The 61610-nt window shown below is 41.2% G+C and overlaps 2 protein-coding genes across 4 annotated transcripts in view; both read left to right on the forward strand.

Moving 5' to 3' along the window:
• LOC126236528 (uncharacterized) overlaps positions 1-4238 on the forward strand; it is a 5592-nt gene extending 1354 nt beyond the window's left edge. The window contains exons 2-3 of the mRNA XM_049945894.1: positions 2933-3157; positions 3823-4238. Coding sequence (XP_049801851.1) covers positions 2933-3157; positions 3823-3884 — 287 coding nt within the window. The 3' untranslated portion in view covers positions 3885-4238. The remainder of the gene's footprint in view (positions 1-2932; positions 3158-3822) is intronic.
• A 21873-nt stretch (positions 4239-26111) lies between these two features.
• LOC126236530 (uncharacterized) lies at positions 26112-60478 on the forward strand. Of its 3 annotated transcripts, none has more exons than XM_049945897.1 (3): positions 26112-26229; positions 29036-29260; positions 31622-31916. In XM_049945897.1, the coding sequence occupies exons 1-3, from the start codon at positions 26202-26204 to the stop codon at positions 31681-31683; spliced, it is 315 nt and encodes a 104-aa protein (XP_049801854.1). In that variant the 5' UTR covers positions 26112-26201; the 3' UTR covers positions 31684-31916. The 3 variants fall into 3 exon arrangements, with proteins under 3 accessions (XP_049801854.1, XP_049801856.1, XP_049801855.1); XM_049945899.1 differs by lacking the exons at positions 29036-29260; positions 31622-31916 and adding exons at positions 57488-57712; positions 60063-60478 and having other exon boundaries at positions 26200-26229; XM_049945898.1 differs by lacking the exons at positions 26112-26229; positions 29036-29260; positions 31622-31916 and adding exons at positions 54682-54726; positions 57488-57712; positions 60063-60478.
• Positions 60479-61610: the final 1132 nt, after the last annotated feature.

Below are 61610 nucleotides of genomic sequence, written 5' to 3' on the forward strand. Positions count from 1 at the left end.
TTTATTTTAACTGTTTCTTTTACTTACGACTTTCTCGGAAGCTATGGTTTGAGAGTAGTACGCACTTGATGGTTAACTACCTGAATCTATACAGTTTGCTTTGAGGAATGTCCCAAAAAGTTACGGTTACGCTGGAATGCCTGTTAGGAGTATATAAAAATACTGGCTATATCTTACTTTGCGATGTGTTGCTTCTGGTGCGATGTAATGCTTATTACGAAATTCATTAATGGCGGTATGCTCCTCTTGATTAGTCATCAGCTTGAATAAAATATATGCACACAGCAGTCTTCATTAATTCCAACATCTTCTTGCTATCATGTTCTGTGTCCATACACGTCCTGACTTAATTACATTTTGCCTTCCCACATACATATTGTAAAACCATTTAGATAACAATCACCATTTGGCATTTGCGAGCTGACACACATACACTCCTGGAAATTGAAATAAGAACACCGTGAATTCATTGTCCCAGGAAGGGGAAACTTTATTGACACATTCCTGGGGTCAGATACATCACATGATCACACTGACAGAACCACAGGCACATAGACACAGGCAACAGAGCATGCACAATGTCGGCACTAGTACAGTGTATATCCACCTTTCGCAGCAATGCAGGCTGCTATTCTCCCATGGAGACGATCGTAGAGATGCTGGATGTAGTCCTGTGGAACGGCTTGCCATGCCATTTCCACCTGGCGCCTCAGTTGGACCAGCGTTCGTGCTGGACGTGCAGACCGCGTGAGACGACGCTTCATCCAGTCCCAAACATGCTCAATGGGGGACAGATCCGGAGATCTTGCTGGTCAGGGTAGTTGACTTACACCTTCTAGAGCACGTTGGGTGGCACGGGATACATGCGGACGTGCATTGTCCTGTTGGAACAGCAAGTTCCCTTGCCGGTCTAGGAATGGTAGAACGATGGGTTCGATGAAGGTTTGGATGTACCGTGCACTATTCAGTGTCCCCTCGACGATCACCAGTGGTGTACGGCCAGTGTAGGAGATCGCTCCCCACACCATGATGCCGGGTGTTGGCCCTGTGTGCCTCGGTCGTATGCAGTCCTGATTGAGGCGCTCACCTGCGCGGCGCCAAACACGCATACGACCATCATTGGCACCAAGGCAGAAGCGACTCTCATCGCTGAAGACGACACGTCTCCATTCGTCCCTCCATTCACGCCTGTCGCGACACCACTGAAGGCGGGCTGCACGATGTTGGGGCGTGAGCGGAAGACGGCCTAACGGTGTGTGGGACCGTAGCCCAGCTTCATGGAGACGGTTGCGAATGGTCCTCGCCGATACCCCAGGAGCAACAGTGTCCCTAATTTGCTGGGAAGTGGCGATGCGGTCCCCTACGGCACTGCGTAGGATCCTACGGTCTTGGCGTGCATCCGTGCGTCGCTGCGGTCCGGTCCCAGGTCGACGGGCACGTGCACCTTCCGCCGACCACTAGCGACAACATCGATGTACTGTGGAGACCTCACGCCCCACGTGTTGAGCAATTCGGCGGTACGTCCACCCGGCCTCCCGCATGCCCACTATACGCCCTCGCTCAAAGTCCGTCAACTGCACATACGGTTCACGTCTACGCTGTCGCGGCATGCTACCAGTGTTAAAGACTGCGATGGAGCTCCGTATGCCACGGCAAACTGGCTGACCCTGACGGCGGCGGTGCACAAATGTTGCGCAGCTAGCGCCATTCGACGGCCAACACCGCGGTTCCTGGTGTGTCCGCTGTGCCGTGCGTGTGATCATTGCTTGTACAGCCCTCTCGCAGTGTCCGGAGAAAGTATGGTGGGTCTGACACACCGGTGTCAATGTGTTCTTTTTTCCATTTCCAGGAGTGTATCTCTACCACACCATAGACGCTTCGCAACTCATCTGTGCCCTCTGTTCTAGGACTCCGTGCGTTCGCGAAAACGATGTTATTTTTCCGTGAAATATATTCCTCGTGTTAGTTCAACATAATTTCTTTGACTCTGGCAGCTTATTTACTGCAACGATCTATGTAATTATTTCTTATTTATTCATCCAGCATACATTATATTTCGATGAAATTTAATTAATGACAAAATTCATAAGTAGCTGTAATCACGAGAAATGGTTATAAAGTCATGAAAGGAAGAAGCTGAAAAATACATGAGACATCGGGTGTTACATGTGACGTGTGACGTGCATTTGTGAGTCGTCGCTAAAGGTCATGCTCAATATGGTGGTTGCTATTGTCTTTGTAATAAGAGGCTCCCATTATTCTGGCAAATGCAGAGAAAAAACTACAATGTAAATGGTTTTCACAAGCTGTTCACAATACATACTGGTTCAGTTAGAATTGATGTATGTGCTGCACTTACCCAGAACTATCAATACGGTTTACAGTTTCCCAAACTGCTCATAGCTCTTACGGAAAGCGTTTTGAGCCCATTTGTACTGGACATTTCTAATGGTTTGATCTAAACTACCTCTCAAAGTATGCAGTACTTATTCTTTTATCCGATATATTGTGATCAGTAGTGGGCATGTGACACTTCCTCGTTGTACCCTTGACATTATCTTGCCCGCGAAAGGCAAAGGTCCCGAGTTCGAGTCTCGGTCCGACACACAGTTTTAACCTGCCAGGAAGTTTCATACCAGCGCACACTCCGCTACAGAGTGAAAATCTCATTCTGGAAACAGTTACATTGACTTTCATGTACAACTTAGAGTCTACCAGACAACAGAGTACCATTACCATTCAGAGGAGTCACTTCAACAAGTGGCAGAGTTGTGGCACTAGTCATTTGAGTTGCACCTTATCTCCGTATTGTCAACCTAGCTCATGGGTGTCACATTACCAGACAATAGTAGCAGAGTGCTAGATGGTAAAGTTGCACCAACAGCCAGTAGACAATGTTGCAACCTGTAATAATGTTCACTGTTTTCTACAGCACTGGTCGCAGTTGCGGTGGTCCAAGGACAACCAGAACAGTCGACCACTGCCGCCAACCATGGCGAGGAACAGTCGTCAGCCACCATCCCGGCTGTGATAACATTGGTGGCGGCGTCGTACACGGAAGAAGACGAGGATACCATTTGTGTCCAGGCAGACAACAAGTTCTACTTGTACGCCAATTCACTGAAGCTGTATTCTTGCTACCACCTACTACCGAAGGGTAAATTATTTTCAATAGCACGATTTTGTGTCCATTGTTGACAAGATAACCACAAACTGTTGACTATAAAATTTTTGAAGCGTTCCAAAGTGAATGTGAGAATGAGTTAAATCAAACCATGAAGGGAAAGTGTTTATCCTTACGTTATACCTTAAAGGCAAAATATAACCTCTCCGTGAACAATGCAAGATACGGCACTTTACGAAATTACATCTCATTGAGATTCTTCACCAAAACTATTCAGAGCAATTTCCAGCACATATTTAATCCTTTTTTTCCAGTTATTTCTTAGACTCTTACATGTGATGCATTTCTAATCTTTCTACGATGTAGAATCTGTATTCTATTATCTGAATTATGTTGTGTAAAGCGACATGAATTCTCCATGGGCTTTGGTTTCAACATTTAGCGAAGAGATATTTTAATAGGCAACAGATATTCTTACTGCGGGGTTTATTTTGACAGTAATTGTGTTGCCTGTTTGGTACCTAGAGGTCTTCCACAATCTCACTGTTATGGCACCATAAGAGAGCGAAAAATGAAATTCATGCCATGTAAATAGTTGATGACTTATCATCGTGCTATCAGTAGTAAATGTAAAATAGTATATATTTCTATTCATAGTTTCTAACTCTATTGAAATATGTTCCTTCTATTTGTTGTAGTTTACGTGGTGAAACCAAAGAGTCTGTGTAAACCAGTCCTGTCAGACTGTCCCAAGAACTAGGAATATTGCAAGTGTGTCGGCTCATCCTGGAGGAGCTGACTCGTCTGGGATTGAGTGAAGACCAGATGGCTGTGCTGCTGACTGAAGACATCAACAATTTTCACAGAAAGAAGTAAATTCCAAAAGTGTAGAACTTACCCCTTTCACTAGCAAGAGAAACCGGTGGAATCAATATCTCTTGTTTTGTGATAGTTTCTGATTGCTTCAAGATTTGCAATAAATCAGTTTTACAACCAGGCTAGAAACTGAGTGGAAAAATTATTAATTAAAACATGGTTCTGCCTGTTGTATCTTTCTGTTGGCCTTGTAATAGTTTTATTCTGACACAATACAACTGTTCTTTCATGTCGTCAACTGTTATATTTCAATTGTAGAATACATTTCCTAATCTGTAGCTTTACATATATAGTGGCAAAGTATAACTGCGTATTAAATGTACGCAATACATCACATCCATTCATGCTAACCATGGACCATCCAAATACCCTGTTCCTGCCTTCACACGTTGAGTGGAACGATGACACCGATGGTCACTGCAGAGACTTATGACTGCCACAGTGGCTTGTCCTTGCCTTTCCTGGATAACACATGAAATAGTTGAAAGCAAGAATAAATGGTGTCTTCTCTGGCCGGCCATCCGATTGCTCCTGCTCCTCACCGATGACCAGACCTGCACTCTGGGCAACGCCATCGCCGTGCCACTGGAACGACGCCATCTCCAGCGTTACAGAACCCCTGGTTGCCACCCGTGGTAGCAACGCGGCCACATCCTGCCATCTGAAGTCGCCTCCCAAACCGCAGATGCCAGCGAAGCGCTCTGTGACCCGAGCAGCGCGTGCACGCCACCTGCCACACGTATACACCTGCAGCTACGATGCCGGAATATTTCTAGGGAACGCCGCACAGTGCCAGAAAATGGAGCGTATACAGAAGAATGTCAGCGCTGTATGAGTTTGTAAAAATATAACAAAGAGTCGTTGTATCTTCACCAGGACCCTCCCCTGCTGTTGCCCACATCCCCCATCCTTGGCAGGCAACGCGGTCCAGTTTGCATTTCTCTCTTTACATTTCACGTATGTTTAAGTACTACACTTAAATGCATACTGGTTTCTCGTTGCGAGGACTGTGTTCGTCTTTAGGGCGACCATGTTGAGGAGTAAACGTGTATATATGAAGAATAAAGATGTAGAATGTTAATAAAGACTGTTTCCATTAGAAAGCTTAAGAGTTTTCACATGAAAAATTTGGAGCCATTATTTTTCAACAAGCCCTCATACTAAAACTCGTGTTGATATACTATAATGAAAAGACATGTAAGAAGAATTATTGAGCTGTAGCCATGTCTTTCTACTAACGATATTCATCAACTTTTTGTGTTCGAACTGACAATAATGTCATTTTATGGAACAAGAAAAACAACTTCCATATCGCTACTATTACTCCTGCTGGGTAATTAACTATTGTGAAGGCAGGGTTTAGATGATCACATACTGTGTCAGAAAGGATCCTCAGACACAAAGAATTCACAAGGATGACGGTGTTCGTGCTTATTTCTCTTCGTCATTCAGGTTCGTCAGAAGCAACAACAACTCAACGTAAACTACAGTGGCCAATCTGGTCGACGAGCTGTGGAAACTGGTTTAATGAACCTGAAAGGCAAAGCTCTTTAATAAGTTATTTTAAATGCGAAGAATTTATTCAAACGAACTCTCTTACATCGAAAATGTCTATATGGTAGAGGATTTAACTACAGATAAATGGAACTATCGGTACGTCTGTCTAGCAGGAAAAGAGCAAGTAGTTAATGATCAAACTCATTAATACGATACAGAATGAAGAACAATCCGCATTACAATTTTTGCATTTGACAGCCAGTGGAAGACATGCAAACTGGTTCAGTAACTAATGCAGGGATGATGTTGAAATGCTCGTCCAGCCAGCGAATTCACGTTTTTATAGTTTCTCTGCAGTGGCTATTTTGACAACGCAGCGTTCAGTTGCATTTCTTTATACCTTAGGCTGAAGTGATACTCCGTTTTTAATCAGCAAACCATTGACGTGACGTTTCTTCCTTGTATGTCAATGACGAAGGCCCTAGTAGGTTGTAACTGCGTTTCAAATATCTGTGGTTAGTGCACGATCATCGAAAGCTTTTTTTATCCATTCCATAAAAATTTCCTGGGTGAAAGCTTCAATTACAAATAGCATTTTCTCTTGTTTACTTTTCTGGGAGGGGGTGTAGTCTCCATAACTGATTATATGAATAAGGCTTAAAAAGTGGCTGGATCTTTTCCAGTTATTTACATAGCGTGCTGAAAACATAAGCGACCAATGGCTAATCGTTAAAATAGCTTTTGCATCATTCCTACTTGCCTGCTTCTTCATGGTTCGTGGCGATGGCAAACATGCACAAACCAAACTTGTCCAATGACCCTACTATCTGTATATTGGTAGCTATGTGGATCAAATACACAGGGGTGTAGGAAAATTATTTTCTAATTCAGTGAAACTATCTGAGGCTTTAGTTGAATCTAAATGGTAGAAATATTATTCATAAGATGAAGGAAATACATGACCCGTATCCACCAAGATTTGAACTTTGTTCTATTGAAAAAAAATCAGATTTGCTTGCAGTAACGCATCTCACGTTCAAGTTTCTGTCTAAATTGTGATTAGCGAATATCCAAGCGTTTTGAATATCTTTTGATACAGTAGGAGTTAAACTTCTCAAGATAATTTACTACTTCTGACTTCACTGCGTTCAGTAATGCCATTAGCAGTTTAAACGATTTTTGCGAAACCAACCTGTTCCAACTATGGCCCGTTACACGCATGTCACTTGCAATCTCAACAGAAATGCTCTTGGCTGTGGTGCATGACTTCTGTGGATGAAGCTCTTTCTTTATCTTATTTCTCAGCTCGCCTGCTGTACTTCATGCTACTACGGGAAACAGAATAATAGCAATGAAACAGAAACAGTAGACATATGGCAGAATGACTTAAAAAAGTGGTAGTGGTTACAAGTGACTGGGTAGAAGTAGTATAGCTTGCCGGATACAACGAAAGTCCTACTACTAGTTGTTACTGCTATGTATTGTCGGAATATATGGGACAATTTTTTATTAACCACAAGGAATTTTCTTTTAGTATCTTCTTAGTTTCAAACAGTCATAAACATGAAATGACTGTTTCTACATTGGACGTAAAACTTTAAGTTGCCACAGTCAGTAAAGCGGTAGTTAGAACCTCATGACAAAACAGATCACTGGGAGCGTACTATGCGAGTTATGCTCCTTACTTGTGCCCAAAGAAACAGTGCTAACGAACAGAGCCCATCCGATTATCCCTGATTTAGCGCACGCCTGCTATGTCAGTAGTTTCAGAACAGGATAAAAAGTGTGATTGTGGTAGATTCCACCGATAAGCATCAGAGACGATGAAGCTATGGAGACATCAAAACACTCGAAAGACTGAGGTGTGAATGGAAAATTCATAAACCACCTACTAGACAATGTGAAGAACCATCTCATAGCGTTTTTTGAGTGTTCAGGTGTCTATGTCAACCAATAATATGAACAACGTCAGATCCATATAAACAAGAACTGACTTTGTGCAGTTGGTGGCATCTCGGCTTAATTATAAGTACCTAAAGGGAAACGGAATGGTAAAAAATCTGTTGTATCATATTATAGCGTCTAGCCTCAGGCATCTTAGTCTTTTATCTGTACCGTAATATCTATATATGAAATAGAATGCGCATGTGAGGTCTGTCGTAAAAAATACGAACGGATGTCTTTGATTTCCTGGCAACCTATACCGAGGATATGCAGATACGCTGGACGCATGAGGAACTCAGTGGTATATTCGTAAACTACTGTTGGTTAACTCATAGCGATGTCCGGATACTGCTCCATAAAATTGTCTTAAGCAGAACATGGTGTACTTGGCAGTCGCCGGCCGTTGTGGCCGAGCGGTTCTAGGCGCTTCAGTCCGGAACAGCGCGACCGCTACGGTCGCAGATTCGTATCCTACCTCGGGCATGGATGTGTGTGATGTCCTTAGGTTAGTTAGGTTTAAGTAGTTCTAAGTTCTAGGGGACTGATGGCTCAAATGGCTCTGAGCGCTATGGGACTCAACTTCTTAGGTTATTAGTCCCCTAGAACTTAGAACTAGTTAAACCTAACTAACCCAAGGACATCACACACACCCATGCCCGAGGCAGGATTCGAACCTGCGACCGTAGCGGTCTCGCGGTTCCAGACTGCAGCGCCTAGAACCTAGGGGACTGATGAAAAATCAAATGGCTCTGAGCACTATGGAACTTAACATCTGTGGTCATCAGTCCCCTAGAACGACTTAAACCTAACTAACCTAAGGACATCACACACATCCATGCCCGAGGCAGGATTCGAACCTGCGACCGTAGCAGTCGCGCGGTTCCGGACTGAGCGCCTAGAACCGCGAGACCACCGCGGCCGGCGGGGACTGATGACCTCAGATGTTAAGTCCCATAGTGCTCAGAGCCATTTGAACCATTTGAACTTGGCAGTCGGCAAGCCTATGTGATAGTATGGTTTCTAACTACTCCACGTAGCCGATTTATAATTTTTTGTACTAATGCCTAACGTAGACAATGAAGTATGTCCGGCCCCCATCATATAAGCTGTGTAGGACCCATAACGGCGAGATAAAACAGACGATGTCTACAAGGGAATATTCTCATTTCTCCCTAGCTTGCAATAGGAAACCACAGACACGATAACAGTAAAAACTACCCCTTTTCATGTATAGTACAGCGGTTAACGAAACACACATATTTTTGTGGTCATCAGCCTTAGAACCGGTTTGGTGTATACCTTCTATAGCCCATGCCAAAATCTTCATTCAGGTGTACTACTTGCACACAAAGTTCTCAATCAGACATTGTGTATTTTACAATTTCTGTCTTCCCATAAAGTTTTTACCCTCTGCATTTAGATTTGTGGAATTTATTTCCTGATGTAATAGCAGATCTCGTATCGTCCATAATGTCATCGTTCTCCATACATTCCTTTCCTTGCCGATTCTGCAGAGAACATCCTCAATCATAATCTTACCGGCCCACCTAATTTTCTATATGCTTCTACAGTACCGGGTCTCAAATGATTCGTTTTCGGTTCCCTCAACTTCCATGATGCTGTTATCCAGACATACATTCTTTAAAATTTTTTCTCCAAGTAATGCCACTGTATCGTACTGGTAGACTTCTTTTGACCAGGAATGCCCTCCTCACCTGTAGTATTCAATTTTATGTCCTCCTTGCTTTCTCTGTCGTTTGTTATATCCTTCCACATAGCAGACTTCCTTCAGGTTGTTTACATTGTAGTCTGCAATTTTGATGTGAAGATTGTCGCAAATCTCATTTCTTCCACTCCTCATTACTTTATTCTTTCGTCGGTTTACTCTCAATCCATATTCTACACGCAGTACACTCCTGCTCTTTCACTCGTGATAGCACTGAAATTAGTGAATATTGCCATTGATATCCTTTTATCTTAAATTTCAATCCCACTTCTGTTTCCGTCATTGCATCTTTGATGTATAGACTGAACAGTAGGAGAGAAAGGTAGCATCCTTGTACAGACTGTATATAATCCGGATTTCCAAATAGCTTACTCCTGCCTCTCTGAGAATTTCATATCTGTTGCACCATTTTACATTGTTGAAAGTTTTCCCTATTCTGATAGATCCTATGAAGGAGTCTTTATTTTTCTACTGTCTCAATTCTATTATTAACCGCAAAATCAGAATTGCATCTCTGGTGCCACTAACGTTCCTACACCCAAACTGGTTGTTGTCTAACAGTACCTCAATTTTTATCTCTTTTCTTTAGTTCATTAGTCTAGCAAGTAACTTTGTCTTGGGCTCCCATGTCGACTACCATGTCTTCTTTTATCACATCAGACAATCCCTCCTCGAATTACTGCCATAACCTACTTCATAAGACGAGGGTGTGCTTGGCGAACATTGTACACATGTGTAGAATACCTGTTTTATGTTATTCAGGTGAACAAGTATGAACAGAAACACTTTTTAATTTTAGTTTCACTGAACAAAGATAAAATAAACTTATATGAGATAAATCACTGTTAAGCATAACGATACTAAACGGAACTATCATTGTATAATTGTGTAGCTGCGTACATGTATTAACCCACTTTAAAATCCACTCTGAGCATTAAACAATGCTATTGCATCAGATCACAGCCAAACACTTAATCAGTTACTATCTCATAGAAAACTGTCTCATTATAGTATTGTGATGTTAGCTCTGTATCTGTCACATTTCCTTGCACGGACCGTAATTTTTTCCTCGCCTAGCTCACTGTTATTTTATATTAATACTCCTCACTTGGATGTAGGACAACATAGGTTATCACTGTCACGTGAAGCAATAATGGAGGAAAAGGTATGGGTTCGCATTTGTAAAACAACAATGGAACAGTATACTTCAATGTTATTTGTGCTTGGCTCACTTTATACAGAGGCGCGTCCGCTCGAGGGATAAATGTAGTCTTTCCACCTACCCGCTCTTCTCTCTGTGTTTAAGGGAAGGATTTCCGTTGCAAGTTATTGTTACCGCTCGTGTCTTTAATTACAACAAGGGGTGTTATGACTTTTATGGATGTGATAGCTGTCCTTCTGACGACAGTTTATTTTTCGATTTTTTCACATTTTTTCCTGCAGCCATTTCTGCTCAGGTGTCCTGCACTTGCCATTTCTTTCATTGCTAAGTCAGTAATTTTGCTACAGTCTGGCCATTCCCAGATCATTTTTGTACTTTGTTGTTCCGTTGATCAGTTGAAGTATTTTTTTCTCTTACCTAAGGTATCTTTACAGTTCCCTTGCTTGTATCTATGTTTGTGCTACTTCCGTGTTTGCCAGTTTTAGAGCTATACATTGCTCACTGACTGCAGTAGCTACTATCGTATATGTTGTCACAGTATCTAGAGTGTTGTAATTCCCAAACGCACACCATTCTTCACTACATCGGTAGCCCACTTCTTTCAACCTCGATTTCTGCGACCAATACGCTTAAAGTACAATCCGCTATCCGCCATTATTAAATTACGGTCTGAATGTATATCTGCTCCTGTGTAAACTCGAATCTAATATCTGATTTCTGGAGCTGCTCACCGTACCATGAGTAATTCTACTAGAGCCAGTCGCCTTCTGATTCTTGAACAGGGTATTAGCTACTACAATCTGATATAGATCGCAGTCGTCAGACAGGCTTTCATTTCACGCGTTCCTACTACCACACCCATATTCTCCTTTAACTCTTTCTTGTCTTTCCTTCCCTACTACAGCGATCCCGCCCTCCATGACTATTACATTTTAGTCTCTCTTTACATACTGGATTACCTGTTCAGAATCGTCATATACTTTCTCTGTCTCTCCTTCTTCTTCTTGCGATGTCGTCATATATAACTGAAATATTTTTGTTGGCACTGAATTACTATTGATTCTGGTGAGAACAGTCCTTTCTGTTCATGATGAAGCCTATTACCTTGGAAACATTTTCTGCTGCCGCTGAAATGACACTATTCTCATGTTTGCAATTCACTTCGCTTATCCTCATTGTGACTTGAATGAAGCTTCCTATTCCCCCTTGTTCAAACTTCTGACATTTCACTCTCCGACTCATAAGCGACTGATTTAGAATATCTTGCCGATGGAGAAATTATCATGACACTTTTTGAATTAGAGGCAATGTGTTTTGTGAACATACATAACATAGTGTTTTCTATTGGCTTCTCCATCCTCATGCTGTTGTTCATTAGTGATTCTTCAGTTTTTTAGTGAGAGTTTCCACCCAAAAGACAAGAGGTTGCCCAGATCTTAGTTTCCTCCTCTGACAACTTTTGATAATGCTTTTGGCAAAACGAGGCTGACTTTTATACTGGAAATCTGTGGCCTTCTGTGCTGATGATTTTCATCAAAATTTTACTCACTGACTGGTTTCCAAACCAAAACCAAAGATACTTAAATTTATGGCTAAAATCTCTACTCCTAGACCTCAGTGTTGTAAATCGGCGGGAGACATATTTTAAAAAGAAAGTCTCATTCACTCACAGGAAAGGGAGTTTCATTCTATGCTATGTAGCGTGCGTAGTTTGTAAGACATACAACACACTGTGGAGCAGAGTTGATTTAGAACAAATATCACGCGACGTCAAAGTGTGTCAGAGGGTTCTCCAGTAGTGAAAAATGCAAACCTTCTGAACACCAGGTCAGAAGCAAACTACTGCAGTTATTTTCATTCATTGTGGAAATTACAGTCTGGGCAAAAGGTTCATGGACTAGGGCTTGTTTGAGTATCTCATATGAGAGATAAGTCGATGACTTAAGTTTCCTTGTCTAAAACCCACGAATTTGTGTGCTAGCACGGCATCAATGAATCATTAATTAAACATGACCTGATACAAGAGGGATTCACTTTGCGCAACACATTTATAATGGTCACAATAACGAATTAATTGATATGCACAGAACTGAGAAGTTGCAATAATCATCTGAATTTACTTGAAGTACGTATAGGTAACTGCAGCTGTAGCTGAGCTTCGTGGACGAGGCAGGTTATCATAGCTCATAATACAAGACGTTATGTATTCACACTTTATATGAAAATATCAACCCTGCTTCACCGCCATTTACAACAACTGACTTATATTGTGTCCCGGCGTACGGAGAAGAGCGGAGATGTTTGCTTACTGTACGAGTAGCTTATTGTGGATCGTAGAAAGAACTCAGCGACATGAACATCGTTTCTGAATCAATGTGGAATGAATTGCTACCGCTATCAAAGATGAGCTCGCTGTAAAATCGTTAACACTGGAACATAACAGCAAGGAAATTCTAATGATTTGAAAATATTTTATCGTTTAACGTTATAGTCGCACCGAAAACATAATTGTGCCTCAGTGACTCATTGAATGGGCATGTGATGTACACAAACGCACAAATATTCCAATGGATAAATGACAGATTCTGTACCGTGCACTGTAGACGACTGAATTCACAAAGCCATGAGCGTAACATTTCAGGAAGAAAAACTCGTTGTAAAGTTCTCAAAGTGTCTTGAAATTCACGACTACGAGCCTTGAAGTACAAAACATGAAAATAGACTCTCATAGTCCTTGCAACGTTTCCGAATGTTGAGAAGACCCTGATATCAATTATACTCGAATGTTTGTACAACCATATGGCATCTTATCACAACACAACGTCGCCGACCTACTTTACGAAGCAGACGCACAAGACTAACTGTCCACGAGAGAACACTGTCTCACTCAGACACGCCGTCCGCCAATTGGGAACGGTGAAAGTATGTGTGTCGTCTACAACATCGAATATTATTATGGATCTATGTAAGTGGCAATCTGGAGACAGGAGGAAACAGAATTTGTATTACGTCTTTGAAATGAATATGTATTGTATCTAAAATGTGTGAAATCAGAACTGCCACTTGATGTCGTTTCTTACTATATAACGCTATTTCTTTTGCCCATTAATTTGCTAGCGTACTTCGTTCTGTCTGTATTGGCACAAAGAGAGGAATATTTTCTTACTGTAACAGAGCATCCACATATAATCTTAAAATAGCACATAGCCTATATTACAGCACTAGAACTGTCCTGATATTTATTGGTTTCCATGCAAGTTACTGCAAATACGATGGATGGTTCCAAATTCTCTGTTACATTGTCGAAAATTGGAAATTTGCGGTAAGGTCTTATGGGACCAAACTGCTGAGGTCATCGGTCCCTAAGCCTAACACTACTTAATCTAACTTAAACTAAGTTACGCTATGGGCAACACACACACCCATGCCTAAGGGAGGACTCGAACTTCCGACGGGTGGGTCCGCACGCACCGTGACAAGGCGCCCAAGACCGCGCGACAACCCCAAGCGGCAAAAAGATCAAAAGTCATTCTGCGAATTCGAACTTGGTGTTCGTCCTTTGCTAAAGTTATAGATTGTAGTGATTTCTTTCTTCCTTGCTGCCAGAAGGTTGTATCATTTCTGCAACTTGAGTTATACTGTGAAACAGTAATGTTATCTGATTTATTTCCTATTTACTTTGCAGTGTAGTGCATAACCCTGCATTCTGTACAAATTGAAGCAACCAGTTTGGTGAGATAACGATCGCACGCAGTAAGCGCTCTATCGTCTTCTGAACTCAACATTATTAAGTTGAAACTGAAACTGCAATCTACATTTTTAAACGAAGTCTAGTTATTATTGCAAAATCTATCAGTTTACTTTGGCAGTTAACACCAAGACGACATATTGTCATCAAACTCTCTTCATTTCAACGACTACTTCTTGGCCTGCTCCTAATTGTTCATGAAAATGAAATCAAACTCACAATATCTTACAGGATCTCTTAGACAGTAAGAAAAAAGTGAAAGAATCAACATCTTCTTTCTAACTTTAATGATTACATGTTCTCTTCTCTTATTGGCAGTGTGATGTATATTTTTCTTAATAATATTTTACTCTAATGAACAATCTTAAAATAAGAAAACCCATGCAGGGGAAGAGAGGTGATACATTACACTGTCGACCGTCTTATAGCACAGTTTATAAATATTATGTGCACGAAATTTTATTGTCATCATTTTATTAAAACTTGTTTTTATCTGTTTCTTGTACTGAACGAAAACTCTAAAATATTGGCGGATACGGATGGAAGTCAAGAAAAAGATCTTATAATTTTTTGAAATTGTATGTAATTCTTTACCATACGACGTTCGAGGTAAGAACAACATTACTTATTTACCGCATTTATAGATATAAATAATTATGTGCATATAGTTAGTCGTTCACAGCCCATTTTATTTCAAAATTTCATAATTTTAATTTTTTGTGAATTAATTGCGACTGTTATGAAGTTACATTGCGCAAGTTAACTGACATTGTGTAGCGAGTAAGTAACATGGTACATCGTTGTTACATTGTTTGAAATTTTTACTGAAGGGTGCACATTTTCACTTAATATTATTTGTGAGCTGTTATTAATCTAATATACGCAATTTACCCAGGTAATTATAGCCAGCTCTGTATTAAGGTAAAGGTAGAAAATATATAAAAAAGTAATCTGAGAAACATAATCAGGTGGAATCATACGCTGAAGCTAGCGAATTCGTTGATGCGGGTATCACAAATATTATCGCTCCAGGGGCGTGAAATGGAATAAAAGGTTGAGAGTGAATAAATTGGCTAGTCATACTCAATACCCATTTACGGCATTATGTCGAAGTTTACAGGCAATGATGAAAACGAATTTTAAACTCTTATCATTATAGCAACACAAAATGTCATCTAAACAGACAAAAATTACAACAGGATGACCTAACAACTGAAATCGCATACCATGGCAATCCCGAGGCCATACGAAAATTAACGGGTGAAAATGTTTATATAAAAGGATACGTTCGGGAGGTAAATGGAAAAGCGGATAAGTTCACTTTTGAAAAAGACGTTAAGTTAAAGAAATAGTTTGAACGATGGAGGGAAAGTATAAGATAAAGAAACAGTTTGACCCACACAGGGAAAGTTATTCAAAGCACTTGTAATAGTTGATTTTGTATCTGGACCCCAAATGAATGAAAAACTGTATTAAGAATTACAGGCTGTTGTCCAGAGGTCTTCCTCTGATCGCATACAGTCTTCGTTGACAACACAGTAATTCGTGAGAAATATGTCACCTTTTTCCAACGCCTTTCTGAGAGTTGGTCTTCATTCCTTACAAATTAACATTGTAAGTGTAGACCAGATGTGGCATGAATTCAGAGAAATAGTTTCGAGAGCAATTGAAAAATTCGTACCAAATAAATTAACAAACAACGGTGCTGATCTCGCTTGGTACATAATACGAATTAGAGCCCTGTTGCAACAACGATAAAAGCATGCCAAATTCAAACGAACGGAAGATTTCCAACATTGGCCATCTTTTACAGAAGCTCCTAACTATGGGCCTCTGCAGCCAACAACTCATGCATGTTCCAGAGTTAACAGCATCAGCGTCTACGAGTGAAATGGGAATGTGACAATCGGCACTGGACGCTGGCGCAGTGGCAGAGGGTTGCATGGTCTGATGAATCGCGATACCCTCCATCATGTTGTTTTAAGTACACGAATCTGTCGTCTTCGAGAGGACCAGCTCCTTGAAATTTGTACTGTGGGCTGGAGACCAGTGTGGCGGTTCCATTATGTTGGGGAATATTCACGTGGGCATCCATGGGTACAGTGGAGATCGTGCACGGCACCATAATGGCCAAGGAGTAGCCAGACTGGTTGCAGACCATGGTCAGTCCTTCATGACGATCATGTTTTACAACAGCAATGGCACATTTCAACAAGATAACGCGCCATGTCACAAGGCTAGGAGTTTGATGTAGTGGTTTCAGGAACGCTGTGGCGAGTTCAAGTTGAAGTGCTGGCCCACTGACTCGCCAGGTCTGAACCCAATGGAACATGTCGGGGATGTGATTGAACATAGCGTCAGAAGTCATGCTCCCTTCGCCAGAATTTACAGGCATTAGGTGACTTGTATGCGCAGATGTGGTGCCAACTCCCTCCAGTTACTTACAAACGCCTTAATGCTTGCATGCCATGAAACGTAACAATTGTTATCCATGCAAAAGTTGGACATACCGGCTATTAGTTGGGTGGTCATAATATTGTGGTTGATCAGTGTATGGTGTGCGATACTGTAGTTTTCATGGAAAAGTTTAATGGAAACTCTGTGATACTGTTAGATTCGTGTTATAGTGTTATGCACCATTTGAAAAAAGGGAATATTTACAGACAATCATTCTATACCAAACAAAATTTGTGTGCTATGTTTCTAAATTTCTTTGCGCAATCCTCATATATACTGCGTTGTTGTGAATATTGTAACCCGAAGGTTTTTACAGAGAGGCAATCAGCAGCAGAAGTTCTTTTGCTTCCTTGACAAACAAGGGGCAACATTTTTCCATGAGGCTTATCTGCCTATAAGTGGTTGGACTGACATCTTAATAGGTAGGCTATATTTACATCTATATCGATATATCTCGCAAGCCTTGGCAGAGGATATTCCTGTACCACTACTAGACATTTCCTTTCCTATTCCACTTGGAAATACAGCGAGAGAGAAAAAGACCGCTATAAACGTCTATAGGATCGTTAATATCTCATAGATTGATTTATGGTCGTTACGTGAGATAGGGACCTATATGTTGGTAGAAGTAGAATCCTTTTGTAGTCAGCTTCGAATATCAGTTCTCCATAGTGTTACCTGAAAAGAGTACCTCATGGAGAGTCTGTTCCAGGGTGTAATTGCAAGACACACCTGCTTATCATGCAGTGTGCCATGGGCAGAGGACAAGAGTCGTCATGACGAATTATTCGACTGGAAGCCGTGGCTTAATCTCGAGCAACAGACGGGTGCAAGGAAAGAATCCAGCTAGTCGGCTCTTGGGCGCAATTTTGGGGTCAGATCCTGGCTGCGGGGCTCATAGCGCCCTCTGGATAGCTGAATAGCGATCTAGCAATTACTCTGATTGTGCAGCGACAGAAGCTGTTATGTGTGGTGTGTGTACTGTCCGATTTTTACATGAAATGTTGAGAAGATTCAGTAAGATAAGTTTTTGCGTTAGACGATTGTTCCCCAGTGTACATTGATGGATTGCCATCTGGGACTTCACAGTGACGGCCTCTGTAATCATTGCACCCGCTGCAGCCGACATGTGAATACCTTGGAGAGGCGGCTGCAACGTCTGGCACGGCTCGTGTGGCCGTGGCTCCTGACACTCCTGCAGTCTGGTGACACTGCATTCGTCATTAACACGAGTGTGTGCAAACAGAATGCTTTTTTTTTTTGCAAGATACGTTAACTAGAAACATTGTGGTAGTGGTGCACTTTGGTTCTCAAATATCAATCCTTACAACGCAATGAATATATTCAGCATTTGTTACTTTGCGGCAGTTTCACGTGCGAACTGCGAGTGATGAAGGGTGCTTGTGTATTCACACGTTACATATTTAAAAAGAGTCTCACCGCAACTTCTCCGTATACCTTCAGCAACAGGGAAATTCTAGCACAGGCTTGGAAAACCGTTACGTCTAGCTATCGGGGGAGGAGTTGTTGGAAGAGAGGAAGTAAGAAAGGAGATAAAATTGTCTCTAAGATGGTTGGCTTGTATGCACACTTTTGTATGAACACATGTGCAGGTAAATCGTCTCTGTCCTGGAGACTTATTTTACTCTTAGTTATTGTAGTAGTTGTGTTATTACAATGATTTTTCATAAATATTAGCGCATATGTTGCATTATGACATGTTGTTTACAAGTGACGGTTTTTTATTACAATTTCGATAAGTAATCAGACCAGTGAAGCATTTTCCAAGACTTGTGGTAGTGTGTATTGGCCTTCTTACACTTCAATAATTGTTTGCTATTCTATCCGTTCTTACCATGCATCTGTGTACAAGTTTCTGAGTAGCTATACAGTTGTAGATCGGTAGGAGGCTACTCTTCAGCACTTCAGTGGTTTTTTGATGTCCTGTCGATCTTACCACGTACGTATGGGCCTGTATACATGTTCCCCAGGCGATATACATTTGTACATCGTTCCGAGGCAATTATTCTGTCACTTCCCCGGCAATTTCGCCTTGTATTGTGGACTAGAATTCACAGCAAAGTGAACGTATACGTGCACTCAATTTGAAATGAGAGAAAATCCGTTTCAAGCATCCTCAGTTGAGCCCATACTCCAAGGTGAGTATCTTAGCTTCATTCAGTCTGTGGTAGTGGAAAAGGACAAATCTGTCTTAAACACTGTATACTGACTGGCCATTAAAAAAAGAAAAAAAAGAAATACATGAGCAGTTCTATTACAGGCGGTATTCTTTATAAGTAGCGTAATACATCCTCAGTCTATCATCCTATATCCTCTTGAAAGGTATTCCGCCTATAATTATTCATTATCAGTTCCTTCCATCTGTTCCATAGAAGGCTGTAGAATGCAGTCCCCAGTTGTATGCTTACAGGTAATACACTTATTAAAATCCTCTGTGTCCATCACCAACATCTTGTTAACTGAACACATATCCCACCAAAATTAAAGACAGTACCTTCCACTGCACCCAGTTTACCGCCCATTCACAAGTGGAGGTGGCAGGGTGTGTTATGTTCAACGGATTCACACATAATGGAAAATGTGAGGCTGTGGTTGAGGGGCTGGGGATTGTGGAGGACAACCCAACCCCCTTTAAAATAAAGTAAACAAATAAACAGGCTATCTTACACCCTCTCTCAGCGCAAAGTGAGTTTTTCCAGCCAATATACTGATTGGAGACAATAGGGGCATGAAATGAAATGATCGTATGGCATTGTTGGCCGGGAGGCCCCTTGCGGGGAAGTTCGGCCGCCGTATCGCAAGTCCTATTTAGTTGACGCCACTTCGGCGACTTGCACGTCAATGATGATGAAATGATGATGATGAACACACAACACCCAGTCATCACGAGGTAGAGAAAATCTCTGACACCGCCGGGAATCGAACCCGGGACCCCGTGCGCAGGAAGCGAGAACGCTACCGCAAGTCCACGAGCTGCGGACAATAGGGGCATGTAAAAGGGTATACAGTAAGTCTGGGGGATTTCCCAAGTGGAGGAAACGGGGAAGAGTGACTGTAAACTGGACTTTGGAGGGATGACAAGAGAAATGTGTCTCTTCCAGAGATTGGGAGAGGAGGAGTGCGAGAGGCATGGGTGGGGGTTTCTCAGTAGGGTGGATAATCCCTGTGGGTCATAATTCAACTCCTGGGGTCCATAAATCAATTAGACTAACAATTGGTTAAGAGGAAGTGGAGGATGATAATTTACCATTGTTTGTATACTTGATCCTAAGTGTATGCAGTTATGCACAAACATAATCGCCCAGGTTTGCCTTATCACATTACCAGCACCAATCACATCTGCGACTTGACTGTCGATGTGAATTACTGTGTGTGTGTGGTGGTTATTGACTTAACTGTACTGGCAATGCAGAGAAAACAGAGAAACATTGTGTAGCTGCATGTTGTTAACATTAACTTTACAATGCTGCTATTGAGCTCATCTGCTGTTTCAAAGGGATTAACATAGAGATAAGGGTGTTACACATTTGCTGCAGTGTAACTTGCGTTTTACCAACGCCATTCGTTTCAGCACAGCCTATGTAAGTTGTGTTGTATTTTTCTGATTCCTTGGCACAACGGTTGCAAGTAACCTCACTGCGACGGACAACTAGGTGACGCCTGTTTCAGATGCAACCAAACTACGCTGAGGCGTCGTAGTCGTGTTTCGGGTGTCAACCTCGCTGTCCAGATGCTGTCATTCACGATAGGCTCTGGAGCATCCGACAACCGTCTCGAGATTCGGTCCTTGGGTCACTGTTATCTGGTCTTCGTCAGTAGAACCACCCATCGACCATCATAGTGCAACATCTCCTAAGTTTTGATATCCATTGTCATATAATATGAACTGTAATCATTCTAAATTTCGTACTTATGAAGCGACTTATTCTTTACTTACACCATCCTACCTGTGTTAGAAAACGATTTAAAAAATAAAGAACGTATGTACAGACATATTTATTCATAAAGATTTTGTAAAACAAAAGTGTTTCAGACGAGTATAAATAGTGCACACCAGAAATTTTATGGCATGCGTTGAATGTCACCTATCAAATGGTTCAAATGGCTCTGAGCACTATGGGACTTAACAGCTGAGGTCATCAGTCCCCTAGAACTTAGAACTACTTAAATCTAACTTACCTAAGACCGGCAGTGACACCTATCCCAAGCTCGTCATACTACATTAAAGCAGCAGGAATCATGTTTCTTTTTCAGTTGCATTCATGAGCTCTTCTGAAATGGTCGTTATTGTGGATTGACATTATTTAAAGCTCAATAAAGTGAACAACTAAATGATATCCTGGGGTGCCCCCTCACAATGCTAAAAAAATCAAACATAGTTTGGCTATGGTTTCTCGTGAGGCCTCTCTACACAAAATTTCAGCGAGTTCTATAATTTTGAGTCCAGACAGCCTCCAGTTTTGGGAACTGTTAGTATCAGGTACTCATACACAGATTTTCAACTTCCTGTTACTCCTGCCGAAAGTTATTCATTACAGTCTAGGAAGTTGGCCAAAATGTATTACGTTAAAGATGCCGCCATGAACAATTTCATTTTGTCAGACTATTTACTATGGAATTTCATTCAGTGTGTTACATACATATGTAATGGACACAATGCGCTTGAGAAGTAGTCCGAAGAAACGTTGCTGCGAGGTCTTAAAATAAGGTGTCCTCTTGTTCCAAAAATCCTCCATAAAAAGATTGGCCACCAGGGGAGACAAAGGACTCCCCATGGCGACACCATCAGATTCTTCGTAAAATTCGTTGTTAAATATAAAATATGTAGAGGAGAGAATGTGCTCAAACAACGCTGTAATGTCTGCACCAAACATATTGCCAATGAGGTGTAGTGAGTCCACCAGAGGCACCTTTGTGAACAGTGAAACCACATCAAGACTGACCAATAAGTCACTACTTTGCAGTTGTAGTGACTGAAGTCGACTGATAAAATCACCAGAATTCTTTATGTGATGTGCACACTTGCCTATCATTGGTTTGAGCAAAGATGCCAAGAATTTTGCTAGGTCGTAGGTGGCTGCTCCAATGTTACTCACAATTGGACGTAATGGCACATTTTCCTTGTGGATCTTAGGCAGTCCATATAGCCTAGGTGGAACTGAACTGTTCGGTTTCAATCTCTTGATAACCTCCTTCGGTAGAGAACTATTTTATAAAAGTTCTGCTGTTTTTCGCACTACTCGGCTCGTGGGATCCTTATCGATTTTGATATACGTTGAATCACACAATAAAACATTGATGTTAATAATATAGTCATCCTTTGGCATGAGGACAGTAGCGTTTCCTTTGTCAGATTTTAAGACTACTGTATCCACATCTGGTCGTAAGTTACGGAGGACTGAGAGCAACTCTTGGTCAGTTAACAAATTTAATTAAGTACACTAGGATACCGTCAAAATCTTTGTTTGTATAGAACGGTGTAATATACGATTGGAAGACCCTCAAAATCTTTGCTTGTATAGAACGGTGTAAGAAAAGATAGTTTTCACGTTTTATTGCTGTTAATATTGTCTGAATTATAGGACGTGTTCTGTTGCGATCTCTAAGAGAAGCTTGATAAGGAGAACTGTATAGTGTAGCTTTACGTTTATGTTGAGTGTTTCTACTCACTGAGGTGTTCTCATTCTGCTGGGTGTGTTGCTGATTGAGAAATCGAGGACCACGTTGTTTCCACGAATACATATGAAAACACGGAGTACACATAGGCAGAGCCCACTATACCTGGGTGTGTGTTATGAAACTGAAATGCGACAAGTTACACACTGTTGCTCACCAACGAATGTTTCGCTTCAACATTCACCTCATCGGCCGATTTAAGTCGACTTTTTCAATAGGTCTGTATTTACTTTGAAATTCATGCGGTTCAATAGGTGTCTGCTTAGTGTGTGGCATTCAACACTCGGCTGTCGAGCAAACGGAAGCTTGCCAGAGGTAACGGTAGTATTGCAAGGGCTCAGGTCGCGATGTTTGCATATCATTTTTTCACAAAAGGGTTGGGGGCCCTCTTGGGAATGCAGTTCACAAAACGTAATCCTAGACTACACACTTAATGAGCTATAATATGAGTCTCTTATGTGCTATAAATATGTCAATAGTAGAACCTGTATGAATTTGAAGCGGGTCTGTCTCGTAGGCTCATTTCTGGAGTTTTAATCATTGGTACATTGTTGTGTATGCTTTTGATTGCTTACAGAAATCTTGTACAATGTGTACTAAAATACTGCACAAGCCTGTAGAATTCATATCAGGTCGTCCTACCAGACGACGTCTAATCCATAGACTACATAAACGGAAGGTGGTGTAAATAGTCAGTGAATTCCAAAAACCTTATCCACGAGTCTCCACTGGCAAATGTTCTGTCAATGACGCCAGATTTTCCGTGGAAAACTTGTCATTCCTATGCACGGATACAACAAAATCTGTGAATGTCTGGCACCCCTTTATGTATCGCCGAAGATACTTTGAGCATGAAATGAGTCATGCCTGCTGGCTGAGATACATACGACCAATAATCCGCCTAGGCTTCATTGATGAATGAAATGGGAAAGACCTCTATATAAGCAATCAATAAAATCCGTGCTTATCCAAACTATATACAAAGTACTGATCTACTATTAGAGTAGCATCTAATATACACTGAGGAAAAAAGTCGCGACACCAGAAAGTATTAACGTAGAGTATTGAAAATTCTTGAATACATTTGACTAGACAACGTACGCAAGTTACTGTCTTCGTACGATCACAGGTTAACGTAAGCGCGAAATAAGCCATTACTGATACGTTAAAAACCGGTGTAACAGCCAGAATGTTGAATGTGAATACGCAAACGTGCATGCATTATCCTCTTGATTCGTTTGTACAGGGACGGTTAATGCTGGCTGTGAATGAATCTGGAGTTGTCGTCTCATGGTGCTCGACTGGAGACGGATCTGGTGGTGGACCAGGTCAAGGCAACATGTCGACACTCTGCAGAGCATGTTATATTGCAATAGTGCTGTGTAGGCTAGCGTTATTCTGTTGGAAATCACCCATGGGATGCTATTCAATAATAGCAAGACAGCAGTGCGAATCAACAGATCGACGTACTAATTTTGATTCAGGCTGCTTGGGATAACCGCGAGAGTGCTCCCGCCATTATACGAAATCGCGGCCATGACAGTGACTCCCGGGATAGGTCCAAGGTGTTTAGCATTCACACAGATTGGTTGTAGGCCCTCAGCGGCCATCATTGTCAGTGATACATAACCAGCTTTCATCAGAAAACATAACAGACATACTTCCTGACCTCCTATTAGCTCTCCATTCATACCACTGATTTCGAAATGTCAGTGGTTTGGGGTGAGAGGGCGTTTAGCTCGGAGCTCGGATTTCACTGCCCAGTGAAAACATATCGTTAAAACGAATGTCGCACTATATTAAATATGGGAACGCTCTATCGATTCGCCACTTTAAATGTGTATATAACTGATCTCCGAAGAGTCGTCAGGAGCATTTTCTCCGGCTTATGCTGATATTTGCAATTACGTTTTTGATTGTTTACTTGGAATCAGCCCAAACAAGTAGTACTCGTCTCTACTTTCATGCGACGCTTAGTGTCGACATAAAGCGTCTGCTTCATTCCCGTTACAGGTAAAATGAGCGTGTAAAAGAATCTAACATGCCCATCTGACAGAGCGCTCACAGATTTAATCTAATCATGTATGTGTTACAGTGTAGAGCCAAAGAACTGGTACACCTGCCCAGTATCATGGAGAGCCCCCCACGGGCACGCAAAAGTGCCTCAACTCGACATGGCATGTCTGAAGTACTGCTGCGTGGAAGTGACACCGTGAAACCTTCAGGGCTGTTCATAAAACCGTAAGAGTACCAGGAGGTTTGGTGGCCAGCGGAAGTGTTTAAACTCAGAGGAGTATTTCCGGAGTCACTCTGTATCAATTCTGGACGTGCAGGGTGTCGCATTGTCCTGCCAGAATTGCCCAAGTCCATCGGAATGCACAATGGACATGAATGGATGCAGGTGATCAGAGAGGATGCTTACGTACGTGGCACCCGTCTCTCGTAAACCTTCCAATGTCAGTATTGACGATCCCAGGCGAAGCGTAAAACTTTGTGCCGTGCAGTCACAAGGGTATGCGAATGCGTCTTCTGCTCCGAAAGCCCTAATCGACGAAGTTTTGTTGAATGGTTCGCACGCTGACACCCGTTCATGGCCCTACACAGAAATCCGCAGCAATTTGCGGATGTGTGGCACATCAGTCACCCTGAAAGATTCTCTTCAGTCGTTGTTGTTCCAGTTTCCGTTTTCCGGCCACCGCGATGTCGGTGATTTTACGTTTTATCGGATTCCTGATATTCATGGTACGTTCGTGAAATGGTTGTACTGGAAAATCCCCACTTCATCGCTACTTCGGAGATGCGGTGTCGCAACGCTCGTGCGCCGTCTATATAACACCGCTTTCAAATTCACTTAAATCTTGATAACCTGCCATTTTAACAGTAGTAACCGATATAATAACTGCACCAGACACTTGTTGTCTTATACAGGCGTTGCTGACCGCAGCGCCGTTTTATGCCTGGTAAGATATGTCTGTGTTTTAATACGCATGCCTACGTCAGTATATGTATTTAAAATCGCACCGCACCTAGATCAAAATGGCTCTGAGCACTACGGGACTTAACAGCGGAGGTCATTAGTCTCCTAGAACTTAGAACTACTTAAACCTAACTAACCTAAGGACATCACACATATCCATGCCCGACACAGGATTCGAACCTGCGACCGTAGCAGTCGCGCGGTTTCGGACTGAAGCGCCTAGAACCACTGGCCCACAACGGCCGGCGCACCTAGATCCTAGGTGTACTATCCTCTGGGTGCAGGGCTCTCATCTTCAAAATGGAAAGCTGTTTATATCGCTAAGTGCATAGTATAAACCATCAGTGGCATCTATACATTTCATTTCCTCAGGATTTGGGACATACTGCATTATCAGAGGCTTCGTTGATGGAAAAAAAACCCCTTCATTTCGAGCCTGTGCGTAAATTGTGTTAAATTAATTTAAAAAAAGCGTTATGAGCTATTTGCAGGAACTCACTTTTTTTACTAAAGCTTTCTCTTCTCACTGCACATTTAACAAGGACTGCCGTAAGACCTGTGTGACATGTCAACTCAGCTAACACTACTTAAACTAACTTACTCTATGGACAACATACACACCCATGCCCGAGGGAGGACTCGAACCTCCGACGGGGCAAGGGAAGCCGCACGGACCGTGACAAGGAGACTCAGACGGCGCAGCTACCCCGCTCGGCTACATCGAATGGGAAGGAAGTGAACGGTGCGGTATGATAACGGTCTTTTTGATCCCGGTTGTTGAAATAGCGTTGGTAATAAATAAGACAGAGCGAACTATAACGCAGCTTCTCTAAAACAAGGAAAGTCAATCTCCTGCATATAGATGCAACCACAGTTCCTGGAACGGAAAATCAGAAAGGAACTGTACGATAAGATTCGGTGATGCCATTGGATGTTTGAACATATATAAATGATAATGTAAGACCGAGAGCAGTAGTATTTCTTACGAGTACAATGAAGGCTCCTCTGTTCTTTGTTGCTGGTAAGTATTGGCAGAATCTATGAATTTTCTTTCACGATACACATTTTTATTACCTCCTTTTTACACGATTTCTGAGACAGTAATTCGCTTGAAGATCTATTTATAGACCATACGAAAAGTTGGTCACTGCCACAATTTCGAGAGATGGTGATATGGAAGGAAAGAAGAAAAAAATTCCTTTGCACGTGGACTATGAAATGCACACCTTAAAAGGCATGAGCACTTGCTCATCTTGACTACTTTGAAACACATCAAGTCTACGTAAGCTGTTGCCATCTCGAATTACCCACAGAATGCACTAAGGTAATGAGTAATCGAATGGGATCACGGTATTTTGTTGTTGTGTAGCAGCACGTACTCCTCATATTCTCATTGGACTAGACAAATGCTTTTTGTGACACGTGTACCTATCGTTCCATAGTACATAGAAACAAGGAATCTAATCCGAAAATCAATGTTTGCTGATAGATCGTAGTGAGTTACTACCTGATCTTTAACAAAAGAGTGTTTACTCCGTGCAACAATGATATAAATGTAAAAGAAAGGGAATGGGATCACGGTATTTTGTTGTTGTGTAGCAGCACGTACTCCTCATATTCTCACTGGACTAGACAAATGCTTTTTGTGACACGTGTACCTATCGTTCCATAGTACATAGAAACAAGGAATCCAATCCGAAAATCAATGTTTGCTGATAGATCGTAGTGAGTTACTACCTGATCGTTAACAAAAGAGTGTTTACTCTGTGCAACAATGATATAAATGTAAAAGAAAGGGAATAAATAAAGTTTTTCTGTAGTTAGCCGTAACTGCGTATGCCAATGTCGTCTACACGAATTTAGATTGCTGAGTAGAAAGGTCGTCATCTACAAAAAGGAGCAATGACTAGCAACGTTCCATAGAAGCTATGCTGTATTACGTAATTCATGATAATGCTGTCTCTTTGAAAATATGTTAAATTGTGACCAGAACATGATACAATTCTTTACTTCGCAAATGATGCCATAGAAACCGTCATTTATGGCAAATGTTATTTGCTAATGCTAATGCTACGTACACATATGCAATAAAGTCCTTTACAGAACGCAACATAAATTCGTTAACTCTCTTTGACTATCAATTAGCCATCATACTTTTGTCAATAAAATATGAATTGCATTTGAATCACTTCTAGTTTGATCTGATTGTATGAACAATTATAGATACTAAGGCTTTTTCTAACAGTGACATTTTATTGAAAATCAGTTGTAACTTTAACTGGATCGAATTTCATTTAACCATTTCTTTTACTTACGACTTTCACGGAAGCTATGGTTTGACAGTAGTACGCTCTTGGTGGTTAACGACCTGGGTCTGGAAAGTCTGCTTTGAAGAATGTGTCTAATAGTTACTATTACGCTGGCGAACCTGTTACGGAGCTTTAAAAATCGCTGGCTAGTTCTTACTTTGCGATGTGTTGCTTCTGATCCGATGTAATGCCTACTACGAAATTCATTATTGGTGGTAGGCTCCTCTTGATTAGTCAGCAGTATGAATAAAATATATGCACACCTCTGTCTTCATTAATTTCAAAATCTTCTTGCGATCGTGTTCTGTGTCTATACACATCCTGACTTACATATATTTTGCCGTCCCACATACGTATTGTAACACCATTTCGATAACAATCTCCATTTGTCAATTGCGAGCTGACACACATGTCTCTACCACACCACAGATGTTCGCAACTCATCTGTGCCCTCTGTTCTAGGACTGTATAAGTTAGCGACAACGATGTTTTTTACTTGAATATATTCTTTACGTTAGTTCAACATAATTTTTCTTGACTCTGACAGCGTATTTACTACAACTACGTGCATAATTATTTCTTATTTATTTATCCGGCATAATCTATATTTTGATGAATTTTAATTAATGACAAAATTCATAAGTAGATGTAGTTACAAGAAATGGATATAAACTCATGAAAGGAAGTAGCTGAAAAATACATGAGACATCGGGTATTACATATGACCTGCATTTGTGAGTCGTCGCTAAAGGATGTGCGCAATATGGTGTTCGCTATTCACCTTTTGTAATAAGAGGCTCCCATTATTCTGGCAAATGCAGAGAAAATATTACAATGTGAATGGTTTTCACAAGCTGTTCACAATACATACTGGTTGAGTTAGGGTTAATGTATGTGCTCCACTTACCCAGAACTATGAATACGGTTTACAGTTTCTGCTACTGCTCAAAGGTCTTACGGCAAGCGGGTTTGAGCCCACTTGTACTGGACATTTCACATGGTTTGATCTAAACTACAACCAATCAAAATATGCAGTACTTTTTCTTTCACACCGATTATATTGTGATCAGTAGTGGCCATGTGACACTTCCTCATCGTACCCTTGACATTATCTTTTCAAGTATCGATTTTGTTCCATTAATAGAGACATGTTTAGTTATATCAGCAATTAGCTACCGAAAAGAGTATCGTGTTGTGGTACAGCACGTCTTAAAACATTCTACACAAATGCCACAAAAATGCGGTAATCTCATGTTATAGCTTTCCTAATATCAGTACATTGGATTTCATGTAGAATTTAGAGACTATCCGACAACAGAGTACCATTACTATCCAGAGGAGACACATTAGCAAGTGGCAGAGTTGTGGCACGAGTCATTTGAAATGTACAATATCTCAGTATTGTCAAGCTAGCAGTCACATTAACATACAGCAGTATTAGAGTGCTAGATGGTAAAGTTGCACCAGCAGCCAGTAGAAAAAGTTGCAATCTGTAATGATGTTCATTGTTTTCTACAGCACTGATCGCAGTTGCGATGGTCCAAGGACAACCAGAAGAGTCGACCACTGTCGCCATCCACAGTGAGGAACAGCCGTCCGCCACCATCCCGGCTGTGAGAACATTGGTGGCGGCGTCGTACGCGGAAGAAGACGAGGATACCATTTGTGTCCAGGCAGACAACAAGTTCTACTTGTATGCCAATTCACTGAAGCTGTATTCTTGCTACCACCTGCTACCGAAGGGTAAGTTACATCCAATAGCACCATTTGCTGTGTATAAGGTAATCACAGACTCTTAAGTACAATACGTTGTGAAGGGTTCCAAAGTGAATGTGAGAATATGAGTTAGTCATACCATAAAGGGAAAGTGGCTACCCTTACCTCACACTTAAACGGCAAATTGTTACCTCCCCGTGAACAATGCAAGATTATGCACTTTACAAAATTGCAACCCACCGACATCCTTCACCAAAACTACGCAGAGCATTTTCCTGCACATATTTAATCCTATTTTTCCACTTATTTGCTAGACTCTTAAATATGCTGCATTTTTTAACTTTCTACAGTGTAGAATCTGAGTTCCATTATTTGAATTATGTTGGATAGCGCGACATGAAGTTCTCCATTGCCTTTGGTTTCAACATTTAGCGAAGAGATATATTAATAGGCAACAGATATTCGTGCTGTGTTGTTTATTTTGACAGTAATTGAGTTGACTGGTTGGCACCTAGGTCTATACACAGTAAAACATTATAAAATGAAAGGCAGGGCGCTCTTTTCACTGTAGCTTGGTGTACATAAACAACACTCGTTATACATTAATGAATAAATAGAAATCTCACTTAGCTCCATCATAAAGTGCTCGCAATTACACACATCGGACACTGTTCTTACTACAGACTGAGTCTTACAGCATGTTTAGGATCATGGACAGGTGCCGTTCATGATCATGTACAACAAAACAACCCCCAGGCAAAAGAAAAAGGAGGTCTGAGTGTGGAAGTAGAACCATACAACGTTAATGAAGTGAGGAACTTAGAAATGCCCAATTGGATCTACTAGAATGGCAGCAGTTATGTGAGAATCCAGCATTCACTGGAAGCAAGGTCAGCATGGAATGTCATCCACACCTCCTGAGCATAACAGGTCGGAAGTACTGCCAGTATCTTGACAATTTGCCTCTTCTTTAACATTTGGCCCTGCTGTTGCCAGACTTCTGTTAACATGGTGTTCAGTATGCGCTTCCAGCAAAGTCAGTGTAGATATATGTTGCCTGAAGAGATTGTCTTCAAATTGTGTGAAAGTTTTATTGTTAATATGAGACTCATGGTCAAAGGTAATGCCAGTTATTACGTTCACCTTCGGCAGCCTCATCGGGAATGGAAAGCTAAAACTCTTTAGTGTAATTGCTCTAACGATCATGCTTGAAATCTCTTGACTATCTTAATACGCTTGTACTAGATGGGGAAGATGTACAGAGATCCAGAGTTAAACACTTTATGGCGAGGTTTGAGACTATCGAACTGAGATTGCTGGACTGTAATTGAATCCATGCGAAAATAAATTCACCCCTTGAATAGCGGGGACTGACACATCAGTAGTTCATAGAAAGAAGGAGTGCTCTAGACATAAATTTTTCCAGGCATATGTTATTGATTACAAACCTTTTTCGTCGGCCATGTTCCTTCTGTACGCATTTTGAATATAAAATATTTTTCGTCAATCCACAATGACTGATCTGTACTGGGTGGGGATGTGTGTGGCCGGGGGAATTCCGTGGCTGTGCTGCATGTGTAGAAGAGAATAACCGCTTTGTACCGCTTCACGTTGGCTCATTCCAATATACAGCCTCAGGCCTCACCGTTCTCGCATCAGGTCGTTCACGTAGGGAAAGGTGATAAGGTTACAAGGGACCGGGGTGGTCATCACTCCCCAACTCCCAAATTCGGGATTCTCCAAGGGTTGCGAAATTGAGGCCCAGATTTGGTGATGATTTGGCATGTTGCAGAATAGACTTGTGGCTTATTGAATGCCGTGCACTTGGGGACCAAAACCCTCCTTGAAGAAGTTGGTTCTATGACATCCTAACTCTCTCGAAATGCACCAAACTTCAGGTTTACACGCAGGGCCCACCTACCAAATATCTGTCACTAAGGATAGGATGGCGGCTGCATAGGGCGTTTGTCAGCAGTTAGGACGCCTGCTCCAGCATTGCAGTACTCATTAGAACACTCACCGCCTGTTAAAACATGTCTTCCTAAATATTTGGGTCCAGATCAGACAAGCTACTTCCCAGTCCATTGAAGGAAAACCTATTAAAAACGCATGAACGAAAAAAGATACTTTTCGTAATGGTGAGGTCTAAACGAATACGAGACCCCAAGGAGCTGTCATTGGTACATGTGGAAACGACATTCTCTGTAGTGCATGTGTTACCAGAGGCCTTCCAAAATCTCACTGTTTTGCGACCATAACAGATGAAATTCATGCCATGTAAAAAGTTGATGACTTATCACTGTGTTGTCAATAGTAAATGTGAAATAGTATATAATTCTATTAATAGTTTCTAACTCTGTTCAAATATATTCGTTCTGTTTATTGTAGTTTATGTGGTGAAACCAAAGAGTCTATGTAAACCAGTCCTGTCAGACTGTCCCAAGAACTAGTGTGTCGGCTCATCCTGGAGGAACTGACTCGTCTGGGACTGAGTGAAGACAAGATGGCTGTGCTTCTGACTGAAGACATCAACAATTTTCACGGAAAGCAGTAAATTCCAAGAGTGTAGAACTTACCTCTTTCACTAGCAACAAAAACCGATGGAATAAACTTATATTCTTTTATGATAGTGTCTGATTGGTTCACGATATGCAATAAATCAGCTTTACAATCAGGTTAGAAACTGGGTGCAAAAATAATTTTTTAAAACATGGTTTTGCGTGTATTTTTTATCTTTCTGTTGGCCTTGTAGTAGTTTTATTCTGATAAAATAAAACTGTACTTTCATGTCGTCAACTGTTATATTTCAATTGTAGAATTCATTTCCTAATAAGTTGCCTTTACATAAATACTGGCAAAATATAACTGCGTATTAATTGTACAAAATACACAACATCCACTCATGCTAACCTTGGACCACCCCAATACCCGGTTCCTGACTTCAGACGTTGACTGGAACGATGACACCGATGGACACAGCAGGGACTTATGACTGCCACAGTGGCTTGTCCTTGCCTTTCCTGGATAACACATGAAATAGTTGAAAGCAAGAATAAATGGTGTCTTCTCTGGCCGGCCATCCGACTGCTCCTGCTCCTCATCGATGGCCAGACCTGCACTCTGGGCAACGCCATCGCCGTGCCACTGGAACGACGCCATCTCCAGCGTTACAGAACCCCTGGTTGCCACCCGTGATAGCAACGCGGCCACATCCTGCCATCTGAAGTCGCCTCCCAAACCGCAGATGCCAGCGAAGCGCTCTGTGACCCGAGCAGCACGTGCATGCCACCTGCCACACGTATACACCTGCAGCTACGATGCCGGAATATTTCGAGTGAACGTCGGACCGTGCCAGAAAATGGAGCGTATACAGAAGAATGTCTGCGCTGTATGGATTAGGAATAATCTAACAAAGAGTCGTTGTATCTTCACCAGGACCCACCCCTGCTGTTGTCCACATCCCCCATCCTTGGCAGGGAACGCGGTCCAGTTTGCATTTCTCTCTTTACATTTAACATATGTTTAAGTACTACACTTAAATGAAAGTTTATGAAATCAACGAAAACTTAAATGCAGTTGTATTTATAACGGATGTCTGTGAACTCTTTAGCTGTTATATATATAAATGCCATTGGACAAATACGGAACCAATCGCAGCTGCATCACAATCTTCAATTGGCTGTCTAATGCATTTTATGACAACTATATATGAAGAAATTGTAAGTACTTTTGGTGACACATCACTGAAAGCTGACAAAACTTAAGTAGACCTTAATTACAGGCTTAGAAAATAGAAATACACATCCAACAATTAGTGCCACAATCCATGAAGATAAGAAGCTACTGATTGGCTAAACACGTTCTCAGGTAGTTATGAACCATGTCGGCAGTAATGTCATTAGAGATAAAATTTGAAAAACTATAACACAGATTATTAATGGTTTTGATATATTCAATGTATAAAACAGAGAAGAAACTCATACAAAGAAGACAGAATTCAAAGACTGTATTAAAAGTGGCGATATAAATGGAAAAATGTATTTACGAAATTAAACCCTACTAGTGCGGAGCATCTCAGAATGGTAACTACTCCTTGGATGGAGAACAAATCTCAGCTACGAGGTCTTGTGGAAAAGTAATTCCTCAGAATTTTTTATTCTGTTGTGTACATCGGCTGAAGAAACACATGTCACAGATATTATTTAGTCGATTTTTCCACATCGCTTACTAAAATTGCATCCTTCTGCCGGTAAAGAACATCGAATTTTGATGTGCGTCAGGGCGTTGTCTGACTTAACGTCTACGATTCCTGAGAGACGAAATCACAAATTCGAAGTATTGATCCACACACAGAGCACCCTCCCCTTCAGCATGACAGTGCCAGACCACACACGAGCGTAGCGACGTCTGCAACAACCCAACGCCTCGGGTTCATCGACATCAATCATCGTACATTCAGCTCCGGCTTTGTCCCATCCTGTCTTCATCTGCTTCGAAATCCGTAGGAACACCTCTGTGGACTTCACTTTATTAGCAATGAAGTGGTGCAGGCAAGCTTGCAGTAATGTCGACAATGTCAGACATTCTACAGTGACAGCATCATAATACCGGTTTCTCGTTACGTGTAATGCGTCCGTCATCAGAGCGACTATGTTGAGGAGTAAACATTTAGATATGAAGAACAAAGATGTAGAATGTTACTATAGTTTGTTTTAATGATAAAGTTTAAGAGATTTCACATGAAAAATTTGGAGCCATTATTTTGCAACAAGCCGCCATCCTAACACTTGAACTAATTACTATAATGAAAAGACATGTAAGTAAAGTTATTGTGCTGTCTTTCTGCCTAACTAACGATATTCATCAACTTTTTACTATCGAACTGACAATAATGTCATTTTGTGGAAAAAGAAAAACGAGTTCCATATCACTACTGTTACTCCTGCTGGGTAATTAACTATAGTGATGGCAAGGTTTAGATGATACAGACTGTGTCATAAAGGATGCTCAGACATGAAAAATTCACAAGACTTACGATGTTCATGCTTATTTCTCCTTGTCATTAACGTTCGTCAGAAGCAACAAGGGCTGAACGTAAACTCCAGTGGTCAGTAGCATCGACGAGCTGTGGAAACTGGTTTAATGAACCTGAAAGGCAACGCTCTTTAATAACTTATTTTAAATGGAAATAATTTATTCAAACAAACTCTCTTATATCGAAAACATCTACACTGTAGAGGATTGCAGTACAGATAAATGGAACTATTGGTACGTCTGTCTAGCAGGAAAAGAACAGGTACTTAATGACCAAAATCATTAATACGATACAGGATGAAGAACAATCCGCATAACACTTTTTGCATTTGACAGCTAGTGGAAGACATGCAAACTGGTTCAGTAACTAAGGCAGGGACGATGATGAAATGCTCGTCTAGCCACGCGAATTCACGTTTTTCTTAGTTTCTCTACATCTACATCTGCACATCAAGACGCTTCATTCGAACCCAAACGCGATAAGGTAGAGTCAATTTTGTATGAATTCATGTAAGCGATATGCAAATCTAATAAGTAAATCGCAAGTGCGCACTGAAGTTGAATAAATCGAGGCTTGCAAACACAACATGACGGCCACAGGAATTTTCGTTCTAGGGAGGCGACCGGCCCACTGGGAGGGCTGCTCCTTCATAGCTCACACCTACTTCGGCTGGAACGACCACCCACAGAAAGGACAGCTTTTGCCAGAGCGAAGGGATAACGACCCTCGTGTTTGACTTAAAAAAAAATTACGCTACATTGTGTGGGAGTGCCCAAAAGATGCATTTTTTTTATGGACCGACTGCGTTACTATGGAGTTCTCACAGGAGGACAGTATATGCCTAACGGAGGTGCTACATACTTCTGCATTGGTATACTTAAACGAAACATCATCCTCCCGTTTAAAAGAGCAATGCTGATTGGCGGAATATGTCTGACGCAAAGAGCCAGAGGAGTGAGGGAAGACAGCGAATGATATACCCTTACAACTTTTCCAGAAAAAGGGGAGTCATTCCATTGTTGTTCTTGGAGCGGGAACACGTAATGAGAGCGAGTGCGCTCGTACATGTACGCAAAGAGCGAGGAACAAAGTCTTTCCTCAATACTTCACTGGGAGAGCACCTCTGTCGTTAGCAAATCGGAGTGATACTCTATATTGAGTAGCTCGCTATTAAACATTGTTCACTGTGTTTGGCCACCACACTTATTGTGCGGTGTGAACATGGACAGAGCACTAGTTAAACGCCTGTGAGTGAATATTGAGTGGCATTGCGGTGGACTGGTTATCTGACTGGTGTACCATGCCAACGGTTAGACTAGGAGTGGATAGGAGTCCTCGACTTCATCAAGGCATAGGGACCGTTTGATTGGCGAAGGTCAATCTAGATAGAAAGAGATAGTTGTGTTATTTGTCAGTAGCGAACGCCCCAGGCAGCAGTCGTCGCAGCTCACGGTATTGTGCGCTAGAGCGTATGTGAGCCCCATATGTTCTCCATAACAGTGCACTTCATTGCATTTCTCTCGCAACAGCCTTGACTATACCTAGAAAAGTTATTCAAGTTGTGTAGACGCAGCTCTCAGCCACTGTGCCAAGTAAATAACATTCTTAAAGAAAATGGAGAAAGAACCTTTCGACACTTTGTAAAATAATAGCATTCCTACCTATAAGATGCAATCTACTTTTCCAAAAAGAACCCGGAAATGTATTATTTTACAAGAAAGAGTATCATTTGATTTCTGAGAACTTTTTTGGAATAAATAATATTTTTCTTTCATTTAATGTTTTTGTTACACTAACTAGCAATACTCCAGTGCCCAAGTATTCCACTAGTTACATAAGAATATAGAATATTTTTGTGTCTTTTCCTTGCAGTGGACAACTCCAGAAGATATTTGTTGGTGAATGTTTTTCAAGCAGTTCTTGTTGGTACATTAGGAGCGTGTGTGTGACTTCTGTAGTAGTGTGAGGTGGAAATTGATTCTTGCAGGAGCCAAGGGTACTTTTTTGATCAATCCATTGCGTAACTTGACAAAATAAAAGCCACACACTCACAGAAAACGGCGACCCTGCCAGGATAGGTAAAACTGCCAGGATGGGTAAAACTGCCAGGATAGGTAAAACTGCCAGCATAGGTAGAATAGGTACGGTACCAAGATAGAAAAGTGTCAGAACACGTGATATATGGTTGTTAGGTACATCAGGTAGCAGCATTATCACTTTGAAAAAATCTTCTTTAGTGTATTAAAGAGTTATTTGCAAAGATTATGGATTAGAACAGATACAAGTAGAATTGTAGGGACAAGATCTTGTGTTATTGTGTTGGAAAATTTTGGATTTTTACGATTTTTGAGTAGCTGTTAGGGCATAGGAATTTCAGATGATAGACGCAGATGCAATGAGATGCATAAACATAGAGAGACGCAGTATCAATTGAGTTAGAATTAAGAAATAACATTTTTTCTCCCTTTGCAAGCTCACAGGTGGAGATTGGAGACTGTAGCAGAGAGACAGAACAGCCGAGAAGTCATGACGTTGTTGTTGTTGTTGTTTCAACCAACTGGTAAGTGATCATACACTTTTGTAGATAGGGTTGTGGTGTGTTGAAAGAACTTCCATGTTAACAAGAGCACAAGGCAAATGGTTACGGGATAGACAGCAAGTAGACAAGATGGGGAAGAATCAGTCAGATGAACAGCAAATAAACGAGCTTGTTGAGAGTAGGACAGGCGGTGAACCTGAGAATAGGACAGACGGTGAATCAGAGAATAGAACAGCCGGTGAGTATCAGAATCAGCAGGCTCAGTTAGATTGGGATGGAATTGAGACAGATAAGACAGATGGGAATCTAAGGGATGAGAACATCGAATTTACAGAATACTAAATTCCGTGTAGGGCACATTCTGAGCCAGAAATAGATAGCCCACGCAAGAAATGGCAAAGATTAGCAGCGAAACGAGCTAAAGAAACGCATTTGTTCGGCGCACATTCAGCGACAGAACACGCGTCAATACAGTCAATAAATCGGCAGTTAGCTGACGTCCAAAGAGAAGTAGACAGTGAGGAAGAGGGGGAACATTTAGAATACGTCGAACCTCTTGTACACATTCTAAAGATGCCTCAGCAACAGGCACAGAATTTTGTGGAATTGCGAGCGCCGCGAAAGGGCACCGTGACAGACACAACTGTACCTGAAAACACAAGACATACACAATAGAGAGGGCAGTGAGCGGAGTTGTTTGCGCCACCTAATGGTTCAGTGACATACGCAACTAGTCCTCAACACAAAGAACAACACAGGGAGAGGGAGGACAGCACAGATTGTTGCAGTTATCAAACTTAGAAACGCCACAGCATAGCCCAGTAAACGACGTAAATGACCGAGAAAACAACAGAACGAGAACACACAGTGCAGCTGTTCAGCTGAAGGCAGTGTTACAGGACAGGACGCGATCATGGAGATGTTACAAAAAATGAACGATAGTATAACGAAACAGAATATACAGATGACGAAACAGAATCAGGGTATTAATACACAGATGACGAAACAGAATCAGCAATTGAAACAGGATAATCAGAACTTGAGACAAGAGATAAACACACAGATTCAACAGTTTAAAATCCAGATGGAAGAAGGGATCGCTAGAATTGATAGTCAGATCGCACAGATAAACAAACTCGCGAAAGACTCTAGAGAAAGAATACAGGTAGTAACACAAAGTCAGCAGCAATTACGCACTGACGTGGACAAGGTCCAATTGGACATCGTAAACGTTGACAAAAAGGTGGAACGTTTTACGAAAAAAACCCGACTCAAACAACAATAAAAATTTCGGAAGAACAAGCAATTCAAAGCAAGGTCGCAAAAGTTGCACTGAAAAAATATGATCAGCGGATCAATAAGGCAGAACTTAAACACAAAGATCAGTTTGAAAAGCTGCGAACAGAGTTGTTACAATCTTTCGAAGAAAAGATCGAGACCGATTACACGTGTAGCGAATCAACTGATACGTCAAGCATTAATTCAATACACGAACACGCGCCGTCTAAGAAAGTTCAAATAGAACCGAGGCCAGACGTAATACTCACACAGAAATCGAAACAGAAAACCCCGATTAAAGTAATACATGACATACCACAGAACGAGGCACAGTATCTAGAAAAACAGGACACATACAGTCACCTGATACCAATAGAAAGACAGACGACTGAACCAGTAAAACCATTGACACAATTTAACAGTAGCACAGGTACAGTACCGCGAATAACGAGAGTAGAGACAAACGAACAACACTTTTGTTCACCAATGTTACGATATGATGCAATTATGAGGCAGGAAACTGAGCATATGCAGACAGATAGTAGATTACCAGAGAATAGGAAAGATGACACAAGAAGTGGCAGATTATTTGAGTCCTGGAATTAGTCAAAAACCGGATTTATGAGTAGATATGATGCAGACCACTTCCTAACAGTTAGAAAATTTCAACATTTCAAGGAAGAAGGCTGTAGCTTGCATGCACGCACATTCATCGATCAGTTCCAAGTAGGCTTGCCAAACCATTGGAGCGTGGCTCACAAACTTGACTTAATTTGTGCGCACATGTCAGGAACAGTAGCGGAGGTGATGCAAAAGACCGCTGCTACCTGTACGTCTTACCTACAGTTCAGAACGGCAGATATTTGTCTAAGTTGGCGCAAAACAAAATTAAATACGAGTTACTTCAGATGACACAATATGAAAACTCATGGGAGAAAAGTGTGGTAAAATTCTTTGAGACAATGGAAAAAAAGAATCAATGGCTAGACAAACCATACAGTAGGGGAGAGCTGATACGTCTATGTAGAATGAAGTTACCGGTAAAATATCAGCAGGCGACAGTAGGAAAAAATGAAAATGGCTTTGAATGACGATAAAGAACAGGGAAAAGTAATGCAATTCCATTTAAGTCAAGAAGGGGATGAAATAGAGGAGGAGAAACACCCTAGATATAAGTTTGAGGAAAACCCTGACCCACTCCCACCAGAAATAATAGAAGAAATTCATCAAAAGATTAGTAATAAGATAGAGGAAATAGATGATATTTCGCTCCAGGATAGGAAAAATTTGGAAGGAATATTGAGCTCACATGCAGAGGTATTTGCACCAGAGACGGGTAGCATTAAAGACTTTCAATACAAATTTGAGGTCAAAGATCATAAACGCTTTTCTGTTCCACCTTATTCCAGACCATATAGTTATCGAGAGCAAGTATTTCTTGAGATCAGATAAATGTTGGATGATGACATAGTCGAATCAGCCAAGTCACCATATAATTTACCCTTACACATTGTGAGTAAGAAGGACGGGAGCACACGTTTGGTACTCGATTCGAGAAAAATAAATACACTCATAATTTCGGAAACAGATAGACCGGAGAAATTGGAGGAGTTGATTCAGAAGGTTAATGGAGTACAGATCTTTTCAGCCATCGATTTGCGTTCAAGTTTTTGGCAAATAGAATTGGAAACTTTATGTCGAAAATACACGGCCTTTATTGTCTTTGGTCGTTGTTACCAATTTAAACGTTTACCATTTGATCTGAAAATTTCGTCAGGTGCCTTTATTCGCGGTATGAACTCTACACTGAATCTCGACATACTTCAGGAAATTACTTGCTATGTGGACGACGTTCTTGTGGAGGAGGCATCTTGGGCAGAACATAATTATACACTGGATAATTTCCTACAAATTGTAAAAAAACATGGGGTCACCGTTAACATTACCAAATCGCATTTTGGATAGTCAAAAATTAAATTTTTAGGACATAACACATCTGCAGAAGGCATAACGCCAGACGAGTAGAAGATGAACGCTATTCGTAATACTCCTACTACCTACAACAAGAAAAGTTTAAGCGGATTCTTGGGATTGATAAATTTTTACAAAGCATTTATATGGATAGACACTCTTGCAGCACCTAGACTATATACGCTGACGGGAAAAAACATACCCTGGATATGGGTAAACAGGCAGAAGAAGAATTTCGTAAGCTGAAGGAGGCACTGACTAATGCTCCGATTTTATCACACCCAGATTTAAGTCAGGAGTTCTGTCTAGTTACTGATAGTGCAAAGACCGGGCTGCGGACGGTATTATTTCAACAAATTGAAGAAAACGGTAAGAAAATACATGAAACAATAGACTTTGCAAGTAGAGTACTATCGAAAGCTGAAAAGAATTGTTCTATAACAGAGTTAGAAGCTCAATCCATAGTATGGGCATTTAAAAAATGTCGACATTTTCTGTTTGGCACAAAAACACAAGTATACACAGAACATAAAGCATTAGAGTCTTTAATCTCTGCCAAATTAACCCACGGACATTTGGCAAGATGGACGCAAGTATTGCAGGAGTATGACTTTTCAACCACATTCATACCAGGATATGAAAATATTCTGGCCAATGCATTGTCTCATTCACCGCAGAGAGTGGCAGAGAACCAGAAAATCAACGTTGAAGATGAAGAACGAATAATCCATTATCTAAAAAACGTACTATTCGAAAATTATCACAAATGCTTTAAAATAAAAGGATGAAGAAGTGGTAGGACATAATTAGAATAAAGAAAAGAAATCATATATGTATCAATTAATAATTTTTGCCACTATCAGAAATTTTTTGCATTATATAAAATAAAATTATATAAAATGTAGTATATCAAATATATTATTTAAAATAATTATAAATATAGATAAATGATCTAAAATATATTATATAGAATAAAATTGCATTATATAAAATCAGTTTTCTTGTAAATAACAATAACAAATATATGAAAACAAAAATTGTAAATACTTCTACGCATATGAGGGACATCGCCACCAACATCAATCGCCAGCTCCCTCAACACCAGATGCTTCGAGATAGCGACGGAGAGGGTACAGACATGTTGAGAAAGCACCTTTTTTCAGTGCCTTCCTCAGAGTCGATCTTAACTCCTTCCAAATTAACAATGTAAGTGGAGACCAGATGTGGCTTGAATTTAAAGAAATAGTTTCGAGAGAAATTGAAAAATTCGTACCAAATAAATTTACAAACGACGGTGCTGATCCCGCTTGGTATATAAAACGAATTAGAACCCTGTTGCAGAAACAACGAAAAAAGCGTGCCAAATTTAAACGAACACAAGATCTCCAAGATTGGCTATCTTTCACAGAAGCTCCTAACTATCGGGCTCTGCAGCCAACAACTCATGCATGTTCCAGAGTTAACACCCCTACATCAGCGTCTTCGACTGAAATGGGCATGTGACCATCGGCACTGGACGCTGGTGCAGTGGCAGAGGGTTGCATGGTCCGATGAACTGCTATACCCTTCATCATGTTGATGGAAGTACACGGATCTGTATTCTTCGAGAGGACCAGCTCCTTGACATTTGTACTGTGGGCTGGAGACCAGCAGTGGCGGCTCCATTAGGCTGGGGAATATTCACAGGGCATCCATGAGTTCAGTAGAGCTCGTGCAAGGCACCATGATGGCCAGGATGAAATGACACTAGTTGCAGACAATGTACAGTCCTTCATGACGATCGTGTTTTATAACAGCAGTGGCACATTTCAACAAGATAACACGCCATCTCACAAGGATAGCAAGATTGATGGAGTGGTTTCAGGAACGCTGTCGCGAGTTCAAGCTGAAGTGCTGGTCTACCGACTCGCAAGGTCTGAACCCAATCGAACACGTCTAGGATGTGATTGAACATGGCGTCATAGCTCATTTCCCCTATCGACAGAATTTATAGGAATTAGGTGACTTGTATGCGCGGATGTAGTTCCAACCCCATCCAGTTACCTACAGACGCCTTACTGTTTCCATGCCATGAAACATAACAATTGTTATCCATGCCAAAGTAGGACTTACCGGCTATTAGGTAGGTGGTCATAATATTCTGGCTGATCAGTGTATGGTGTGCGATACTACAGTTTTCATGAAAAAGTTTAATGGAAGCAGTGTGATACTGTTAGATTCGTATTATGGAGTTACGCACCATTTGGAAAAAAGGTGACATTTCTCTCATGGAATACTACGCAGTCATTAAAGACTCTGACACCCTTACACTTTCGTATCTCTAGCGTAGCAATCATAGAAATGTGAAAAAGGAGTGTAGGACATGTGCAGGGAATATTTATAGACAATCATTCATTACCAAAGAAATTTTGATGCTATGTTTCTGAAATTCTTTGTGCACTGTTGTGAATATTATAAGCCAAAGTTTTTACAGAGAGACAATCAGTAGCAGAAGTTCCTTTGCTTTCTTGACAAATAAGCGCCAAAATCCTTCCATAAGGTTTGTCTGTCTATAAATGGTTGGACTGACATCTTAATAGGTAGGCTAGATTTACATCTATATCGATATATCTCGCAAGCCTTGGCAGAGGATATCCCTGTACCACTACTAGGCATTTCCTTTCCTATTCCACTTGGAAATACAGCGAGAGAGAAAAAGACCGCTATAAACCTCTATAGGATCGTCAATATCTCATAGATTGATTTACGGTCGTTACGTGAGATATATGTTGGTAGAAGTAGAATCCTTTTGTAAGCTTCGAATATCAGTTCTCCATAGTGTTACCTGAAAAGGGCACCTCCTGGAGAGTCTGTTCCAGGGTGTAGTTGCAAGACACACCTGCTTGTCATGCAGTGTGCCATGGGCAGAGGACAAGAGTCGTCATGACGCATTATGCGATCGGAAGTTGTGCTTAATCTCGTGCAACAGACGGGTGCAAGGAAAGAATCCAGCTAGTCGGCTCTTGGGCGCAATTTGGGGGTCAAATTCTGGACGCGGGGCTCACAGCGCCCTCTGGATAGGTGAATAGCGATCTAGCAATTACTCTGATTGTGCAGCGACAGTAATGTCGCTGTTATGTGTGGTGTATGTACTCTCCGATTTTTACAAGAAATGTTGAGAAGATTCAGTATGATAAGTTTTTGCTTTAGACGATTGTTCCCCAGTGTACATTGATGGTTTGCCATCTGGGACTTCACAGTGACGGCCTCTCTGTAATCATTGCACCCGCTGCAGCTGACATGTGAATACCTTGGAGAGGCGCCTGCAACGTCTGGCACGGCTCGTGTGGGCGTGGCTCCTGACACTTCTCCAGTCTGGTGACACTGCATTCGTCATTATCACGAGTGTGTGCAAACAGAATGCTTTTTTTTTGCAAGATACGTTAACTAGAAACATTGTGGTAGGGGTGTACTTGGGTTTTCAAATGTCAATCCTTACAACACAATGAATATATTTAGTATTTGTTACTTTGTGGCCGATTGACGTGCGAACTACTAGTATTGGAGGGTGCTTGTGGATTCACACGTTACATATTTATAAAGTCACACCACAACTTCTTCGTGTACGTTCAGCAACAGGGAAATTCTAGCACAGGCTTGGAACACCGTTACGTCTAGCTATCGGAGGAGGAGTAATTGGAAGAGGGGAAGTAAGGAAGGAGATAAAATTGTTTCTAACATGGTTGGATTGTATGCACACTTTTGGGTGATCACATATGCAGCTAAATCGTCTCTGTCCTGGCGATATATTTTACTCTTAGTTATTGTAGTAGTTGTGTTATTACAATGATTTTTCATAAATATTAGCGCATATGTTGCATTATGACATGTTGTTTACAAGTGATGGTTTTTTTATTACAATTTAGATAAGTAATTGGAGTAGTGACGTATTTTCCAAGAGTTGTGGTAGTGTGTATTGGCCTTCTTACACTTCAATGGTAGTTTGCTTTCTTACCACGTATTTTTGTACACTTTTCTGAGTAGCTATACATTTGTAGATCGGTAGGAGGCTACTCTTCTGCACTTCAGTGGTTTTTTGATGTCCTGTCGATCTTGCCACGTATGTATGGGCCTGTATACAACTTCCCCAGGCGATATACATTTGTAGATCGTTTGGAGGCAATTATTCTGTGACTTCCCCGTCAATTTCGACTAGTATTGTGGACTAGAGCTCACAGCAAAGTGACCATATACGTGCACTCAATTTGAAATGAGAGAAAATCCGTTTCAAGCGTCCTCAGTTGAGCCTGCCGGCCGAAGTGGCCGTGCGGTTAAAGGCGCTGCAGCCTGGAACCGCAAGACCGCTACGGTCGCAGGTTCGAATCCTGCCTCGGGCATGGATGTTTGTGATGTCCTTAGGTTAGTTAGGTTTAAGTAGTTCTAAGTTCTAGGGGACTAATGACCTCAGCAGTTGAGTCCCATAGTGCTCAGAGCCATTTGACCCATTTCAGTTGAGCCCATACTCCAAGGTGAGTATCTTAGCTTCATTCAGTCTGTGGTAGTGGAAAAGGACAAATCTGTCTTAAACACTGTATACTGACTGGCCATTAAAAAAAAAAGAAATACATGAGCAGTTCTATTACAGGCAGTATTCTTTATGAGTAGCGTAATACATCCTCAGTCTATCGTCCTATATCCTCTTGAAAGGTATTCCGCCTATAATTATTCATTATCAGTTGCTTCCATCTGTTCCATAGAAGGCTGTAGAATGCAGTTCCCAGTTGTATGCTTACAGGTAATACACTTATTAAAAATCCTCTGTGTCCATCACCAACATCTTGTTAACTGAACACATATCCCACCAAAAGTAAAGACAGTACCTTCCACTCCAGCCAGTTTACCGCCCATTCACAAGTAGAGGTGGGAGGGGGTGTTGTGTTCATATTTGAGGCAACGGATACACACATGATGGAAAATGTGAGGGATAGGGTTGAGGGGCTGGGGATTGTGGAGGACATCCCAACCCTCCCAAAATAAAATAAACAAATAAACAGGCTATCTTACATCCCTCTCTCAGCGCAAAGTGAGTTCTTTTTCCACCAATATACTGACTGGAGACAAGAGGTGCACGTGAAAGTGTGTACAGAAAGTCTGGGGGATATCCCAGGTGGAGGAAACGTAGAAGAGTGATTGTAAACTGAACTTTGGAGGAATGACAATAGAAATGTGTCACTTCCAGATGTTGGGAGAGGAGGAATGCGAGAGGCATGGGTGGCGGTTTCTCACTAGGGTGGATAATCCCTCGAGGTCACAATTCAACTCCAGGGGTCCAAAAATAAATTAGAGAAACAATTGGTTAACAGGAAGAGGAAGCTGATAATTTAGCATTATTTGTATACTTGATCCTAAATGTATGCATCATGCACAAACAAAATGGCCCAGGTTTGCCTTATCACATTGCCAACTCCAATCCCATCTTGCAGCGGTGTATCGTAGGTCTCTAGAAGAGCGTAGCGTTCTAAAGGATTGGAAAAGGGCACAGGTCATCCCTGTTTTCAAGAAGGGATGTCGAACAGATGTGCAGAACCTATATCTCTAACGCCGATCAGTTGTAGAATTTTGGAACACGTATTATGTTCGAGTATAATGACGTTGCTGGACTAGAAATGTACTCTCTAGGAATCAGCATGGGTTTCGAAAAAGACGATCGTGTGAAACATAGCTCACGCTATTCGTCCACGAGACTCAGAGGGCGGTAGACACGGGTTCCCAGGTAGATGCTGTGTTTCTTGACTTCCGCAAGGCGTTCGATACAGTTCCCCACAGTCGTTTAATGAACAAAGTAAAAGCATATGGATTATCAGACCGATTGTGTGATTGAATTGAAGAGCTTTTAAATAACAGAACGCAGCATGTCATTCTCAGTGGAGAGAAGTCTTCCGAAGTAAGAGTGATTTCAGGTGTGCCGCAGGGGAGTGTCGTATGACCGTTGCTACTCACAACATACATAAATGACCTTGTGCATGACATCGGAAGTTCACTGAGGCTTTTTGCGGATGATGCTGTGATATATCGAGAGGTAGTAACAATGGAAAATTGTACTGAAATGCAGGAGCATCTGCAACGAATTGACGTATGGTGCAGGGAATGGCAACTGAATCTCAATGTAGACAAGTGTAATACATAGAAAGAAAGATCCTTTATCATTTAGCTACAATATAGCTGGTCAGCAACTGGAAGCAGTTATTTCCATAAATTATCTGGGAGTACGCATTAGGAGTCATTTAAAATGGAATGATCATATAAAGTTGATCGTCGGTAAAGCAGATGCCAGACTGAGATTCACTGGAAAAATCCTAAGGAAATGCAATCCGAAAACAAAGGAAGTAGGTTACAGTACGCTTGTTTGCCCACTGCTTGAATACTGCTCAGCAGTGTGAGATCCGTACCAGATAGGGTTGATAGAAGAGATAGAGAAGATCCAACGGAGAGCAGCGCGCTTCGTTACAGGATCATTTAGTAATCGCGAAAGCGTTACGGAGATGATAGATAAACTCTAGTGGAAGACTCTACAGGAGAGACGCTCGGTAGCTCGGTACGGGCTTTTGTTGAAGTTTCGAGAACATACCTTCACCGAGGAGTGAAGCAGTATATTGCTCCCTTCTACGTATATCTCGCGAAGAGACCATGAGGATAAAATCAGAGAGATTAAAGTCCACACAGAAGCATACCGACAATCCTTCTTTCCACGAACAATACGAGACTGGAATAGAAGGGAGAACCGATAGAGGTACTCAAAGTACCCTCCGCCACACTCCGTCAGGTGGCTTGCGGAGTATGGATGTAGATGTACATGTGAATTGCTGTGTGTGTGTGTGGTGGTTATTGACTTAACTGTACTGGAAATGCAGAGAAAACAGAGAGACATTGTCTCACTGCATGTTGTTAACATTAAATTTACAATGCTGCTGTTGAGGTCATCTACTGATTCAAAGCGATGAACATTTAGAAAAGCGTGTTATACTTCTGTTGCCATGTAACACATTTATTCATTGCCAGTTTAGATAATGGATCATACTTACAGTGGAAAAATATCTATTGTATCAATTTCACATGACATGCATGCTATGTAACCAGTGGCGTTGTTACAGTGAGTATTTTTCCAATGTGAACGTGTTCCATCTTGGAAATGGGCAATGAACAAATCTACTGTAAGACATAAGTGTGTGTATAATGCGTTATTCCAAGTATATTGATGCTGTTGACTGTTGCCAGAAAAAGATTCTGATCGAAGTGAAAACATTAATTCATGGTGTACCGGACGCTAGGCGGTGCCATGAAGGAGTCAGCCCCATATGACTGTGGACACTTTTTTTATTTAATACATTATTACTATATTTATTTAAAAGAATACTTGCGCTTTACCAACGCCATTCCTTTCAGCACAACCTATATAAATGGTGTTGTATTTTTCTGATTCCTTTGCACAACGGTTCCAAGTAACCTCATTCCGATGGACAACTAGGTGACGCCTGTTTCAGATGCAACCAAACTACGCTGAGGCATCGTACTCGTGTTTCGGGCGTCAACCTCACTGTCCAGATGCTGTAATTCACGATAGGCTCTGGAGCATCCGACAACGGTCTCGAGATTCGGTCCTTGGGTCACTGTTACCTAGTCTTCGTCAGCAGAACCATCCGTCAACCATCATAGTGCAACATTTCCTACCTTTTGAAATTCATTGCAATAAAATATGAACTGCAATCATTATAATTTTTTTACTTATGAAGCGAGTTTATACTTTACTTACACCATCCTACCTGTGTTATAAAACGAATTAAAAAATGAAGACAGTGTGTAAGGACCTATTTATTCATAAAGATTTCGTTAAAGAAAAGCGTTTCGAGACGAGTGTAAATAGTGCACACCAGAAATTTTATGACATGCGTTGAATGTCACCTATCAAATGGTTCAAATGGCTCTTAGCACTATGGGACTTAACAGCTGAGGTCATCAGTCTCCTAGAACTTAGAACTACTTAAATCTAACTAACCTAAAGCCGGCAATCACACCGATCCCAAGCTCGTCATACTACAACAAGGCAGCTGGAATCACGTTTCTTTTTCAGTTGCAATCATGAGCTCTTCTGAAGTGGTCGTTCTTGTGGATTAACATTATTTAAAGCTCAATACAGTGAAAAACTAAAGGAAATCATGGGGTGACCCCTCACAATGCTATAAATATCAAAGATAGTTTGGCTATGGTTTCTTGTGAGGCCTCTCTACACAAAATTTCAACGAGTTCTATAATTTTGAGTCCAGACAGCTTCCAGTTTTGGGAACTATTTGTATCATGCACTCCTACACAAATTTTCAACTTCCTGTTTCTCCTGCCGGATGTTATTCATTACAGTCTAGGAAGTTGGCCAAAATGTGTGTATTAATTTAAAAATGCCGCCATGAACAATTTCATTTTGTCAGACTAATTACTATGGAATTTCATTCAGTGTGTTACATACATATATAATGGACACAATGCACTTGAGAAGTTGTCCGAAGAAACGTTGCTGCAAGGTCTTGAATAAGGTGTCCTCTTTATTGTTGAGTTCTTATGGTGGGGAAACTGCATACGGTACACTACTGACATTATGTTATCATCTGGAATACACAGATACAGTCTATAGTCAAATGATAAGGGTGATGTGTGGTGACTGATAATTTACAAGACAGCACAGCGACTCCACTTTTTGCTGTTCTACCTCAGAGTTATGGTTAGCATTAGGTTGCAAAGGGTTTGTAGTGTCTACCTGGTAGACATATACACCATAGTCTCACTATCGATATCTCTGACTTTGGTCGTCTTTGGTGGCACTAGTGTTCAGCGTGTGTGTTATCTTTCCTGCAGCAGTCCGAGAACCGAGGTTTTAAATTTGCATGTACGTCGTCTGTCCATTGCAGTTTGCCATGAAAATGGCGGGGTGTTCTCCGGCCGAAATATCGGCGGTCGATGAAAGTGTTACCTGGCTGAATTTCCAGAAGTTATTTGAAAGTTGTATACGCCAGGTGAAACTCAGGTCTCACATATACAGAAAGTTTTTGTATGTACTATTAATTTTTCTATCTGAGTCCTGTAGTCATCCAAACGCCGGTTTAGTATGGGTGACACCCTTTTTCCCCCTTCGTGATTGTAGTGAGTCTCCCGGAAGTTTCGGAGATTGTTAATGATTTTGATCAGCTGACTTGCACATTATTGAGACCCCTATTTAAATCTGACTGCAGCCCGTCACTATTGTGACGATGGTGTTGGGGAGGGTTGAGGGGTGTAGTTGGCGGGATAGGAAGGGGATGGGTAGAGTTGGAGCCATGGACTCACGAATCTCGCAGTTCCCTGCCTTAGTGTAGAGTTTTACACGGATTTTTAACAGATGCAACCTGACCTTTGTATTTGTACAGATATGTCTTCGTGGCAATATAACCCTCTTTGCTTGATTTGAAGCATTTGTGGCCCTTGCAGATCTAATGAAGGTCGATGCTTATGACGTGTTAGAGGCGACTTGTTAATGTTATGTTATGCATATTCTACGCTACAGAATAATTTACTTTAAGATTTTGGATTTTCTTCTCTTAGGCATTCCCACCTCCACATTAGATACTTACCTTCGCAGTAAATGCACCGTGGTTGGAACATCTTTCCTGGTTCATGGACAGAAACACTAGATGATCCGCATGTCTAACAGCTTTGTGTTGTGAAACAGTACGCTAACTAAAACTTTCTAGAGGAGATTGGAAACAAACTCGTTTCTATCGGTCAAATGAAGTTCGCCTAAAGATCCTGAAAGATAACTGAAACGCTTCAATTTTCTCTAGGATGCCGTCAAGTCTTTTCGTTGCAATGCATACCACCTCCTTCTGGTTCCAATTATTTAAGCAATTGTAGTCTGTCTGCTTTTTTATATGTAAAACTTCACAAAACATTTTTTTGAAATACGTTTTAATTGCCAGTAGCGATTAACAGAATACTTCCAAAGTTCACTGTCAGTTGATTTGTTCCGGCTAAGCTAGAGACCAGCTCTTGGTCAGTTAACAAATGTACACTATGAAGACCCTCAAAATTTTTGTTTGTATAGAACGGTGTAATAAACGATAGGAAGACCTTCAGAATCTTTGCTTGTATAGAACGGTGTAAGAAAAGATAATTTTCACGTGTTGTTGCTGTTAACATTATATGAATTACAGGACGTGTTCTGTTGCGATCTCTAAGAGAAGCTTGATAAGGAGAACTGTATAGTGTAGCTTTACGTTTATGTTGAGCGTTTCTGCTCTCTGAGGTGTTCTCATTCTGCTGGGTGTGTTGCTGATTGAGAAATCGAGGACCACGTTGTTTCCACGAATACATATGAAAACACGGAGTACACATAGGCAGAGCCCACTATACCTGGGTGTGTGTTATGAAACTGAAATACGACAAGTTACACACTGTTGCTCCCCAACGAATGTTTCGCTTCAACATTCACCTACCTCATCGACATATGTAAATCGACTTTTTGTATAGGTTTGTATTTACTTTGCTATCCATGCGGTTAAATAGCTGTTTGCTTAGTGTGTGGCATACAACACTCGGCTTTAGAGCAAAGGGAAGCATGCACAGAGGTAACGGTAGTACTGCAAGGGCTCAGGTCTCGACGTTTGCATATCATTTATTCACAAAAGGGTTGTGATGCCTCGTGGGAATGCAGTTCACAAAACGTAAGTTTAGACTAGACACTTAATGGGATATAATATGAGTCTCTGATGTACTATAAATATGTCATTAGTAGAACCCGTATGAATTTGAAACGTGGCTGTCTCGTTGGCTCATTTATGGATGTATAAAATTATGAAGTTTTAATTATTGGTCCATTGTTGTCAATGCTTTTGATTGCTCACAGAAATCTTGTACATTGTGTACTAAAATACTGCACACATTTTTTGTTACCTTCTTTTAACATAATTTCTGAGATAATAATTCGCGTGAAAATCTGTTTATACACTCTGCGAATAATTGGTCACTGCCACATATTTGAGAGATGGTTTTATGGAAGGAAACAATAATAAAATTCCTTTGCACATGGACTATGAAATGCACATCTTAATAGGCATCCGCGCTTGTTCATATCAGGTCGTCCTACCAAACGACGTCTAACCCATAGAATACATAAACGAAAGGTGGTGTAAATAGTCAGTGAATTCCAAAAACCTCATGCACGGGTCTCCCCTGGCAAATGTTCAGTCAATGACGCCAGGACTTCCGTGGACACCTAGTCAGATAGAACACAATCTGTGAATGTCTGTCATCCCTTTATGTATCGCCGTAGATAAAATGGAGGTCATGTCTGCTGGCAGAGATACATACGACCAATAATCCGCCTAAGCTTCGTCGATAAATGAAATGGGAAAGACTTCTATATAAGCGATCAACAAAATCCGTGCTTTTCCGAACTATATGCAAAGTACTGATCTACTATTGGAGTAACATCTAATATACACTGAGGGAAAAAATCGCAACTCCAGAAATCATAAAAGTAGAGTATCGAAAATTCTGGAATACATTTGACTAGACAACGTATGCAAGTGACTGTATTCGTATGATCACAGGTTAACGTAAGCGCGAGACAAGCCATTGGTACATTAAAAACCGATGTAGCAGCCGGAATGTTTGCGAATACGTAAACGTGCATGCATTATGCTCTTGGTTCGTCTGTACAGGGATGGTTAATGCTGGCTGCGAATGAAGCTGGAGTCGTCGTCTCATGGTGCTCGATTGGAGACAGATCGGGTGATAAACCAGGCGAAGGCAACATGTCGCCACTCTGTAGAGCATGTTATATTGCAATAGTGTTGTGTAGGCTAGCGTTATTCTGTTGGAAATCACCCATGGGATGCTATTCAGTAATAGCAAGACAACAGGGCGAATCAACAGATCGACGTACTATTTTTGATTCAGGCTGCTTGGGATAACCGCGAGAGTGCTCCCGCCATTATACGAAATCGCGGCCATGACAGTGACTCCCGGGATGGGTCTAAGGTGTTTAGCATTCACACAGATTGGTTGCAGGCCCTCAGCGGCCATCACTGTCAGTGATGCACAACCATCTTTCATCAGAAAACATAACAGACAAACTTGCTGACCTCCTTTTAGCTCTCCATCCATACCACTGGTTTCGAAATGTCAGTGGTTTGGGGTGAGAGGGCGTTTAGCTCGGAGCTCGGATTTCACTGACCTGTTAACACATATCGTTAAAACGAATGTTGCACTACATTAAATACGGGAACGCTCTATCGATTCGCCACTTAAAATGTGTATATAACTGATCTCCGAAGAGTCGTCAGGAGCATTTTCTCCGGCTTATGCTGATATTTGCAATTACGTTTTTGATTGTTTACTTGGAATCAGCCCAAACAAGTAGTACTCGTCTCTACTTTCATGCGACGCTTAGTGTCGACATAAAGCGTCTGTTTCATTCCCGTTACAGGCAAAATGAGTGTGTCAAAGAATCTACCATGCCCATCTGACAGATCGCTCACAGATTTAATCTAGTCATATATATATTACAGTGTAGAGCCAAAGAACTGGTACACCTGCCTAATATCGTGGAGAGCCTCCAACGAGCACGCAGAAGTGCTTCAACTCGACATGGCATGTCTGTAGTACCGCTGCGTGGAAGTGACACCGTAAAACCTTCAGGGCTGTCCGTAAATCCGGAAGAGTGCCAGGGGGTTGAGATTTTTCCTCATCAACATGTTGCAAGGCATCACAGATATATTCAATAATATCCATATCTGGAGAGTTTGTTGGCCAGCCGAAGTGTTTAAACTCAGAGGAGTGTTGCTGGAGTCACTCTGTAGCAATTCTGGACGTGTAGGGTGTCGCATTGTCCTGCTAGAATTGCCCAAGTCCATCGAAATGTACAATGGACATGAATGGATGCAGGTGATCAGACAGGGTGCTTACGTGGCAACCGCCAGAGTCGTTTCTAGACGTATCACGCGTCCCATGTCACTCCAACAGCCCACGTCCCACACCATTACAGAGTCTTCACCAGTTTGAACATCCCCTGCTGTCATGCTGCTTCCATGGATTCATGAGATTTTCTCCATACAATTTTAAACGAGACTCGTCCGTCCAGGCATCATTTTTCCACTCATAAACCTTCACATGTCAGCGTTGACGATCCCAGGCAAAGCGTAAAACTTTGTGCCGTGAAGTCACAAGGGTATGCGAATGGGTCTTCTGCTCCAAAAGCCTTTATCGATGAAGTTTCGTCGAATGGTTCACACGCTGATACCTGTTCATGGTCCTAAACTGAAATCCGCAGCAATTTGCGGAAGTGTGGCACTTCCGTCACGCTGAAAGAGTCTCTTCAGTCGTTGTTCCAGTTTCCGTTTTCTGGCCGCCGCAATGTCGGTAATTTGATGTTTCATCCGATTCCTGATATTCACAGTACGCTCGTGAAATGGTCGTACTGGAAAATCCTCACTTCATCGCTACCTCGGATATGCAGTGTCCCACCGTCTATATAACACGGCTTTCAAACTCACTTAAATCTTGATAACCTGCCATTTTAACAGTAGTAACCGATCTAACAACTGCACCAGACACTTGCTGTCTTATACAGGCGTGCTGACCGCAGCGTCGCATTCTGCCTTCTAAGATATCTCTGTGTTTTAACACGCATGCCTACGTCAGTATCTTTGGCGCTTCAATGTATATATTTAAAATTTCACCGCACCTAGGTGCTAGGTGTACTATAGGTACAGGGCTCTCACCTTCAAAAGGGAAAGCTGTTTAGATCGCAAAGTGCATAGTATAAACGATGAGTGGCATCTATACATTTCATTTCTTCAGGATTTGAGCGGTACTGCATTATCAGAAGCTTCGTTGACAGAAAAAAAAGATCTTCATTTCGAGTCTGTGCGTAAACTATGTAGTATTAATTTTTTTTAAAAAGCGTTATGAGCTATTTGTGGGAACTCACTTTTTTTACTAGGGCTTTTTCTTCTCACTGCACATTTAACAAGTACTGCCTGTAAGATGCGTGTGAGATATCTACTCAGCTGTGTTGGTGAGCTGTTGAAGTCCTTTTGTTTTCTCGTCTCTACTAGAATGACACCGAATGAGAGAAGGGTGAAGGATACCCGGCTTTTTACAATGACATCGAATGAAATTAGAATATTTGTGGTAATGTCATATTGGACCAAACTACTGCGGCCATCGCTCCCTAAGCCTACACAGTGCTTAAACTAAATTACGTTATGGACAACACACACACCCATACCCGAGGGAGGACTCAAACCTTCGACAGGGGAGCCGTACCGACCGTGACACGACGTCTCAGATCGCGCGGCTACATCGAATGAGAAGGAAGTGACCACTGCAGTATGATAACCCATCTTTTTGACAATGGTTGTTGAAATAGCGTTGGTAATAAATATGACAGAGTGAGCGATAATGCAGCTTGCCAGAAACAAGGAAAGTCAATCTGCTGCTTGTTGCTGCAACCACAGTTCCTGGAACGGAAAATCACAAAGGAACAGTACGATAACATTCGATGACGTCATCAGGCGTTTAAACATATATAAATGAAAATGAAAGACCGAGAGCAGTAGTATTTCTTATCGAGTACAATGAAGGCTGCTCTGTTCTTTGTTGCTGGTAAGTATTGGCAGGATATATAAATTTTCGTCAACATAAACATTTTTTTGGTTACCTTCTTTTTACATGAATTCTGAGATAGTTATCCGCGTGAAAATGAATTTATACACTCGGCGAAGAGTTGGTCACTGCCACAATTTTGAGAGATAGTTATATGGAAGGAAACAAGAAAAAAATTCCTTTGCATGTGGACTATGAAATGCACACCTTAATAGGCATGAACACTTGTTCGTTTTGACTACCTTGAAATACTTCAAGTCTACATAAGTTGTTGACTATCTCGAATCATCCACAGAATGCAGTAAAGTGAAGAGTGAACAAATGAGATCACGTTATTTTGTTGTTGTGTAGCAGCATGTACTCCTCATATTGTCCCTGGACTAAATAAATGTTTTTTGTGACACGCGTAGCTACTGTTCCATAGTAAATGGAAACAAGATATGTAATCCGCTTATCAATGTTTACTGGTAAGGTGCAGGTAGTTACGACCTGATCGTTAACACACGAGTGTTTACTGTGTGCAACACCGATATAAATGTAAAAGAATGGGAATAAATAAAGTTTAGATGTAGTTAGCCGTAATTGGGTATGCCAATTTCGTCTGAACGAATTTAGATTCCAGAGTAGGGAGGTCGTCAGCTCCAGAAAGAGCCAAAAATTAAATTTGGTAAGTAGTTAATCACGCAAATACTGGGCAAGAAAGATAATGGGGCAGATTAGTGAAATACACACAGTTTAGTTGCGAAAACGTGTGTAACACGAACACTGAAGACGTTAATCTAGCCGGAAATAATGTTAATTATAAATCTGCAACGACTAGGAACATTCCATAGAAACTATACTGTATTACGTACCTCAATCTAATTTTGTCTGTTCCAAATTTGTGTTAAATTGTGACCAGAACAGAGTATACATCTTTACTGGATACTTCGCAAATGATGCCACAGAAACCGTTATTTATGGCGACTGTTATTTGCCAATTCTAATTCTACGTAGACATATGCAATAAAGTCATTTACAGAACGCAATATAAAATCGTAGACTTTCTTTGACTACCAGTTAGCCAGCATTGTTTTGTCAATAAAATATGAGTTGCATTTGAATCACTTCTAATTTGAACTGACTGGTAGTTGTGGAAAACTGTATTAACAACTACGGATACTACAGCTTTTAATTACAATGATATTTTATTGAAAATGAATTGTAACACTAAATGGATGGAATTTCTTTTAATTATTTCTTTTACTTACGACTTTCTCGACAGCTATGGTTTGAGAGTAGTACACACTTGATGGCTAACGAACTGGTTCTGGGAAGAATGCTCTGAAGAATGTCGCAAAAATTTACAGTTGCGCTGGCATACCTGTCACGGAGCTATGAAAATACTGGCTATATCTTACTTTGATATATTTTGCTTCTGATACGATGTGATCCTTAGTACGACATTCATTATTGGTGGTAGGCTCTTCCTGATTAGTCAAAAGCTTAAATAAAAGTTATGCGCACAGCTGTCTTCATTAATTCCAACATCTTCTTGCGATCATGTTCTGTGTCCATACATGTCCTGGCGTAGATATATTTTGCAATACCACATACATGTTATAACACCATTTCGACAACAATCTCCATTTGGCATTTGTGGGCTGACAGACATGTCTCTACCTCACCACAGACGCTTCGCAACTCATCACTGCCCTCTGTTCAAGGACTGCATGCGTTCGCGACAGCGATGTTTTTTTCCTTGAAATATATTCTTTATGTTAGTTCAACATAATTTCTTTGACACTAACAGCGTATTTACTACAACTATCTACATAATTATTTCTTGTTTATTAATCTGGCATAATCTATATTTTGATGAACTTTAATTCATAACAAAATTCATAAGTACATAGTTACAAGAAATGGTTATGAATTCATGAAAGGAAGTAGCTGAAAAATAGATGAGACATCGGGTATTACATATGACCTGCATTGGTGAGTCTTCGCTAAAGGATGTGCTTAATATGGTGTTTGCTATTCACCTTTTGTAATAAGAGGCTCCCATTATTCTGGCAAATGTAGAGAAAATATTACAATGTGAATGGTTTTCACAAGCTGTTCACAATACATACTGGTTGAGTTAGGGTTAATGTATGTGCTCCACTTACCCAGAACTATGAATGCGGGTTACAGTTTCCGCTACTGCTCAAAGGTCTTACGGTAAGCGTTTTTGAGCCCATTTGTACTGGACATTTCACATGGTTTGATCTAAACTACAACCTCTCAAAATATGCAGTACTTTTTCTTTTACACCGATTGTATTGTGATCAGTAGTGGCCATGTGACACTTCCTCATCGTACCCTTGACATTATCTTCTGAAGTATCGATTTTGTTCCATTAATAGAGACATGTTTAGTTATATCAGCAATTAGCTACCGAAAAGAGCATCGTGTTGTGGTACAGCACGTCTTAAAACATTCTACACAAGTGCCACAAATATGTGGTAATCTCATGTTATAGCTTTTCTAACATCAGTACATTGGATTTCATGTAGAATTTAGAGACTATCAGACAACAGAGTACCATTACTAGCCAGAGGAGACACATTAGCAAGTGGCAGAGTTGTGGCACGAGTCATTTGAAATGTACTATATCTCAGTATTGTCAGGCTAGCAGTCACATTAACATACAGCAGTATCAGAGTGCTAGATGGTAAAGTTGCACCAGCAGCCAGTTGAAAAAGTTGCAATCTGTAATAATGTTCATTGTATCCTACAGCACTGGTCGCAGTTGCGGTGGTGTACGGACAACCAGAAGAATCGACCACCGTCGCCATCCAGAATGAGGAGCTACCGTCCGCCACCATCCCGGCTGTGAGAACATTGGTGGCGGCGTCTTACACGGAAGAAGACGAAGATACCATTTGTGTCCAGGCAGACAACAAGTTCTACTTGTATGCTAATTCACTGAAGCTGTATTCTTGCTACAACCTGCTACCGAAGGGTAAGTTACTTCCAAAAGCACCATTTGCTGTGCACAAGATAATCATAGACTATTAAGTATAATCTGTTGTGAAGTGTTCCAAAGTGAATGTGAGAACGTGAGTTAATCACACCATCAAGGGAAAGTGGTTACCATTACCTCACACTTAAACGGCAAATTGTTGCCTGCCTTTGAACAATGCAAGATTTGGCCCTTAACGAAATTGCAACTCATCAAGATTCTTCACCAAAACTATTCAGAGCGCATTTTCCTGCATCTATTAATTCTCTTTTTCCAGTTATTGGACTCTTAAATGTGCTGCATTTTTTAACTCTACAATGTTGAATCTGAGTTCAATTATTTGAATTATGTTGTATACCGCGACATGAAGTTCTTCATTTAGCGAAGAGATACTTTGATAGGCAACAGATATTCGTGCTGTGTGATTTATTTTGACAGTAATTGTGTTGCCTGTTTGGTACCTAGAGCTATACACAGTAAAACATTATAAAATGAGAGGCAGGGCATTCTTTTCACTGTTGCTTGTTGTATTTCTAGAGTGTAAATAGTGTACATAAACAATACTCGTTATACGTTAGTGAATAAATAGAAATCTCACTTAGCTCTCCCTCATAAAGCGCTCACAGTTAGACACATAGGACACTGTTCTTACTACAGACTGACTCTTGCAGCATATTTAGGATAATGGACAGGTGCCGTTCATGATCAAGTACAACAACGCAACCTCCAAGCAAAAGAAAAAGGTGGTCTGAGTGTGGAAGTAGAACCATACAACGAGTTTATAGTCGTTAATGAAGTGAGGAACTTAGAAATGCAAGTTGGATCTACTAGAATGGCAGCAGTTATGTGAGAATCCAGCATTCATCGGAAGCAAGCTCAGCATAGAATGTCATCCATAGCTCCCGTGCACAACAGGTCGGAAATACTGCCAGTATCTTGACAATTTCCGCTTCTTTAACATTTGCCCCTGCTATTGTCAGACTTCTGTTAAAATGGTATTCAGTTTGCTCTTCCAGCAAAGTCAGTATAGATATGTGTTGCCTGAAGAGACTGTCTTCAAATTGCGTAAATGTTTTATTGTTAATATGAGACTCATGGTTAAAGGTAATGCCAGTTATTATGTTCACCTTCGACAGCCTCATTGGGAAAGGAATGATAAACTGTTTAGTCTACAAGCTATAGAGATCCAGAAGCGTCCAGTTAAACACATTTTCACTAGGTTGCGACTATCGAACTGAGATTGCTGGATTGTAATTGAATCGATGTGAGAAGAAATTCGCCCCTTGAATAGCAAGGAGTGACACTTCAGTTGTTCATAGAAAGATGGAATTCTCTACGCATAAATTTTTCCAGGTGTATGTTATTGGTTACAGACATTTTTCGTCGGCCATGCTCCTTCTGTACGCTTTTTGCATACAAGATATTTTTAGTCCATCTACAGTTACTGATCTGTACTAGGTGGGCAGGTGTGTGGCAGGGTGAATTCCGTAGCTGTGCTGCATGTGTAAAACAGAGTAACCTCTTCGTAACGCTTCACGTTGGCTCATTCCAATGTTAGTACAGCGTCAGGCCTCGCGGTTCTTGCATCAGGTTGAGCACGTAGGGCATGGCGTTACGGCTGCAGGGGCTGTCGCTGCTCACCATTTCCCAACTCCCAAATTCCGGGTTTGCGAAATCCGTTCCCTGCATGCGAAACTGAGACCCAGATTTTGTGATGACTTGTCACGTTTGAGGATAGACTTGCGGCTTATTGAATGTTGTGTACATGGGGACCATTACCCTCCTTGAAGAACTTGGTTGTAGTGACATCTTAACTCTCACGAAATGTACCAAGTTTCAGATTTACACGCAGGGTCCACCTACCAAAGATCTTTCTACTATCATGCCAGTAAGGGTAGGATGGCGGCTGAACAGGGCGTTTGTCAGCAGTTAGGACACCTGTTACAGCATTACAGTACTCGTAACAACAGTCACCGCCTATTAAAAGATGTCTTCATAAATATTTGGGTCCAGAACAGACAAGCTACTTCCCAGCCCATTGAAGGAAAGCCTATTAAAAACGCACGAACAAGAAGAGGTACTTACCGTTCTGGGAACATCTAAACGAATGCGAGACCCCAACGAGCTATCATTGGTACATGTGGAAACGACTTTCTCTGTAGTGCATCTGTTACTAGAAGTCTTCCACAGTCTCACTGTTATGCGACCATAACAGCACGAAAAATGAAATTCATGCCATGTAAAAAGTTGATGACTTATCACTGTGTTATCGGTAGTAAGTGTGAAATAGTATATAATTCTATTAATAGTTGCTAACTCTATTAAAATATATTCCTTATGTTTATTGTAGTTTACGTGGTGAAACCAAAGAGTCTATGTAAACCAGTCCTGTCAGACTGTCCCAAGAACTAGGAGTATTGAAAGTGTGTCTGCTCATCCTGGAGGAGCTGACTCGTCTGGGTTGAGCGAAGACGAGATGGCTGTGCTGCTGACTGAAGACATTAACAATTTTCACAAAAAGCAAGAAATTCGAAGAGTGTAGAACTCAGCTCTTTCACTAGCAACAAAAACTGGTGGAAACAACTTATCTTCTTTTATGATAGTTTCTGATTGCTTCACGGTATGCAATAAATCAGCTTTACAATCAGGCTAGATAATGAGTGGAAAAGTTATTATTTAAAACATGGTTTGGCCTATTTTTATCTTTCTGTTGACCTTGTAATAGTTTTATCCTGACACAATAAAACTGTTCTTTCATGTCGTCAACTGTTATATTTCAGTTGTAGAATACATTTCCTAATCTGTAGCTTTACATAAATAGTGGCAAAGTATAACTGCGTATTAATTATATACAATACATGACATCCATTCATGCTAACCATGGACCATCCAAATACCCTGTTCCTGCCTTCACACGTTGACTGAAACGATGACACCGATGGTCACTGCAGAGACTTATGACTGCCACAGTGGCTTGTCCTTGCCTTTCCTGGATAACACATGAAATAGTTGAAAGCAAGAATAAATAGTGTCTTCTCTGAATGGCCATCCGACTGTTCCTGATCCTCACTGATGGGCCAGACCTGCACTCTGGGCAACGCCATCGCCGTGCCACTGGAACGACTCCATCTTCAGCGTTACAGAACCCCTGGTTGCCACCCGTGATAGCAGCGCGGCCGTATCCTACCACCTGAGCTCGCCTCCCAAACCGCAGACCTCAGCGTAGTGCTCAATGACCCGAGCAGCGCGTGACGCCACCTGCCACACGTATACACCTGCAGCTACGATGCCGGAATATTTCGAGTGAACGTCGGACCGTGCCAGAAAATGGAGCGTATACAGAAGAATGTCTGCGCTGTATGAATTAGGAATAATCTAACAAAGAGTCGTTGTATCTTCACCAGGACCCACCCCTGCTGTTGTCCACATCCCCCATCCTTGGAAGGGAACGCGGTCCAGTTTGTATTTCTCTCTTTACATTTAACATATGTTTAAGTACTACACTTAAATGAAAGTTTATGAAATCAACGAAAACTTAAATGCAGTTGTATTTATAACGGATGTCTGTGAACTCTTCAGCTGTTATTTAATTAAAGGCCATTGGACAAATACGGAACCAATCACAGCTGCATCACAGTCATAAACTGGATGTCTAAAGCACAGCATTCTATGACAGGTGGAAAATTGTATATGAAGAAATTGTTACTAATGTGAGTGAGACATAACCAAAAGCAGTCAAAAATCAAATAGACCTGAATTATAGACTTAGAAAGTAGAAATACACGTTTAAAAAATAGTGCTGTAATCCATGAATGAAAGAAGATACTAATTGGCTAAACATTTGCTCAGTAGTTATTGACCACGTCGGCAGTAATGTTGTCGGAGATAAATGCTGAAC

Source organism: Schistocerca nitens, chromosome 2 (assembly GCF_023898315.1).
Source record: "Schistocerca nitens isolate TAMUIC-IGC-003100 chromosome 2, iqSchNite1.1, whole genome shotgun sequence".
NCBI lineage: Eukaryota > Metazoa > Arthropoda > Insecta > Orthoptera > Acrididae > Schistocerca > Schistocerca nitens.

Coding starts and splice junctions, on each gene's coding strand:
- LOC126236530 (XM_049945897.1), top strand. CDS start 26,202: ATGAAGGCTCCTCTGTTCTTTGTTGCTG. Junction 26,230..29,035: donor TCCTCTGTTCTTTGTTGCTG/GTAAGTATTGGC, acceptor TGTTTTCTACAG/CACTGATCGCAGTTGCGATG. Junction 29,261..31,621: donor CTACCACCTGCTACCGAAGG/GTAAGTTACATC, acceptor TGTTTATTGTAG/TTTATGTGGTGAAACCAAAG.